Here is a 71,563-nt window from a genome sequence, read left to right on the forward strand (position 1 = left end):
GGGTGCTGCTGGTGGATCCTCAGCCCAGGAACATGGAAAAGACTGTACAGTTCTTCAGGTGACTAAGGGTGGGGGCCGACCAGAGTGGCTGATCTCCAATCTCGGGGGCAGCCCCAAATATCCTGAATGTCTTGAGGTGTCTCTGAAGTGACACCAAGATATGAATTGAAATCCTTGAGCCTCTGAATTTTCTGCTTGTCCTCCATTTGGGGGGAGGCCTTCCTGGGGGTCCTGCCCAGGGGGGTGGTAGAACCAAGCATTATTTTTCATGTTTAAGGGTAATTCGTGGACCTCTTAGAAAGAAGTATTTATCTGGTGTCAGGTGTCGCTCGCTGAGTTCAACTTTGGAATGTGTGATCTTCAGCGAGTTCTTTAACCTCCCTGAACCCCAGTCTCTTCACTTGGCGTCAGCAGGCAAAGGTTCACATCTTGGTTCTGCCACTGACCAGCTGTGTAAAGCTGGGTGAGTTCCTCACATCTCTGGGCTTCCGTCTCCTCATGGGTAAAATGAAGACAAGAGCACCTACCTCACCGTGTTGCTGTGAGGATGAAGGGAGTGAGTGCCTGACACAGCCACCCCTCAGCAGATGTCCAAATGTCTGTGTATGGCTTAGCTTTTCCTCTGACCCAGCTCCAGGCTCTCACCAGGCATTTCCTACCTGGAACACTCCACCCTTCACTCTGTCAACCGAAGTTTCTCCCTTCCTTCAAAATCCGATTTAACTGGAAACAACCCACAGGCTCATCAACTGTGGAATGGATACATGAGCCTGGCCAGTGTAGCTCAATGGTTGAGCGTCGACCTATGAACCAGGGGGTCATGGTTTGATTCCCAGTCAGGGCACATGCCCAGGTTGTGGGCTCTATTTCTAGTGTGGGGTGTGCAGGAGGCAGCTGATCAATGGTTCTCTCTCATCTTTGGTATTTCTATCTCTCTCTCCCTCTCTCTTCCTCTCTGAAATCAATAAAAAGTATATTTGAAATTTTTTTTTAAAAGAATGGAGACATGAGTAGTGGCAGTCACACGAGGCACTAGGACATGGTGATGAGCTTTGTACAGCTCTCCCCAACAACATGGATGACTCTCAGAGACACTTTGAGCAGAAGGGTCCAGCCACCAGAGTATACTATATGGTTCCTCATATAGAAAATTCAATGCCTGTCAAAACTTATCTATGCTGTTGGAAGTCAGGCTAGTGGCTACCCTTGGAGAAAGAGGGCATGTAGTGACTGGCAGAGGCATGACGGAAGCTGCTGGAGTGTTGCAAGTGTTCTGTTTCTTTCTTTTTTTATTTTTTAAAAAATATATTTTATTGATTTTTTACAGAGAGGAAGGGAGAGGGATAGAGAGTTAGAAACATCGATGAGAGAGAAACATTGATCAGCTGCCTCCTGCACACCCCCTACTGGGGATGTGCCCGCAACCAAGGTATATGCCCTTGACTGGAATCAAACCCGGGACCCTTCAGTCCGCAGGCTGACGCTCTATCCACTGAGCCAAACCGGTCAGGGCTCTTTCTTTTTTAAAATATATTTTTATTGATTTCAGAGAGGAAGGGAGAAGGAGAGAGAGATAGAAACATCAGTGATGAGAGAGAATCACCGATCGATCGGCCGCCTCCTGGATGCTCCCTACTGGGAATCGAGCCCGCAACCTGGGCATGTGCCCTTGACTGGAATCGAACCTGGGACCTTTCATTCTGCAGGCTGACACTCTAGCCAACGAGCCAAACCAGCTAGGGCAAGTGTTCTGTTTCTTGATCTGGGTGCTGCTTCCATGGGGATGTTCATTATGGAAATTCATTGAGTGGTACACTTATGATTTATGCACTTCTTTGTGCAAATATTATAAATAGATTTTTCAAATCCAGTTTTAAAGGCAGTATCCCCCGCAGGAAGCCTCCCCTGATCACCCTCTCAGGACCTCACAGCGCCATCTTCTTACCTTGCTTCCTAAGCAAGCTTGGCTTTCCCCACCTAGGTATCTCCACAACTATGCTCTCAGCTCATTCCGGTACCAGTCACATACCTAGCACCCTCTGAGCTCTGGGCACTAGGCCATGTGTGCATGGGAATCCAGTAACCAGGGGTTAAATACCTCCCCTGTGCCTGGCATCCTGTCAAGTGCTTCATGTGTACCAGCTCATTCCAACCTCACCACAGCCCTGTTTTACATACCCACTTCCTAGCTCAGGAGACTGAGACTCAGAGAAACAAAGTACACTAGACAGTTACACAGCTGGCAGCAGAAAGAGCAGGGGTTCGAACCCATGTCTATGACTCTGGAAACTGCATGTTGCTGCACTCAGAGCTCACAAAGTCACACACACACACACACACACACACACACACACACACACGAAATGAATTTAGTGCAATGGCGACTTCAGGTGGCATTTGGAGGGAGCAACAGGGAGAGCAGGTGGGAGCATGGAAGAGGAAGGACTCAGGAGGGTTTCATAGAGGAGGAGGCAGATTTGAACTAGGCCATGTAGGGGAGCCAGGATTTTTCCAGGAGTTGCTGGGAAAGGTTTAAACAATTGTGAGAGTTAGAGACATTCCAGTGTGGCGATGGAATGGTGGGTATGCCAGTGCACGTGATGGGAGGTAGAGCAGAAAGGGCTATGGAAAACCCTTGCCAGCTATGCCAAGGAACTGTGGGCAATGTGGAGCCACTGAAAATACAAAATGCATGCTGGTAGGCATGTCGTGCTAGAGGTGTTTCATAGGAAGGGAGCCATAGGGATGTAGTGTGCTGGGATTGGGAGAGAGAGGAGCAGGGAGAGACTGGAAGGAGGGAACATGTGGACACTAGAATTCCTCTCCATTTCCCTTGGTAGGAGGTTTGGGGTGTGGTGGAAAGTAGGGGTGCAATCCCAGGACAAACCTTGGTCCACTTCCTACACCCTAACAGAGAGAGAGAGAGAGAGAGAGAGAGAGAGAGAGAGAGAGACCTCACTAGAGGCAAAAATCTGCCAAGCGGCATGTCCCCACCCCCAACTCAGGGGCCTCCTCAATCCTTCATTATGAACAATAGGTGCCACATCCTGACCCCACCATCCTAGAGGGCCTGCTCCTGCCTCTGCTGCCTGGAAAGTCCCACAATAGTCATCGGGTTCTGCCCTGCAGAGTTCTCTTAACGATGTGTTCAGTCTTTCATTCTCATCACATTCTTTTGAAATCAGTAGGGGACAAGAGAGTAGGAGAAATGGTTAACATTCTGAGACTGACAAATCTTGGTTTGGATATCTGCTTTGTAGCTTTCTAGCTGGGTGAACTTGGGTAAGTCTCTGAGTCTTGGGCCTAAAATAGGGATAAAGACAATATTTGCCCCTAACTCAAAGGTGTCATGAGAAGCCGAGGAGCTAAGAGATGGGTGGAGTGCACAGCACAGTGCTTGGTACCTGATCCTCATGAGCTCTCACTCAGTGCTGGCTCTTGATGCTATTAAGTCTTGTTTTCTTCACTTCAGGGCTGGGACCCAGGCTTGTTCTTTTTCCTGTGTGCTCCCCACCCCCACCCATGCTGACAGCATGCAACACCTCGTATGCACATGCGCACACTCAACAAAGCACTCTCACATTTATTGTCTCAGGTGATCCATGTAACTTCCTGAGGTGGACAGATCAGGAGCTATCCCCCTTTTCAGAGATGAGGAAACTGAGGCCCAAAGAAAGTCAATGAACTGTCCAAGGTCCTACAGCTAGAACTTGGTAGGATTCCAACTCTGCTCTCCTGTCCCCTGCACAGCACTTTCTGAATTTGGCAGGCCCGGGAGGAGGAGCAGAGGCAGGAGAGAGAGGCCTTGCTTGCTTTTGTGCTTTTTCCTCCACCTTGCCACTTTACTCTCTGAGCGGAAGGGACTTCTTCAAGGTCACAGTGCTGGATCCAGCCACTGCCTCCAGGCCCAGGGAAGATACTGTCTTCACCTTCTGGAAGCATATTTTGGCTTTTCTAAGGGTACTTCCAAGGTTTGAGGCTTGAAGAGTGGCATTGAAGGCTGGCCCAGGCTCTGGCTAGGAGTGGCTTTGCCTGGACCACCTTCCCCTAGAGCAGTGGTCGGCAAACTCATTAGTCAACAGAGCCAAATATCAACAGTACAACGATTGAAATTTCTTTTGAGAGCCAAATTTTTTAAACGTAAACTATATAGGGAGGTACATTGTTATTAACTTAATTAGGGTACTCTTAAGGCTTAGGAAGAGCCACACTCAAGGGGCCAAAGAGCCGAATGTGGCTCGCGAGCCACAGTTTGCCGACCACTGCCCTAGAGGACCACATGGGACTTGCTTCTCCTGGGAAAGGCCTGGGGAAAATTCCAGAGACCCAGTGGCCAAACACAGAATTGGGATAATGGAAGTGAGGAAAGAAAATGGGAAATCTGGCTTCTGTGTGCCCCTTGCACCTCTGCCTGAGTTAGCGCAGGGTCCTAGTGTTAAAGTGTCAGCTCTTTCTCAGACTCTTTGCTGCAGCTCAGCTACCCTGTGGTTTGGGGCCCAGCAGTGTCTTGAGCAGTCTCGGCTTCCCATCCCCATTAGGCAAAGAGCAAGGGGAAGCAGACCGCTCGCCAAAGAGAGACAGTCAATGGCAAGTCTGCTAGGAGCAGTGCTGTGCAGAGCTTGAACAGGCAGGTGACAGAGCCTGTGAGAAAACTCATAAATCTCATGCCACCCCCCACCTCCATTGCAATCTTACAGAAGCAACTGGGGTGAGGAGAGTATAGACGGAAGTGGCAGCCACCCCAGGAGCTGAGATGGGGCAGGATGCACACACCAGTGATCTGAAGCTCAGCCTTGGGCTAGGAGGTGCTCACCTGACCAGGGGGTTCCCTGGTCTGAGCTCCGGGGAAACAGAGAGGGACTGGAGGCCCTGGACCTTGGCCTGCAGCTAGGCCTGGACCTCTTGGACCTGGTTCAGGCCTGCTTTGGGATTGTTTTAGGGTTCCGCTGGATATGTGGGATGTACTTGCTGATTGCCTGGGAAAATCCTACAATCAAATCAAAGAATTAAGTCTAGAAATCCTCAAATCCAACTAGAGAAGCTTAGATCTGGCAGAGCCTTGGAGGGATCTTCCAGATTGGCTTTAGCTCCAGGAATATGAATACCTCAGTTGTCCGTGGCAGCTGCTTTTATTCCTGGCCTCTAAAATCTCTCCGTCAGATTATTCCTCCTCAACCCTCACTCCTACTCCCCATCTCACCAGCTTCATTTTTCATACTTAACAAATAATTTCTCTCTAGTGGGCCAGGGGAACTACAACAGAACTGAACCAAGTGAGCAGAATCTGGCTACAGCCGAAGAGTGGGGTCCTAGGAGCATCATGGCTCAAGTGGGGTGGCCCAGCAGGACCCTTTGATTGAGATGGCTCTTGAGAGGCCATGCTCACGCAGAAATGGTGGCAGGACCAGTGTAGGGGAAAGACAATTAAGTACAGTCTTTGGATTCAACTTGAGAATTGCATTTTGTGATTCTCAAATTCTAGTCTAGGATTCTAGCCCTTAATATCAGGTCTCTATCCCATCATTGTAGGATTAAATTCTATAACTCTAGACTTCTAAGAGTCTATTCTGTAACTCCATATCTCTGGAATTCTGGAAGTCTCTTTAGTACTTCTGTTATTCTAGTAACCTCTGGGTCCCTGTCCCATTGCTCTCGGGAGCCCTTGCCTACAGAATCAAGGTATGGCTTTTGGTCCTCCCACTTCTATGAGTCGAGGGGCTGGATTATGAGAGCAGAGGGAAGGAAGGAGTGAGTTCCCAGAGATGCTCCTCACCTTTTTCTTCTGAGTGGACTCCTTCTCACTGGCGTTGGATGGCTTGCGGCGCAACATGGTCCTCTGCCCTGCTGACACTCCTTCTCTACTCTCCTAGGTGTCGAGATGTGGTGGCCTCTTGCTCAGCCTCGCCAGCACTGTCCAGGGGGCACAGCATGGACCGAACCTCGGGCTGCCACTCTGACTGCTGCAGTAGCTGCTTGGGGGTGAGGGCCATGGACACCCGGCAGCAGCAGCATACAGGAAACCCTACCACGTGACCTGCTCTTACAGCAATCGCAGCCCCTGTCGGCCCCTAGGGAGGAAGGAAGTCCTAGCTTCAGTCTCTAGAGATTCTGATGCAGACGGCTCTTGGGTTGAACAAGCAGAGAAAAGTCCCTACCCTGCCATCTCATGTCAATCATCCTTCTGCTCCATCCCCCCCAGAGGTGGCCAATCAATATGACATTATATGACTTACTCAGGCCTCTTATCTCTTTGACCAGAATCCAGAAACCAGAATTTGGACCATCTCTTTGCCTGTTGGGCCAATGCTCCTGGCCATCTTGCATCACAGTCATCACTTCCATCACTACCACTACTATTGCCCCTACAACCATCACCCCTGTAGTCATCCTCACTGCCATCAGCACACCTACAGCCATCATCACAATGGCAACCACCCTTGCAGTCAACACCCTCAGCCATCATCCATATAGTTATCATCATTGCCGCTTTCACCATTATAATCATCATCCTCACAACTGTCACCCTTACAGACATTAGAGTCAGTATCCCCACAACATTCTTACAACCATCATCCCTACAGCCATCACTCCTACAACAATCACCTCTGCAGTCATCCCTACAACTGCATCAGCATGGCTACAGCCATCATTGCTAGAACTACCTATAGTCAATACCCTTCAGCCACCTTCCTATATCTGCCTTATCACTGTCACTATGACCTCACAGCCATTACCCCTACAAACACTATTGCTACAGCCGGTCACCCCCACTGATGCCCTCACCCTTACAAACATCACTGCTAGAGTCATCAACTCTACAGCCCTTACTTCTCAGTTACCACCCTAAGCCTACAGTCATCCTCACTAGAACTGTCACACCTTACCTGTGGCTTGCCAACAATGAAAATACATCCTGCATATCAGATATTTACATTACGATTCATAACAGTAGCAAAATTAGAGTTACGAAGTAGCAACGAAAATAATTTTATGGTTGGGGGTCACCACAACATGAGGAACTGTATTAAAGGGTCGCGGCATTAGGAAGGTTGAGAACCACTGCGAGTAAAAACCCTCTGGCCATCACCTATATATTTATCAGTAAAAACCCTCTGGCCATCACCTATATATTTATCACCACAAAAGCCATCATCATGAAAAAGAAAAGCATTTGCAGGCAACTCCACACCATCAGCAAATGTCCCATGCTCAACAAACATTCTTCAATACTATTTGGAAGGATTTTTTTTTCTGTTTTTGAGCATTTAACTACCTGTGTGTGTGAGCACGCTTGCTTGTGCTTAAAAAAAAAAAATCACACTGCTCAGAAAGCAGATCAGTGGCTGTGGGTAGTGAGGGGAAGGACTTTTTTTGGGTGATGAATATGTTTGCTATGTTGGTTGTAGTGATGGCTTTATGCATATACACAGTCACAACTCAAATCATACACTTAAAAAATGTGCAGTTTGCTTGGCTGGTGTGGCTCAGTTGGTTGAGCATTGATCTATGAACCAGGAGGTCACAGTTAGATTCCCAATCAGGGCACATACCTGGATTGTGGGCTCAATCTTCAGTGTGGGGCATGCAGGAGGTAGTTGACCAATGTTTCTCTCTTATCATTAATGCTTCTCTCTCTCCCTTCCTCTCTGAAAGCAACAAAAATATAGTTTTAAAAATGTGAGTTTATTGTAGGTCAATTATACCTAAGTAAAACTGTTTTAATATATCTTTATTTTGTTTTTATTATTTATTGGTTAATATTAATATTTTTAAAAAATTAAAGTCACACTTCACAAACTCTGTTGGTATCTGCTTGTGACACTGAACATAGTATCATTAAGATTTTCTCACACTATGAAATATTTTTCAACTACGTGATTTTAATGGCTGCCAAGCAGCCTGTTGTGTGGCTGTACCATGATTATTTCACTGGGCCCTTACTGATGATCTTAGGTTGGCTTAATAATATATATATATATATATATATATATATATATATATATATATATAATCTTCTTCATTGCACATCTTTAAGGTTAATATTCACAATCACGATTTTCCCCTTAGGATAGATTGCCAGAAGGGGAATCCTGAAGTAAAAGGTATACATCTTTTTTTAAAATTTATTTATTGAAAGGTATACATCTTTTAAAGCTCTGCACTGTAGCACTTGTGAAATCCCGATCTGGCCCTCCGCTTTTCCCAAGATGTTCTCGTGACTTCCTCTCTCCTACCCTCTAGCCTGCCCCATGCCCTCCGACCATCTCGCAGTGGTTCTCAACCTTCCTAATGCCGCGACCCTTTAATACAGTTCCTCATGTTGTGGTGACCCCCAACCATAAAATTATTTTCATTGTTACTTCATAACTGTAATGTTGCTATTGTTATGAATCATAATGTAAATATCTGATATGCAGGATGTATTTTCATTGTTCGAGACCCACAGGTTGAGAACCGCTGAATAGGTTGGGGTGAACTCAGAGAAGACTAAGTCCTCCCCAAGCTGAAACCACACTTCATTGGCTCAGCCTGCTGGGCAGACACATGAAAAGATAGGCTTGCTTCCCTGAGGGCCTGCTTTTTTCAGCCTGAAGGCCCCTCGCTGTCTGCCTGGTCCTGTCCGTTGGGCCCTAGCGTGTAAACTGCTGAGGTTGCGCTGCGTGGGAAGGAGTCCCGAGATGTAGGGGACCCATTGGGCCTCTGATGCCTGGGGGCGGCGCGATCGGGGGCCCAGAGTGCAGCCTCGTGGGGCGCTGCGTGAGGGCCACGGCTGCAGGGGCTGCAAGGCCTCGGGGGCACCGGGTGCTGGGCGCCAGGAGCGGCCAGGCAGGGAGCTGCTCACTCGCAGAACCTTCAGAACCTTCCGTGTCCCCAGCCCGCGCACAGGATGTGCCCGCTTCCTGTTTGCTCAGCCCAGGCAGCTTGCTGAGCTCACACTCTAACCGCAGTCTTCAAAGGCAGCCACCTAACCAGGCCGCCTGGGAAAAGGCAGCCGGGGGCGGATGTGTGAGAGGACCTTGGAGAGGAGCTCAGAGTGAAGTTTAGCCTTCAGTGTTTTGTTTTGTTTTGTTTTATATATTTTTATTGATTTCAGAGAGGAAGGGAGAGGGAGAGATAGACACATCAATGATGAGAGAGACTCATTGATCGGGTGCCTCCTGCACGTCCCAAGTACCCTTGACAGGAATTGAACCTGGGACCCTTCAGTCCACAGGCCAACGCTCTATCCACTGAGCCAAACCAGCCAGGGCCAGCCTTCAGTGTTTTCAGTCCCGCCCTCCGTGGCCTTTTTAGATCTGTCTCTACTGGCCCAAAGACCCCCTTCTGGGGGTCCAGGGCTCCCACAACTGGACTTACCTTCCCCCAGCTTTTCTCTCCCAGCAGATTGCTCTAGCCTGAGTCCCAGTAGGTTAAGCCCCAGCTGGCTAATGGGTCTTAAACACTTTTAAAATAGGTGTTCTTTCTGGGCAATACATTTCCATTTGATAGGTTACCTACTAGGTACACAGAGCCCTCAGCTAAAGAAGTGATGCAGGTCAGTAGTTTACTGAACAAGGCCAACTCAAATTTGATAATGGGCTGGCAGACCTAGCTCTGGGCAGAGGCAGTGCTAAGGCAACTTGAGGAGATATGATAGAAACAGCTGTCAAGGTCCTTTGCACCTGGGAGTTTGATCGTAGGCGGAGCAGCAAGCTTACATTTGCCCAGCACTTGTTCTTTGCCAAGCACCACATTAATCCTGACAGAACCCCCTGAGCTAAGTAGTCATCCCTCAGTATGGGGAGGGGCGGGATTGGTTCCAGGACCCTCCGCAGATACCAAAATCCAAGGATGCTCAAATCCCTTAGTGAGCCCTCCATATCCATGGGTTCAAGCATCCATGGATACAGAGGGCTGTCTAGTTTAAATTGGGATTATTATTGCAAAGATGTGACCAGTATAAATGTGGGGCAAGAGAACTTTAATTTAGCATCAGTATTGTAGTGTGTGTGTGTGTGTGTGTGTGTGTGTGTGTGTGTGTGTTGAGGGATGGTCCACTGATAGTGAGAGCCATCTGAACCCTCAAAGGGAGACACGGAGTTGCCAAAGACACAAGGTCTTCATAGGCTACATTCACATAGAACAGGACCCCACCTGCAGCCCCCAAGAGATCCTAATTTAGCAGAAGATTATGGTTACAGTGCTGATTTGAGAGAGTAAGAGTTTGGATAGCGAGGGGTACGTATATTTGGAAAATTTTCCCAAATGATTTTTTTTAATCCTCACCTGAGGATTTTTCCATTGATTTTTCTTTTCTTTTAGAGAGTGGAAGGAAGGGGGGAGAAGGAGAGAGAGAGAGGAGAGAGAGAAACTGATGTGAGAGAGACACATCAATTGGTTGCTTCCCACACGAACCCTGACTGGGGGTGGAGATGGATCCTGAAACCCAGATAATGTGCCCTTGGCGAGAAATCGAACCCACTATCCTCCAGTGGGCATGCTGATGCTTTAACCACTGAACCGCAGGTCAGGGCCTCAAATTATTCTTATTCTCACCTCTCTCTCTCTCTCTCTCTCTCTCTCTCACACACACACACACACACACACACACACACAGTGGACTTTACTACAAGACCCTATAAGGCAGGCACCATTGTTAGCCCCATTTTCCAGGGGGAAACTGAGGCTCAGAGGGATTCAGCAAATAGTGCAAGACACAGCTAGGAAGTGGTGGAAGCCGAGTTTAAACATAGGATTGGTCTTGGTCCATAGTCCATGCTACCAACTGCTAGTCTCAAGTGTCTCTAATGCAGAGTTACACAAAAAGGAGGTGAGGTGACCAGACTAGGTGCCACAGGGCCACATTGAAGCAGTCCCAGAGGGGAGTAAAGAGGATGGGGTGGGCATCTGGAAATCACATCATATGCACAATAGCTGGATAGCTTAGGGCTGATTAAGTGCGGTGAGCTATAGGGGAGCCTTTGTCAAGCTGGGGAGTACTTAACACCGGTAGTATTTGGCCTAGACTCTAGTACCTACCGGTAGTATAGGCCCTAGAGCAGGGGTGGGCAAACTTTTTGACTCAAGGACCACAATGGGTTCTTAAACTGGACCGGAGGGCCGGAACAAAAGCATGGATGGAGTGTTTGTGTGAACTAATATAAATTCAAAGTAAACATCATTACATAAAAGGGTACAGTCTCTTTTTTTTTAGTTTTATTCATTTCAAATGGGCCGGATCCGGCCTGCGGGCCGTAGTGTGCCCACGGCTGCCCTAGAGGATTGAGTGGGAAACCAAGTTGACTTCAAACAGCTGACGTGTAGGGGATGTGTTCTGGGTGGCCAGGAATGATGGAGAACAGATAAATGGAAGACTGCATTCTTTCCAAAGAAGACATTTTCAATATTAAAATAGTGCCACCTGCCTGGCTGGGTGTGGCTCAGTGGTTGAGCATCGATCCAAGAACCAAGAGGTCACTGGTTCGATTCCCGGTCAGGGCACATGCCCGGGTTGCAGGCTTGATCCCCCAGTAGGGGGCATGCAGGAGGCAGCCAATCAATGATTCTCTCTCATCATTGATGTTCCTATCTCTCTCTCCCCCTCGCTTCCTCTCTCTCTAAAAATCAATAAAAACATATTTTTTTAAAGAAAAATGATACCACCTGAGCCCTGGCAAGTAGTAATCTTCCCATCTCTAGAAATGCTCAGAAACCACATATTTCCTTGAAAACACCTGGACATTTCCAAGGTGAAGTCCACTTGGTAGCTCAACCTGTTAGCAGATTTCATGGTGATAATCTTAGGCAGGAAGGGCGAGAAGAGCAAAAGTGCAGATGGGAGAAGGAGGGCAGAGGAGAGTCAGGTGAGAAACATCCATTCCTCATTCACACAAACAGTACACACAGAACTTGTAGCTCTGGGGACACTGGGGAGCCCCTGGTAGCAGGGGCTGATGGGAGGGAGAGACAGTCATCTCTGAATAAGTTCTTGGTTTAGAAACAAGAAAACACCTGCAGGCAGCTGTGGTGGTTACTACCAGAAGAGGAGGCTGGGTTTTAGGGCTCAGAAGAAAACTCACTGAAGGTCCTTTCTATGGGAAACTGGCTGCTCTGTCTAGGCCTCTGTCCCAAGGTTACAGTGACAAAGGTCGCTGAGCAGTCTCTAGGGGACACTTGTCTAAGGCTCTAACAAAGAGAAGGAGCAGGAGAAGACCTGGCAGAAATGGAGTCAAGTTGAACTCCATTCAAATCTTAGTACATCACATACTGGCTATATGATCTCGGGCAATGAGCTCTAGTGAAGACAGTAACAGTGATCATGTGAGCCTTGCTTGGGGAAGGGGAATGGTGTGTGTGTGTGTGTGTGTGTGTGTGTGTGTGTGTGTAAGTAACCAGAGTTACCAGGATGACCTGTCTCAGCCCAGTTCCCATCTCATGGAAAGCTCTTGGTACCCAGTAGGTGACTATATCTGTTTAGCCCAGACTCAACCCCGTGTTTCTTCTCTTGCCTTGGCACTTGCTTTTACATCCCATCTGGGGCCCCATCGGAATCACTGCTCCATAATTCTGTGGCTCATATCCTTGTATCTCCACTTTGTCAAGGGCAGGGTCCCCCAGTCCAAGCTATTCACAGGAGGTGTGACAAGTAAGAGGACCTAGAACTACTTACGTGGGACTGCTGGGAGGGAAATTAGTTTTTCAGCTTCAGGGCCTTGCCATGGACCGCTGGGGCTTTCTCAACTACCCATTTTACTGTACTTGCTCAGTTCCTGTTTCACAAAGAAACAAGGAAGTGAAAAGATGGGTGGCCTCAGGGCAAGGTTTGGCTGGCTGGGCGGGGTTGGGGAGCACCGCCCACTCCCAGCTGAGACAGCCTTGGAGGGCAGGGATGGATAAACAGGGAGGAAACAATTGCTATTAAATCTTTCATATTTTTTTTTTTTTGGCACCAAGAGTGCCCAACCACTGATTTGAGGAAGTGACCAGTGAGTTGGTAAAATTCACTGCTGACTTGGTTTAGCTGGGTGAAGATAAGCCAGCCCCCTGCCCCCTTGCACAGTCCCAGTCCATGAAGATCTGGAGCCAGCTGGATGGCGAGTGAGTGAGGACTGACTCAGTTAATTTTTATTTTATTTTTTGTTAATATGTTATTTATTTATTTTTTTAGAGAGAGAAAGGGATGGGGAGGGAGACATAGAAACATCAATGATGAGAGAGAATCATCAATTGGCTGCCTCCTGCATGCCCCACACTGAGGACTGAGCCCGTAACCTGGGCACGTGCCCTGACTGGGAATCAAATCGTGACCTTCTGGTTCATAGGTCAATGCTCAAACACTGAGCCACGCTGGCCGGGCTATTTCTTAAATGAACCATTCAATGTCTGTGTATGTATGTATCTATCTATCTATCATCTTACCCATGCGCTTTCCTATTCCAAAAAGGATTTAAAGCATCAAGAAATGTATCTCAATGCCATCATAACCACTGTTGTCACAAATATGTGACCTCAAACAGCTCTCCTTGGGTCCTAATTTGCTCATCAGAGGCAGTAAAGGAGGGTCAAGCATCCATTGAAAGCCAGGAAGGAGCCAGCACAAAGCTGAGTCAGGACACTGGGGTTTAGTCTTAGCTCTGGCCCCAATGGGTGGTGTGACCTTGGGCAAGTCCCTTTCTATTTCTGGGCTGCTGTTTGCAATTGCCCATCTATACAGTGAAAGGGATTGAACCCACTTTTTGTTTGTTTGTTTGCTTGGTCACAGAGTTGCTAGCCAGTACTGGCTATGGAGTTTGTGGAGCCTGGTGCAAAATAAAAATGCGGGACCCTTGTTCAAAAATTATTAAAAACTTCAAGATGGTGGCAGCAGAGCACTAAATCAAATGCTTATTGCACTACTGCACTGGGGATGGCCCATGAAGCTGGCCTGGTGACTACTTCCGATACAATTTGATAGGAAGTGTATATGGGCTGCCTTTGGCTGGAGCTCTTTCTGTGGCAGCCCTGGTGACATTTCTGAGGAAGCCCGGGCTCTAAGGAGCAGAGCTGGAACAACACAAATTAGATAATTGTTCAAAAGCCTGTCTAGTTTTTATGATTTATATTTTAAATTTGGGTCCCAGCCCTAGCTGGTGTGCTCAGTGGATAGAGCGTTGGCCTGAGCACTGAAGGGTCATGGGTTTGACTCCCGGTCAAGGGCAAGTTCCATTCCTGGCATGTGTGGACAGGCAGCCAGTTGATGTGTCTCTCATATCGATGTTTCTCTCTCTCTCTCTCTCCCTCCCTCCCTCCCTCCCTCCCTTCCTCCTTTCCACTTTCTCTAAAAATATAAAAAATCAATCCTTGGGTGAGGATTAACAAACAAACAAACAAACAAACAAATAAATAAATAAATAAATAAATAAGGTTTGGGTCCCAAACCTTTTCCTTACCTAGCTCCAAAGGTGAGGCAAGAGTTGAAGTCATACTGGACAAACAATAGCATTATCACCTCTTCCTGGCTTATAGGGTCCTGTCACATCCGGAATTTATGGGCTCTCAGTGTAACCTCCTGAGGCAGGTGTTTACAGGAGGGATAACTGAAGACCAGAAAGGTGAAGGGACTTGCTCAAGGTCACATAGCCAGCACAGCTCTTAGGAAAAGAATCCTAACACTTAGGAAAAAGGGTTTTTCCACGTGGCCTGCTCCACAGTGGCAATCAGGGGCAACGAGGGGTTTGGTAAGCCCATCCTTCAGCATACGTAAAGACAAAGGACCAAAGCCCAAAGGGCATTTATTTATCTTCAGTTCATAAGAATGGATGTGTCAAGTGCCTCTGCTTATGCTAGCCTTGCTGTGTGGACTCTGAATGTTTCCCTGCCTGATCCAGAGTACAAGCCTTAAAGCAGGATGGTAAGTGTGCCTGGAGGGACACTGGAAGGGAGGATCTAGGGTGGAAGCAGCCCCCTCTGTAGCTATGCTTCTAGGGTGGGGCTTCCCAACTCCAAGATTTTGGGTTGGAGGGGGCAGTTAAGTTACAGGGAGGAGATGAGGTGGAACCCTAGGTCTTGCACTGAAGAGGGGAAAAGAGGACCGTGTAAGCCACCTTGCACTGAAAGGCCTGCCAGTGGGTCTTGGTCAGACAACCAGGACCCTCCTGCTGCCCGGAGCTTGCCAGAACCGCAGGAGCAGGGGTCAGGGGCCAAAGGTAAAGGCCTGGGCAGGTAGGCACTGGAGAAACAGGATAGTGTGGGGAACACTGGTTGGGTCTGAGTCCCAGTTCACCAGCTATTTGATACTGGTTGAGCCTGTTTTCTCATCTGTGAAATGGTGTGAGCCATACTCCTCGCCCTTTTCTGAGAGTTCTAGAGTCATCTGACTGGTTTGAATCCTGCTTTTTTCATTTCCTGGATGAGTGACCTTGAGTGAGTTGGTTAATCTCTATGAGCCTCTCTTATAAAATGGGGACAATAAAAGAACCTTCTCATAGGCCGTGGGAATTAAAGGAGAAAATGCAATAGTGTACCCTTAAACACTTCTTACGAAGGTAGATCTCACATTAAGTGTTCCTACCACAGTAAAAAAAAAAAAATCAAAAAGAATGCATGTAAAACACAGATCCTGGTACATACTAAACACTCCGTAGATGGTAGCACTGATGACGACGGTGTTGGTGGAACCTGTAATTTTATTATTAGTAGTTGTCTTTGTGGGGTGAGCATGTGAAGGAGCAAATGACTCAGCCAACAGAGGCCCACTGTTGGGTGCTAGAGGCCTCAGTGAGGCTGGCTCAGAGCCGGGGCACTTGGATGCAAGCATTGCTGGTGATAACTGTCACAGGCAAACTAGGCCTGGTGGTCCCAAGCTGGGGGACTCCTCTGCCTGGTGCCTTTGCCCAGCACCCTGCCTCAAAGGCTTGGTTCTCTCTGAGCAAAGATAGTGGCCCCAACTTTCCTGGACCACATTTGACAAATACCCCAGTGTGAAGCTCCCCTCTGTTCCTTCCATAAGGCTCCAAGACCTTTAGCGCAGGAAGTAATTGGCTAGGCGTGGCATGCATGGGAATACAGGAACACTGCACGCATGCTCACAGGCACATTCTCAAGCACATGTGCTCCCCAACTGAGCTTCTGGGAGCCTCACATCCCCACCCTCACCCTGCCTCCCCCACCACAAAAGCCACAGGTAATAGAAGTCCCCAGCAACACAGCAGACAATGCAAAACCTAAATGCAGGCTTTGTTGCCAGGTTGTTTTAAGTATCTAGCAGGATGTGAGCCCAGGTGGCTAACGGCTGGGCTGGCCAGAGAAAACTACCCTTCCCCACCCCCCAACAACAGTGGCTCAGAGAGCCAGAGAGGGCTGGGAGGTAGGCTAAGGGATTCTCCATGGTGCCAAAAGTCAAAAGAGTTGGACTGCTGGCCCATTCTGGTCCCACCATGTCCCAAACAAACACTGTGTATCTTGGGCAGATCCCACTCTGTCTGGACTCAGTTCTCTTATCTGTAAAATGGGCAAACCAGATACTGGCCTCACAGGTTAATGGTCATCCAAGGATACTGAAGGATTTAATAGCATCGTCACTGTGGCTGTACTTTGGAAAGTTAAATGGGCTCCCACATGCCAGGAAATCTGAGAGAATGATTCAGCATCACTGTTCAGGCTTTTCCCAACTTTGGGTAGGGCCATATTCCAGAGCGCTTCCCGCATTCCCTCCTACCCCATGGCCAGATTCCTATGGCTTAAGTCCCTATCCTGTCACTTGGCATGGAGCCCATCCAGGGTTTGGAAGTGATGGGCTCACACGTTGGGTGGAGGGCTGCTGTACATGCCCCTTCCCTGGCTGGTCTCCCTGACCCTGGGGTGGCAGTATGGCATCAGAGGACTCAACCACCCTCCCTTCTTCTCCCTTTATAGGCACAACAGGAAGCTTGGAAGCCACCCTTGTTCCTTCAGTCTATGGGCAAGCAGCCAGGAGGTCACTGTAGGGCCAGGTACAGGTGGGGGTGAATAGAGGCAACCTTAAGGGCATGGAGTTAGGAGCCAGTGTGAGGGAACAGCTCTGGTGGTTTTAGGGTGGGGCTCTCCCAGGGCCATGGGGCCCCTGGGGGTAAGGCACTGCCCTATATTGGCCTTTGGGGCGCAGCAGCAACAGGCTCTGCCAGGTTATAGGTTAGGCCTACTGGGCTCACTGGAGGAAAGGAACTAGCTGGCTCTCCTATCCTGGGGTTGGGAGCCGAGGGTGAGGTGTATAAGCCCAAGAAGCCCTGAGTGGCTGGGGCTTGGTCCTGGAGAAGGAAGCTGAGGACAAAGGTTTCCAGGCAATGGGCCAGCAGAAGCTCTTAGGGTATGGGTGGTGCAGGGTGAAGGGAGCTGAGTGACAGGGTTAGCGGGGGAGTCCTGGGCCTCTAGACACTCCAGCCAAGGATGGCAAGAGTGGAGGCTGCCAACAGAGAGGCCAAGAAGGTGGTGCGGGGAGCCCTCGCAGACAAGGGCTCTGTGTGCTGCTGCAACCACTTGAATTCCTCCAGTAGTTGGCGCTTCTCCAGCTCTGGGCCCACCTTCTCTCGGATGGTCTGGTAGTAGCGATTCAGGTATTGGAGCTGCAAAGGGTAGGAGGGATGAGGTGTTCCTTAGGGTGAGCTGCCGAGAGCTGAGATCTTGGTGCCATCTAGTCCCCTGCTGTGGTAGTCCAGCTGCTCACCTTGGCCCAAGTACCCATAGATACCCCATAGGGGATTTATGCACTTAGTACCCAATCTCTGGTCCTTCCCTTCTGATTCCCCAGCCATCATCAGGCTCAGGAATTCTCCAGGGCTTTTCAGAGGCAGTTTGAAAAGCTTTTCAGGGCTTTTCAGTGGCTGTTTAATGTCATAGTGACTTCCTTGGGGTGTGAGTCAGGGGCAGTGGATTTCAGGCCTGGCAATGACAGTAAGTAGGGCAGGCCTTATCCCATTTTACCAAAAAGGGTTCTGTGGTCCAGAGTGGGGGAGGGATTGATTTTAGTTCTAGGACTTGAGTTGGCAGAGTTCAGAGACCTAGTCTCAGACTCCCCAGGAAGTTACTACCTGGTCTGACTGGAGCTTTCAAGAACTCCTGGGATCTCTGGTGAGGGAAGAAGGCATACCACAGTGTGTGCCTACAGATACCACCAGTGTGAACCCTCCCAGTGGAATGGAAGGGGCATAGAGTCTTGGGGTAGGGGGAGCAGAGGCGAGAGAGGCCCAGGGTGGAGAAGGCAGGAACTGGTTCAGGGTCTGAAGGGTTGACAGTGCTGAAGGGCACTCACCTGCTCTGGGGACAGCAGTCTGACATCAATGAGATTCCGGTCATAGGGTACCAATGACACCACTTCAAAGGTCAGGTAAGTCCCTGGGTACTGTAAGGCCACCGGGAAGGTGGAAAAGCAGGAAAAGCAGGAAGTGAGTGAGGAGGAGGAGCTAGGCTGAAGGAAGTGCTGGAACACTCCACCCAGAAGCTATAGGCACAGGGAACTGACCCTTATCAAACCCAAGACTCAGAGGAGTCTTGGGTCTCCCACAATGCCCTTGGTTACCCCCCTTTCTACCACTTAGCACCCCACCTTTGGTGGTTCCCTCCTAATTCGTGAATTTAGACTTAGGTCTGTATTTCTCAAACTTTGTGCATCCACACAGCATCTAGGGAGCTTGTTAAATGTGTAGATTCTGAGACCCATGCCCCCAGACACTGGAGTGAGAAACTCTAGGGTGGGGCTGGGAACCTACAATCAAATAATTTAAAGATAAGTATTAGAATTTTATGTCTATCTGTCTATCTCCATATTTCTATCTATGTATCTATTGATGAATCTATAGAGACAAGTATGAAGAAAAAATAGCCCATAATTCCCATCTCCCATAGAGGTCTTGCATGTATATGCTTAGGAACTGGAGAGAATTATGCTAAGTGAAATAAGCCAGTCAGAGAAAGTAAATATCACATGATCTCACTCATTTATGGAATATAATGAACAACATAAACTGATGAACAAAAACAGATCCAGAGACAGAGAAACATCGATCAGACCATTAAACCTCAGAGGGAAGGAAGGGGAGGGTGGCGGTAAGGGGGAGAGATCAACCAAAGGACTTATATGCGTGTATATAGGCCTAACCAATGGACACAGACAACAGGGGGGTGAGGGCATGAGTGTGTGTGTGTGGGGGTAAGGACACATATGTAATAACTTAATCAATAAAGAAACAAAAAAAGGGGGGGAAAAAGAAAATTCAAACTACAAAAAGATACCCAATATTTGAAAGTCTCCTCCCTGCCTGCTTTCTTTCCTGAAAACATTTTAGACATATACAGTATATATGTTTATATTTTTAAAATTCATGCAAAACGGACCCTATCATACACTATTCTGCACATTCTCTTCCCCACCTCACCTCAATAGTAAACCTAGGAGAGCACTCCATGTTAGCAGAGGGAGATGCAGCTCATTCTTCTTAAGGGCTGCATGAGGATCCATAGTATGTGGATCATGATTTATTTAACCAGTGATAGATATTTAGACTGTATCTACTCCTTAACCTATGACCATTGATACTACAGTCAACATCATTGTATATAAACATCTTGGTGATCTTTTGTGACTATATCCAGAAGGTATATATCTGGCAGAGGGAATGCTGAGATAAAAAGTACAGGCAAAAAAAAAATAGTACAGGCATTTTATTTTGTTTTGTTTTGTTTTGTTTTGTTTTGTTTTGTTAATCCTCACCCAAGGACATTTTTCCTATTGCTTTTTAAAGAAGTGGAAGAGACAGAGAGAAAGAGACATCAATGTGAGGAAGACACATTGATTTGTTGCCTCCTTTAGGCACCCTGACTGGGGATTGAACCTACAACCTGGGTATGTGCCCTGACCGGGAATCAAACTCTTAACTTTTCAGTGTATGGTATGATGCTCCAACCAACGCCACACTAGCCAGGGTCATAGCTGTTTTTTAAATGTTCATTTTTACAAATAAACTTTACTACCATTTTGTGAAATTATAAGGGCATTCAATTAGTAGTGCTGAAATTGAGATTGGCTTGCATTTACAGATTAATTTAGGTAGAAATGTCATCTTCATAATATTGAGGCTTCTTTCTGGAGAGCACCATTTACTTAAATCTTTTTTATATCCCTGAGTAGAGATTTTTTCCATGTAAGTTTTTGAAAGTTTGTACCTACGTAGTTTATCTTGTTGGTTGCTATTATACGGAATTGTTACTTCTCAAAAGCTCCCCTGGTGATCATTATATACATTGAGAACCAATGATTTAGGGCAGGAATACTGACTCATTTGGTCTGGATTGGGACCTGGGCATTGGTGTTTAAAAAAAAAAAGCTCTCTAGATGGTTCTAATATTCTAATATGCTCTCTAGATGGTTCTAATATTCTAATATGCAAACAGGTTTGAGAAACTCCGATTTATAAAATTTTTCTGGAGCTAAGGAAGACTCCAAATAAATTTATGTCCACACATTCAGATGCCCTTTCCTGTGACCTTCTGTAGACCCTTCTACACACACACACACAGCCCAAAGTCACTGCCATGCTGTTTAAGCTTCCAGCCCATCTCAATGGCACTTTACCTTGGTCTTTGCTTCTACCACGAGGGCCACATCTTCAAGACGGATCCCAAATTCGCCATCCTGATAGTAACCAGGTTCTGGGAGACACAGAGATGCTGGTTGCATTAAGCAGGGGGAAAACCTGAGCCAAGACTTCCTGTACCAAATGAGGAGTGGCTACAGAGTATGGCTGCCTGGCTGCCCTTGCCTGGTGACCAGGGCAGACCCACCGCTTGTTAGATGTTCATTGGCTACCCTGAGGCAACCTGCCGGGCCTCAGCTCCCTCTAACCTCCCTTGTAGCCTAGTGGGGAAGACATCAGGGCCCACTTGGGACCTGGAGGGACTTCCATCTCCCTGTGTTTCTGTTTTGTTACCCCAATAGTTGATTGGAGACTCTATAGTTGGATGTACAGCTGGGAACCAACTCCCAAAAGCAAAGTGAGGGTATGGGCTGAAGAGGCAACACATTTGGGACTGAGAGTGGGGAGTAGAAAGAGGGCAGCAGTTGATCCCAGGTGTGCCTGTGCCTGCCATGTTCTCTAGACTGCAGTCCTGGGCTAGTCTTGGGGTGCAGGGTGGGGGTTGAAGGAGCCCAAGAGTCATACCAATGGAAGTGAACATGCCCTTGCCCATAGTAAGGCCGCTGGAATGGAATCCCACTGGCCCTGGAAAGGGAGATATAGGTAAAGTTTCAGTGTTCCTGTACTCACCAGCTTGGAAAGTAGCAGGCTCTCTGGAACAGTAGGTAACTGGGGATTCCTGGGTACCTCTAGCAGCACTTGTCCACCATGTTATTGTCTACCTTACAGACCAGATTGACTCTAGCTTTTCTTTCTGCAGGGTCTCTGCCAGTTAGCTACTAGGTATTGGCCTGCTACTCCTCTCTCTGGGGCCCTCCCAGATGCCAGGCAGGCCACCGGAGTGGCCAAACTGCCAGCATTTCTCACTTACCCCACGGAGCATCACTTCCCACCAGCTGGGTAACCTTGGATGGGTCACTGCATCTCTGAGGGTTTGGTCATTTCCATAACTATGAAAGGATCTACCATGTTCAGAAGAAGGAGAACCCTGAGGGAGTGTTGAGGAGATACTTACACTCATGCACACACAGGAAGTTGCCAATGCCATGGCCTGTCCCGTGGCCATAATTGAGCCCAACCTCCCACAAGGCTTTGCGGGCAAAGGCTTCCAACATTGGTCCTGGAAGAGAGATGGCACCCAGTCAGTCTGCTGGACCCCAAACTGTTCACCTTGCTCCTTTCTTGCTGTCCTGTTTTAGAGCCAACTACCAGGATGGTGCCTGTGGAGAGGGGCTGTTGAAAGGTAGGTAAGCCTGTACTATCTCCAGCACACCTTACGTCGTACCCATTATCTGGACTGATGACTCTATTACAATTTCTCCACATCTGTCAAGACACCTACTTCCTCCAGGAATCCTCCCATGACTCCTGCAGCCCACACTAACCTCCCCAACCTAAGCTTAGATCAAGAGGCAGGAGGCCTGGGTTCAAAGCCTGGCTCTCCTAGTGACTCTGTGTAACCTTGGGCAAATCGCTTTCTCTCTCTAGGCCGGGTTTTCTTATCTATACAACATATGGGTGATGATATAATTCCTGCCCGCCCCCCCAGTAACTCCTCCAGGGTGTCCAGCCTGGTCTCTGAAACCTACCTGATGTACCAGCAGGAAAGATGAGTCTGGAAAGATCGATATTTCCTATCAACACGCGGGTATATGCCTCCTGATGCAGGGGAAGAGGGAGAAATAAGGTGGCACATAAGAAGGGGAACTCGAGAGTTTCCAGCTGTTTGGCCTATGTGTATGTAGGTGTGTGGGCCCAAGCCTGTGTGTGTGGGGGGGAGGGTGTTGGGAGGGAGGTGAATGTTCATGTATGGTCACCCAGGTTCTAAAACATGCCCAGAGGTGGCTGAAGGGGACCTGCCCAAAGCTTGGTGCATGGGATGCTTGTAAATGATGGTGAGCTGAGACAGTGACAGCAGGGGCTTGGGAGGCAAACTCCCTGGGCTGGAACCCTGACTTGGCCACTCACAAACTCTGAACCTTAAGCAAGCACCTTTAACCTCTCTGGGTCTCACTTTCCTCTTTTATGATGGGATGACCACAATACTAGCTCATAATGTTGCTGGGAGGAGTAGGGAGACTCATGCACGTAAGGTGCTCCCGACAGAGTAAATGCTCAAATTGAGGCCAGAGCCCTTATTACCATTATCATGATCATCCTTTAGTTTTTTTAAGGTTTAAAATTTGGGTTGGGATCTGATAGTGTGCCAGATCAGCCTCATTTGGTCAGGGCTGTGACCTTGTGGAAAAAGAAAGGAAAGTGGTCCTAGCCGATTTGGCTCAGTGGATAGAGCGTCGGCCTGTGGACTGAAGGGTTCCAGATTCGATTCTAGTCAAGGGCACATGCCCAGATTGCGGGCTTGATCCTCAATAGGGGACACACAGGAGGCAGCCCATCAATGGTTCTCTCTCATCATTGATGTTTCTATTTCTCTCTCCCTCTCCCTTCCTCTCTGAAATCAATAAAAATATGTTAAAAAAAGAAAAAAGAAAGGAAATTGGGCTGACAGCAGCCTCTTTTCCTGGTCAGGCCCTATAGCAGTGATGGCGAACCTATGACATGCGTGTCAGAGGTGACACGCGAACTCATTTTTTTGGTTTATTTTTCTTTGTTAAATGGCATTTAAATATATAAAATAAATATCAAAAATATAAGTCTTTGTTTTACTATGGTTGCAAATATCAAAAAATTTCTATATGTGACATGGCACCAGAGTTAAGTTAGGGTTTTTCAAAATGCTGACACGCCGAGCTCACTGCCCTATAGCAATGTCACACACACACACACACACACACACACACACACACACACACACACACACACACGTTTTTCATCTCGGGCAGGACAACCTAGGGCAGCAGACTCAACCCGCTAAACTGTGAGCTCCTTGAGGCCTAACCAGTGCTTACATTTTCAGTGCAATGCCTGAACCACAGTCTGCTTGCTGAATGCATGAATGCAGCCACCTGCTCCCCACTTTCCCCAGAGGCCCCCTAGTGAACATAGATGAGGTCCCAGCCTCTGCATCAAGCAGACCAGCCCTCACTGCTTCCTGAAAAGCCCCAGCTCCTTTCCACCTCTGAGACTTTCCTCCTGGAATGCCTTTCTTCCTCCTTTCTGCTGAGCACAGAGCTAGGCACACAGACAGCACCAAGAAAATATTTGTTCATTGATTTCCTGAAATGAGATGATGATAAGCTTGGGCACATCTAAACGAATGCCATTCACATCATGGTTATGACTACTTCCAATGATAGCACACAGGCAGCTACACAGATTGTGAAGTTCTGTTGGTGGCCTGAAACATCTCTGGGGAAGAACCCGGAAACACTGGGTTTTGTGGTACTAACTTGCTGTGTGAACATGGGCAAACTACTTAACCTTTCTGGGCCTCAGATTTGGTAAAATGAAAGGGCTCTTAATAGAGTGATCTCTTGGGTGTCCCTGGAATGAGGATGGGTAGAGGAAATCTAGGTCTAATGCTTACCTTTTGGAAAGCAGACGGGGTGCCCCAGTGGACTGTTCTGGTGATGTCTGTGGTTCCGCCCCTGTGTAGAAGGAAAATCAACATGTCCAGCTCTGCTGAACACCTGGGGGTAGGGATCGTGCCTGTGTGCTTCCTGTGTGCTCTCAAGGAGGGTTTGAGTGGCAGGGCTGGGACAGGGGTGGGTGGGAGGAAGATGACTGCCATCAGCAAATGCCCATCTTCAGCATTTATGGGTGAAGGAGCTGCAAAGCTATCAAAATCAAATTACTATATTGTCGGGCAATCCTGAGTTTTCACAAACAGCTCCCCATTCTGGCTGTTTGTAAACTTGGCTTTGCTTGGGTCAGGCTCACTCTAAAAGCAAGGCTTCTTCCACGCCTGGCCAGCGGTGGCTCAGTAGTTGAGTGTTCACCTATGAACCAGGAGGTCGTGGTTTGATTCCCAGTCAGGACACATGCCCGGGTTGTGGGCTCTATCCCCAGTGGGGGACATGCAGGAGGCTGCTGATCAATGTTTCTATCTTTCTCCCCTTCTCCCTCTTTGCAATCAATAAAAATATATTAAAAATAAAAGCAATGCTTCTTCCAGGCTTTGTGAGAGGTGGGAGGGGATTGTCCCATTTTTACAGACTGGGAAACAGATCCAGAGACATCATAACATGCACACATTCAGATAGTTATTTACTATCCATAGAACACTTTTGGCAGCTCCCTGGGAAGGGAGAGAGAGCAGGTTTCATTATCTCCATTTCACAGATGAGGCGATTAAGGCTGGGAGGCCCTGTCCCTCTCTGAGCCTCAGTGAAGCCAGCCCTGCATCAAGAACTCACTCTCCACACAGTTGCTCTACTGTGAACATGGATCTGACCCAGGAATTTGCTCAGAGTCCCAGTGAACTGAAGCCAGAAGCCAAAAAGTCTGACTCCAAACCACCAGCTGCAGCTGTTCCCCGAGGATGGCCCATGTGTCCAGCCTGGGAGGGGGGAGGGGAGAAATGGTCCCAGGGCCCTGGGGACTCCTCCTTGGGAGCAGCTCACAGGGCGTGGCAGACTTCTTCAGAAGGAGAGAAGTGAGGTGACCATTTCCCTGGCCTCACCCTGCTCTGAGCATGCCCCAATCCAGCAACGCCCCACAAATTCACTTCCCCTTTGCACACTGGCTGTGCCCAGTACACAAAGAGCCACACTGGTCACTAGGAAAGGCTGCTGGGCTGCGTGCCTGCTCTTCTGGCTCTCAGGGCCGTGCTCAGAACATGCTAAATGCCTTTGCCATTAGCACATTCACCATTTCTACAAGATAGAGGATGACAAACTGTTCGAAGCTACTCCTCCATCAGTCCCAGCACCTCTTCTTTCCCTCAGTCCACTTGCTTCCTAGATGAGAAGGGAAACTCTTCCAGCTCCTCTCAGCTCAGCTCCTGTGTGAATGATTGGTTACATATTTGGAAGGAATGGGGTTAGCCTGTACTGCATGGCTGGCATTTCCTGGTGTTCAGGTTGTGCACTGTGTAAGGGTAACACATCTAAAGGAATGCCATTCACTCCATGTGAGAGCACACAGGTGGACACACAGATTGTGAAGTCTTGGTGCAGGGGTTACAGCAACCTCTTACATCAAAACATCTTACAGCAAAACATTGATCTGCTGCCTCCTGCATGGCCCCCACTGGGAATTGAGCCCGCAACCTTGCCAGTGTGGCTCAGTTGGTTGGGCGTTGTCCCGTGCACCAAAAGGTTACTGGTTTGATTCTTAGATGCTCACACAAGCCCAGGTTGTGGGCTCCATCCCCGTGGGGGGAGGGGAGGTGCAGGAGGCAGCTGATCAATGTTTCGTTCTTGCATCGTTTAACTCTCGCATCAATGTTTCTCTCTCTCCCTCTCCCTTCCCCTCTCTCTAAAAATCAATGACAAAAATCTTTAGAAAACAAACATAGGACAGTGCCCTACATGTGGTTGTGCATGCACTCAGGGGAGCACACACCGACACATACCCATGATCTGGGTGTCCCTTGAGATTGCTTCTCTTGCGGGCCTGTTGCTTTTGGATTCTGCCCATACCCCCAACCTGACATGGTCACCTCACCCATGCAGGTGGGAGGGGAGGGGGCTGAGGAGGATGCATGGCTTGGCAGTGTGTGCATGAGTGGGTGAGAGTATGGGTTCACTGATTGTGCAGCAAGGCAGGGCTGCTAAGCATGCCTGTTCAGACTGTGTAATAATATGTGGGCTTAAAAACATTTTATTTGAGCCAGAGGAATCATCCTGATTCTCACTGAGGTGCTGCATGGGCAACCTTACTGTTTTGGTCTCTGTGTGTTTCCCACTGTGCAGAACCCGCCCTCCCCAGTGTAAAAATGGGAAGGCTCATTCAATGCAAGCCTTTCCTTTCTCGGATGAAGAATCCATGATCAGGATGGGAAAGCTTTGGCCAGCTATGGGCCACCCAAGGTGTCTGGGCTGAGACAGCCAGGCCAGAGTGTGGTAGAGGCTACATACCAGTATTGTCCCCCAGAATCCACCAGGTACATCTCATCTGAAGTCAGCTTGCGGTGAACCTCCTTTGATGGGCTGAGAAGGGGAGAGATGCTGAGAAAAGGAGCAGCCAATCCCTGTGCTGGGTGGGGTGGGGGTCCTCTATGAAAGCGGAGGAACCCCCCTCACCCCTGGGGGCTGGACTTTTAGGTTGACTCCTTTGGTGAAGTCATTATCTCCCAAAGGGCCCTAGGAAAGTCCTCAGCTTCTGCCACTAATGTCCTCAGCATGTATCTGTTTATCCTGCACTTCACAAGCAAGGCCCCGGTCTCCAGGGAGGAGAGAAGGAAAGTTCCCAGAATGTGGGGGCTGGGAGAACTGCAGAGAGCACTCACTGCAGTCATCACCTTTTACATAAAGAGAAACCAGTCTGCAGAGGCCAAGGGAGTTGCAAAAGCCATGGGGTAAAGCGGGGAGGGAGCTGGGCCTGGACTCTTTCTCTAACTTCCTGCTGCCTCCTAGAGCAGAGGGCCCTGAGGAGCCAAGGTGCAGGTACTCAAGGATGGGGCTGGAGAGCAAGGTCTGGTAAGGCCGAGGAGTTCCTACCTAGGCCAAGGCAGCTGAGGACTTGGGAGATGCCACGGGAGGGAATTCTGGGATAGGCTAGGCTGGCCCTTGGAGGATGTCTGACCTAGCCTTGTTGTGCCCATGCCAGCCTGAGGCATCTGGTCAGCTTGACCTCCCAAATTTCATCAGGCAGGCCTACAGATGTTTGTGTCCTATGGAGCCAAACATTTAGCCAGCCTACATCTTGGGCCCACCTTAGTTGGTTCAGGCTGAATGAACAGGCCTTTCTCCCCATATGCTTGTGAGCTTTAAGAATTAACTCACATAAATAACTCACAGGACATCAAGGAAAAGCATCCAGCATCAGCCCTGCTTCTATTCCAGATCCCTTAGCCCCGAGTGCTCACAAAGTCACAGCCTCTTGGGGGAAAATTGCTCGGGCCTTTTAATTCTAAGGAGACCCCCCAACCTACCCACTGGGCCCCACTCCCCACCCTCAGCCCCCACAGTGCTAAAGGCCTCAAAGTTTAAATATGGACTCGGGTCCCAGAGCATTACTTCCTCCACCCCCACTCCCCCTGCTCATACACTGGGATCCCCAGAAAATTCTTTTTCCTGAAGTACCTGTAGTGGGCCAGGGCAGCGTTAAGACCACTAGCAGAGATGGTTTGGAAACTGGGTCCAGAGGAAAACTTTTCTTTTCTACAAAGTACAAGGCAGGAATGGTCAATGAATGGGCCCAGGATATCGAACAAGGGCAAATGAAGGTCACAGCTGTCTCTACCTCAGCCAGACTCTCCCAGTCCCACCTCTTGGTTCCATCTTCCCAAGTCCTGACCTGCCACTTATAGAGCACTCAAGGTCAGAGAAGGAGGGACTATATACACTAGTTATTCCTCCTCCACCTCCATTTTACAGATGGGGAAACCAAGGCCTATATGACCCACAGTGTGTTCGTGGTAAAGCAAGAGTGAAGAAACCTAGTTCCCTGTATTTAAAAACTTCCCTAACCCGGGAGCAGCATCCTTCACCTCAAACCTACAGCCTGCCTATGACCTGGTGCCCTCAGGAAACCTCCATCTTCAACTTTATATTGTCAAGTGGTCCAGGGGCCAATAGATCTGAACCAGCTGCCCCCAGGGAGAACTAGCTATGCCTGAAGCAGACACTAGGGGGTGATATTGGGTTGTGGCCCTTGAAGTTGTTCTACTATCAGCTGGGGCTGGAGAATGTCACCCAACACTCCCTGCCCAGCTCCAGGACCACCCAAGAACCAGTCACTCATAGTTCCAGAGAGGCCCCCAAACACAAGGAGGGTCTTCTTCTCCCCCAAAGTATGGAGACCAAGTCCCCCTCCCTTCCCCCACTCCCACATTAGAAGATAATCAGCCAAAAAGGACAGCCGTGGTCCTTCACCCTCGGAATGTGTCCAGTAGCTGTGCCCCTGAGAACTCGTCCACTGTGCCTTTGGGCACGTTCTTCTCCAGCCAGACCAAGTAGCAGATCAATGCCACAGCATCCTGCACCTGGAGTGGGGCAAGCAGAGAAACCGGCTGAGGAACAGTCTCAATCAAGGCTCCAGGATGATGAGACCAGGTGGCTGGTCTGGCTGAACTTTAAGAACATGAGGGTTTCACCGGCTATTTGATAATATGAAGGGATTCTTGTTAGTGTTTATGTATGTAATTACAGGGTAGTGATGTTTTGAAGAGTCCTTGTCTTTTAGAGATACTTACTGACATGTTGACAGAAGAAAGGATATCATATCTGGGATTTGCTTTAAGGTCACCCAGCAGCAGAGGGTGGGGAATGGAGGAGATGAATGTGGGTTTGCAGACAATATGGAATTGCCCATATTGATGACAGTTGAAACTCAGTGATGGTGTATGGGAATCATTATGCCATTTTCTCCACTTTCACATATGTTTAAGATTTTCCATAAGAAAAAGTTTTTTAAAATGTGCTTTATCCTTATTTTATTGGGAATATCCAAAAGAGTGAGCCATCCTCTTGCCAGGGTGAGAAAATAATTACAGCGAACACTTGGAAATGTGCCTGACAGTGCTCAAAGCAATACATATATCATTTAATATAATAATTATATGTATGTAATTATATATAATTACAAATTTATATAATTCATATGATTCTTACATATTTATATAATTATATATTTACATGTATATACACATTATATGTATGTACATACATTTATATAATATGTAATTATATATTATATATTGATTATATATTATAATGAAAATACTTAAACATAATAATTTATTAATATTTATTATATATAGCCAGCCTCTGTAGCCACAGGCTCTGTATCCACAGATTTAACCAACCATGGATCAAAAATATTTGAAAAAGTATTCAGAAAGTCAATCCCTAAACAATACAGTATAACAACTATAGGGTGGGGCAAAAGTAGGTTTACAGTTGTTCATATGCAAAATAATACAATAATTAGTAAATAATACAAGAATAAACTTCATTTCATGTACTCACAACTGTAAACCTACTTTTGCCCCACCCTTTATTTACTCCACATTTGCATTACATTAGGTATTATAAGTAATCTAGAGATGATTTAAAGTATATGGAAGGAGCCCTAGTCAGTATGGCTCAATGGATAGAGCATCGGCCTGCAGACTGAAGGGTCCTGGGTTCAATTCCAGTCAAGGGCACATACCTCTGTTGCAGGCTCCTCCCTGGCCTTGGTTAAGGGTGCGTGCAGGAGGCAACCAATCAATGTGTTTCACTTACATCAATATTTCTCTCTGTCTTTCCCTCTCTTCCACTCTCTCTAAAAATCAATGGAAAAATATCCTCGAGTGAGGATAAATAAATAAATAAATAAATAAAGTATATGGGAGGATGTGTGTAGGTTATATGCAAATACTAGAACATTTTACATAAGGGACTTGAGCATCTGCAGATTTTGGTATCTGAGGGGGTCCTGGAACCAATCTTCTGTGGATATCGAAAGATGACTATTATTGATATTACTAGAGGCCCAGTGCACAAAAATTTGTGCACTCGGGGGGGTCCCTCAGCCGGCCTATGCCCTCTTGCAGTCTGGGACCCCTCGGAGGATGTCCACCTGCTGGTCTAGGCCTGCTTCCTGGGGGATTGGGCCCAAGCTGGCAGTCAGACATCCCTCTGGCAGCCCAGCAGCCCTCGGGGGATGTCCACTTACCAGCAGGGAGCAGACCTAAGCTGCAGTTGGACATCCTTAGTGCTGCTGAGGAGGCGGGAGAGGCTCCCGCCACCACCGCTGTGCTGGCAGCCATCAGCCTGGCTTGTGGCTGAGCAGAGCTCCCCCTGTGGAAGCGCACTGACCACCAGGGAACAGCTCCTGCATTGAGCATCTGCCCCCTGGTGGTCAGTGTGTGTCATAGTGACCAGTCATTTGCAGTCGTTCTGCTGTTAGGGTCAATTTGCATATTACCTTTTTATTATATAGGAGGATAGAGGCCTGGTGCATGGGTGGGGGCCGGCTGGTTTGCCCTGAAGGGTGTCCTGGATCAGGGTGTGGGTCCCCACTGGGGTGCCTGGCCAGCCTGGGTGAGGGGTTGATGGCTGTTTGCAGGCTGGTCAAGCCTCCCCCCCAGGGGGGACCCTCACCCCATGGAGGTTTGGCCAGCCTGGGTGAGGGGCTGATGGCTGTTTTCAGGCTGGCCACACCCCCTTTAGTGTTGGGGGTCCCCCTTGGGTGCCTGGCCAGTCTGGCGAGGGGCTGAGGGTTATTTTCAGGCTGGCCAAGCCCCCCGGCGATGAAGCTCCCAGCCTCTCCTTCCTTCCTTTCTTTCTTTCTTTCTTTCTTTCTTTCTTTCTTTCTTTCTTTCTTTCTTTTTTTCTTTCTTTCTTTCTTTCTTTTTATTCTGGGATTTATTTACCTCCTATAATTGAAACTTTGTAGCCTTGAGTGGAGCTCAGAGCCAGCCAGGGCGGGGCGGGAAGCTTGGCTTCCTCCATCACTGGGGCAACCAAGCCTCCTGCTTGCTCCAGCTCCACGGCTGCCAGCCGCCATCTTGGTTGGGTTAATTTGTATATAGTTGCTCTGATTAGCTGGTGGGTGTGGCTTAAGGCATAGCAAAGGTATGGTCAATTTGCATGTTTGTCTTTTATTAGTGTAGATAATATATGAGTTTTATGTACACATATATCATATATAGTATAATATATATTATATATTTATTTAATCTTCAAAACAACCCTATGCTGCAGATTACTATTTTAATCCTCACTTTACAGATAATGTAACTGAGGCCCAGAGAGGTGAAGCCACTTGCCCAAGGTCACCCATCTAGGAGGTGAGCTGGGGTTTGAACTCTGATACCTTAGCTCCAGGGCCTGTGTTCTAAACCACTATACCATGCCAGGAGTAAGGTAGTAAAGCACTGGTTTATGCCTAGGAATTCTGTGTCCACTTCTGTTTCATTGAAGGGGCTTCTTCAGGCTCCTCCTGCAGGGTCCCCTTTGTAACCCTTCAGATTGGGAGCTTCAAAAAGGCTGTTCTGCCTGCCCATGGACTTACGTGGCTGGCCTTGAGGAGAGTCTGCTCCTTGCTGTTTTTCACCGCCTTGGTTACCATCACTGGGGAGTAGGTTTCTGCTATGATTTTATCCTGTCATGTGCAGAGAAGAAGAGGTCTGAGAACCTTTTCCAAGGGACAGTATGTTTGAAATGGATTGACAAGAAATCCTGGCTGAAGGGAGACTTGCCTATCCCTATGGTGGCAATGACTTTTCCTTGTGTCCTTTCTGGCTATTCAGGTCTTTCCTAGTCTTCCATGGCCAGCTTAACCTTCCCTCCTTCCTGCCCTTCTATCACTCCCTGCCTCTGGATCCCACCAGCGCTCTGGGACAGATCAGAGCCTGGCCCCCACCAGTCAATGGGCTGTTCTGACAGTGAGTTTCCTGTCCATCATACCCCAACATATATCACTTATTGAGCACGTACTGTGTGCCAGGCACTGTGTTTTACATGCACTATTTCCTCTATAGCTCCTCAGAGCAACTCCTCTAAGGTTGGGACTCTTATCGCCATTTAACAGGTGAGGGAACAGAGGTCCAGCTTGGATAAGTCAGTTGTCCAAGGTCATTGCACAACCAGTTGGGGCAAAGCCAGGACTCAGTCTCAGGCTTGGCATCCTCAAAGCCTCTGCTCTACCAAGCTGTACTCCCTCTAGCCTCCTTGACAATCTCTGAGTTTTCTGTGGACAGACAACTGGTTCTTTTCCTTCTCTTCCCAGGGAGGCCTAGGAGGGGGTTCACTGCACCATTTCTGACTGACCAACTGCCAGAATGGCTGAGGGGCTTCTCAGGGCTGGAGTGGGGCAGTGTCTGGCCCAGGCTGGGCCTGGCAAACCCACCTGGGGTATCACGTTGTAAAACGCATACATAGTATTGCTGGTCCCAATCCAGATCCTCACAGCTCCTGAGGCGTAGGCTTGGACACTGTTATAGACTTGGCTATAATCTTCAAGTTGCACACACATGGGTCCTGTGCAGCTGGAGTTCAGATACTGCAGGGTCTCGGAGTTAAAGCGACTCTTGTTTACAAATAACCTGAGTAGGAAGGCAAGATCAGGAAAGTCCTGAGAATATTTAAGGACAACGCAAAGGACCTGAGGCCCTTTGTTGCTGGAGGCCAGGGAGTGGGAGCAGACCAGATTTGGAATAGGTGGGAACAGCGGTCAAAGGGGTAGGAAAAACTCCAAGCTCATGGGAAGGCTGCATACGGTGGTAGGGTAAGTGGTGGAGCAGTGAAGGGTAGAAATGGGAGAAAGTCCAGCACAGCAAGGCAAAGAAAAGCCATACCTGATGGACGAGTCCGTGAGCAGCGTGTAGGAATAGAAGAAGGGGTTATAAGGGATGTCACTACTGCGCAGGTTGAAGAGCCCTGGGGAGGAGGAAGGGACTATGTATGAGGCTGAACTGCTTGAAGCCAGCACATTTGACGCCTATGCGGCACTATTTGCTTTGGCACCCCAAAGATTGCCAGCAGCACCCCTGCTTCATCTACCTTTGCATATTTCTCAGTCTTTGGGGGTGGGGGTGTCTTTGAGGCGGGGATGAGAGTTATGGACCCTTCTCTCAGAAAAATGCAGATGCCCAGTCAGCAGTAAGCACACAGTTTCAGGGGGTTCCCAGATTATCTGAAGCCTAGAGCTGGGGTCCGGTAAGAAGCCCTTGGGCCACACAGGGACAGAACAGAGCTTCACTGGGTGCTAAAGCTGGATGTGTGAGTGCCATGGGATGGGGTCTGGGCTGCTGGGAGTTGTTTTCTGAGCCTCTTCCCGTTCATGAGACAGAAACCTTTGCTGTTGTAGTCAGGCCATTCCTCCAGTGGCCTGGGGACTGGCCCCAGATTGCCCTGGACTTCCTTGTTGCTTCATTCAGCAGATATGATCTCCTTCCCTCTCCCCTTAGTTCCCATAGGCCATGGCCACAGGAGTGGTGGGCACCTGGTGGCTGGGGGAGGAGTCCTACGCTGCAGGGTCCAGGAGGCTTGAGGGTTGGAGGAAGCCAGTCTCCCACATGTGTACTCACAGGCTGTCTCATCAAGCATTGACAGAAGCACAGCAGTTGGGGCCTTGCGATGCTTCTGCATCTGGCTGCGAATGTTAGATACTTTCTCCTGCCAGGTGCTCCCTAGAAGCAAAGGAGCCCAAAGAAAGCATGAGTAACATACCTTCTCTTTGACACTCTCTGAGGGGGCTCCCTTAGGGCAATAGTTTTTCATTTCTCTAAAAGCAGTGGAACTCTTTCTTTAAATAAACTTCTACTCTTGCAGTCCTTAGGGATATGGGCTCTGGACCCACGCTATCTGGGTTTAAATCCTAGCTCTGCCATTTCTAGCTGGGTGACCCTGGGCAAACTAGTTATATTTTGCACATGTGTAAAATGGGAACAGATCATAATGATAGTATCATTAGGATTGTTATGGGGGATCAAATGAATTCATATATAGGGTGTCCCCCCAAAATGTGTACACACACATTGAATAATTACAAAGGCAGTGTTTATTAAAATACATTTCATTTTCAAAATTGAGCTATCAGCTGCTAAAGTGTGCATACATTTTTGGGGATTCCCTGTATTTAAAAATTTTACTGGATTTATTGTGATGACATTTGTTAGTAAAATTATACGGGTTCCAAGTGTATATTGTATTGTGTGTTCACCACCCCAAATCAAGTCTCCTTCTGTCACCATTTATCTCCCTTTACCCTGAATACATATTTGTAATGCGCATAGAATGGTGTACTGGGGTATAGTGAGTCGGATACAACTTTCTGATCAATAAATATGCATGCAGAACAGAGAGCAGGAGAGCAGCCCTAGTTGAAGGGCAAAAGAATAGGACTGGGCCATGTTTAAGTCTCTTCCCTGCAGTAACCCTGGTGCTTAATACACCACAGATCTGGTCTAAGCACTTTGTATACATTGTTTTAATTCTTACTTGGCCCATTTTACAGAGTCTTAGAGAAGGCAAAGTGACTTATCTAGGGTCTTATAGCTGGCAAGGGGTGGAACTGAGATTTGAACCCAGTTGGTTTGACTATATGGCTCACACTCTTAATCTGTACAGACCCTGGACTATCTTGCTAACATTGTCAGTCTCCAAACCTGTCCTTAAATTCAGTGTCACAGAGCTGTCCTTTCTGGGATGCTTGTATCCTGGTCTTAGGACTTTAGTTTTCATCTTTTATTCCTGCTCCCTATAAAGAACCTACCTCTACACAGGGCTAGGAATTTACCCGCAGGTCATAACCCCTTAATAGGGTCCTAGTTGGGCTCAGAGATTAGCATAAATAACTGAATGCCATTTAAAAAAAAACTGTATGCAAACAGCTAAAACAATTCAACAAGAATCAAAGCTTTGGGTATCACACTTTTTTTTTTCTTTTAGTTTTCCCCCACTTGGGTATGATACTTTTTAAGGTTTATTTTATTTTACTGTGGTGAAATACACATACCATAAAATGTATCATTATAACAGTTTTAAAGTGTACAATTCAGTGGCTTTAAGAACAATCACAAGATTGTGCAACCATCACCACTATCTAATTCCAGAACATTTTCATCATCCTCAAAGGAAACCCTGCAGCCCTTATGCAGTCTCTCCCTATTCCACCTTCTTTCAGCCTGTGGAAAGCACTACTCTGCTTTCTGTCCCGATGGATTTGCCTCTGCTGGATATTTCATACAAATGGAACCATACAATATGGGGCCTTCTTTGATTGGCTTCTTTCACCTAGAATTATGCTTTCAAGGTTTATGAATGTGATAATTTTTGAGACAAATAATGAAAGCAAATTTAAATTGTCCAATACAGCCCTAGCCGATTTGGCTCAGTGGATAGAGTGTCAGCCCGAGGACTGGAGGGACCCGGGTTCGATTCCAGTCAAGGGCACATACCTTGGTTGTAGGTTCCCCGGCTCTGGTCGAGGTGCGTGCAGGAGGCAACCAACCAATGTGTCTCTCTCACATTGATGTTTCTCTCTGTCTCTCCCTCTCCCTTCCACTCTTTCTAAAAATCAATGGAAAAATATCCTCGGGTGAGGATTAACAAAAACAAAACCAAAAATAATCTGGTACATACAGGTATCTTTGAGTAACTAACTTTTCAAGTTCTTTCCTTTGCTCCCTTGGCCCTTCAAAACCCATGAGTTGCTGGAGAAACAATCTCTCATCTCTATAACCTTAGAGACTCAAGAACTTTATTTTCGGGCTTCCAGGCCCAATTCTGGCGCCTGATGGCTATTCTTGAGACAAGTAGCCAGCGATGGATCAGTTTCCCCTCACTTGTGGGACGTGACAAAACTCATGCAAATTGTCTCCCAGTTTCTGGGAGGTTTTCCTCTTTATCCCCTCCCCTTCCTGACATAACCGTGCCCTTCTTTATCTGAACCAGATAAGTTTTATGTTTGATGGAACAGCCTTGGATATCAAGTTTCTTTAAAACCTGCCAAGATGCAGAAAGAATGATTCTATAAATTACATCAGAATGAATAAAGAAAATTGGACACAATTTTAACTTGTTTCATCAGAGCTGCTATTTTGAAATTCCCCTCCTGCTTTTTTGTCTCCTCTCCAAACAACAAATGTGCATGGACCTGCAAGTGAAAAGGGGCCTCTCAGATTGCCCAATATTGCTAGGAATCCAAGTCCATTGGCCCGTTCAGAATTCCTGGGAAGGTAGAACAGTGGTGGTGGCCAAGACTGATTCATAGTCAGTAAGTAGCCTGATCCTGCCAGGATTTTAGTTACTACTTATAAGAATCACAGAGCATACTGTTTTTTTATGACGTATTTAGATGGTGTCAGCAGGGTTAAGGTTATTGATACAGTTTTTGGGGTCACTTAACTTTGCTTTGTAGTCCGGCTGAAACTTGAATCCTAATCTGTGCCACACACTGACCTTGAGCTTATTTACTGCCTTTGTCCACCCTGGCCCACCCAACTCCAGCAACCTTAAATCTAAATTCCTCATCATAAGAGCGCTGGAAGTCAAGGTTTGAATGAGTCAGTGGGAGTTGTCTCCAATACCACATCAGCAACTCATATTGTGTCTTTTCTCTCTTCAAAAGGGTGTGCTATTTTTCATCTTTAACGGACTCCCTTGTTTTCTCTCTCTCTGCTTCCTATTGCTTCAAATACTAACACTCTTTATTCCAGCATTTTCTAAATATGATCTGAGGACCTTTTGATTCCGAGTCACGTTTGAGAGGGCTCAGAAATCTGCATTTTAAACAAACACCCCAGGCAATTGGGGTGGACATGAAGTTTTGAGAACCATTGCTTTGGTACCTCTCAAGACAATTTTTTTTTCAGCCAAAGTAGCAGCAGCAGGGGCCCGTGTTGCTACATGTTGGGAAGGAGAGCTGGCTTGGGGATTCACCTGTGAATGCCTCCTGCAGGACATAAATGGGCTGGCTTGGAACTGGAGGTCTCTTTGAACCCCACACCAGGTCCACAAGGTTGGTTGTGATTGACACCAGCTCTCTGTCAGAGCCTTGGAGGGCCGTGTCATAACTCTTCCAGGTGCCTGCAGAGACAGGAAGGAGTCACTTGTCCCCTGCCCACTGACTCAGGCACAATTAGTCTTTATCCAGTCTGTCTCCAGTCTGTCTCCTGTTCTGCTCCTGTAGCCCTAGCTTGCCCAGAGCCTGGCCCTCCTGAGTCCTGTCTTCTCACCTTCTTCTTTCCACTTTCAAAGACTAATTTCCCTGAGCCCACCCCAATACTTTCCATAGCCAATTGGCTCAGCTCATCTTATTAAGTACCAATGGATGTGGGGCCCTCTTTTGGTACTATCCATTTTGACTGAGCTTCAATGTCATAACCCAAAGGAATGATGATGTTTAGGCCATTGGAAAGGCTGTCAAAGAAGCCATTTCTGAAGTGTGAGCCTTTAGTACATATTCACAAGGTCTCTATCCTTGGGGTCAGGCTGGCCAGTCAGTTGGGGCCCCAGAACCCAGGGAGCTGCATTCCTGGGGCGAGGGAAGACTGCGCTTCTTTACTCAGAAGCCCTCTCAACTCCTTTGACCCTTCCAAGCTGCCTTCCAGAAGAGGGCTACCAAGTAAGTGATTCTAGTGCCCTAATTCGTAGTTCCAGGTCCCAGAGGATTGTTCTGGGTTCAAAGACATCTTAGACTATTCATCTGCTAGATCTTAATAGTTCACTGAGTCTTCTAGATTGGGTCTCTGCCCTCATGACTTTAAAAAGTCTGTATTCATTCTTTTAAATATATTTTCATTACAAAATTCATGAATACATTCTTGTTGCAAAATATTCTGCAAGCACAAGTTCAAACACTATGTCTTTAGTCTCCCTGCCCCTCCTTCTACCAAAACTATGCTTCTTTACATCCCAGGGAAGCTGTCATCCTCATTGGTGTAGACAAATACAGGGACTGAAGGAAGAACTTACCAATGGAGAAGAGGAGGGGGTCAAAGCCCACACGCCCTCCAGCAGGAGTCTCATTGAGGAGCCAGTTGACAATGGGAGTACTGCCAACTTAGAGGAAGACAGGAAGGAACAGAGGTCACCTCCAGGGCCAGCCCCAGGCCCTCTAACCAGGCTTCTGCCCGTGATAGTGCTGCCATGTGTGTCCTCCTTGATAGCAGCCTCAAAGTTTAAGAATGGCCTCGAATTTCCCCAGCTTTCCATAGGGACCGAACTTGGCCTTGAATGTACCCCCTCACCTAGTACATCCCGAACTTACCGTAGCCTGGGTTCCAGGACTTAGGGAACAAATCCATGCAGCCCCTTTACCTTCCTTATGGAGCTCCCAATTGCAGTCCATCTCTTGCTCAGCCTGGGTCCAGTAGCGACTGTCAGTCCAGAGACCTGCTTTCCCCATGGTCACCACTGCAATTCCTGGGGCAGAACAAAGAAACTTGGAGGTGAGGGTGAAAGTGAAGGATGTGGTTTTATTAGTGCATGTGCAATAATCAGCAAGAGAAGCTTGGATTTCATTCAAGGGGCCAGGATCATGGTGGGAGGCCCCTTCAAAAACTGGGACCTCATATAAGGCCTCTACATTTGTGCCTCATTTGGCCATGTGAAGTGATGTTTTCCCTAAAAGGACCAGCAAAGCAATATTTTGTTCCCAAGTGACCCAAGGGAATCAGCAGGTTCCTAGTGGCTAGACATAGGAGTAGGGACTGTCCCAGAAAAGGAGCTCAGGTAGTGCTAGGCTGGGCCTGGCTGTGGCAGAGGCAATGAGCACTGGAAGGAAGCCAGGAGGGCTCTCTGCCTCATGCAGAAGTGTGGCTGGTGGACTATGAGGTGTGTGCCCTGGGGAACCTGATGGGACATCTGCCCTGGTGACCCTTTTTGGAGTGGTGGAGGGGAGGCAGAGTAGTAAGGAGCTTCTGGACACCAGGTCCTGGGGTCTTGGGTGCAGAGAGCTAGCCACACCAGGGTACCTGTGACCACCTCTGAGACGACCAATAGAAGCAATGAGGGCAGGGTAATAGTTGTTACCTGAAGACCCTGTAAAGCCTGTCATCCATGTAAGCCTCTTGTCATGTTCGCCAATGTACTCACTCTAGGAAATCAACATTATCGTTAGCCTTCCTCATGAAGTCAGACCTCACACGAAAGGCTCCCAATCACATCCCAGTTCTTTTTGGTCAGATTGATCCAGTCCTAAAAGCCAGGGATACTGGGCACCTCTTCCAGGAAGCACTCTGGAATTCCCCCTAGCTCTTAGGATCTCTTCCCTTGAACAACTATATCTCTTAGAGTCTAAGCCTCACAATCTAATACTAGAATGTTCTGCAAAGGAGTCATGAATCCCTGGACAGAATGCAAATTCTGTGCAGTCTGGGATCATGTCTTTTGGTTCTTCTGGGTTCTTCCCTCCAGCTGTCACCTTATTCCCCAGTCTAGCATAGTACACTGAGTCCATCATAAATCATTTCTGCAGAGGGCTTTATACATTATAGTATTTTGATCCTCATAATCCTCAGACACAAAGTTCATTATTCCTATCTTGCAGAAGAGGAAATTAAGGCTCAGAAGTTCAGACACTTAGCCAAGGTTCTTAGTCTTTCCCAGCAGGTAGGCAAACTAATTCAAGTAATCTTATTGACGCTAAAATTCCTCCTCTTCCAAATGGGTTTGTGCTGGAAAGGTGGATGGGGTGAAGGGGGGAAACAGTAGTGGGAAAGGGTGGGCAGGGCTCTTCTTTGGGAAAAGCAGTTCTTCTTTAGACTATATTGTTTCCTGTCTGTTCCCCCTCCCCTAGCCTACATGCACCCTGAACTTGTGTAGTCCGTGGCTCTGGATGATTTCAGTGCTCCATCCATTAGGTTATGAAAAGGGCTGAGCAGGAAGGGAGCTTAGCATTCTTCCAGTCCTATTCCAAGACTACATCCTATCCTCCTAAACATTCATTGTGGATCTGTCATCTAGGAAGTGATCAAAATCCATCCTGAAGTTATTTATAGTTTCATTGCCTGAGGTCAAGATTTGGCAGTGTCTTCTCTCCTATGTAAAGGATTGCATTCTTTCAGCTCCTTAAACTCCCATGTCCAAGCTCCCCATTTTCTTCCTTTGCCTGTCAAATCCTTCCTCTGCCTACATCTTCTGAGTCATAACAATCTCCTGTTTGTGGCCTGTTCTCATAAGCTGACCTGGGGTAGCAGAAAGGGCAAGGATGGGGGTGGGGGCCATCCCTTACCATGTGGGCATCCGTGTTTGGGATGATGTAGGCAGAGAGATTCTGGGTTTGCATCTGCTGGCGAAGGTCTGTGAGCTGCACCGTGGTATTGACCACAGTAACTGGAAGGTACTGTCACGGGACAGAAAGACACCAAGACACACACAGAGACACATATTGTTTAGAGAAAATGATGCCTGGGCCCCCATCATCTTCTTAGGCAGGGCTTCGGGGCTGGTAGGGTGGGTAGGCTGGGCTGGCCTGGAGAGGGATGGGGCAGCAACTGATGTTATGGGTTAGTCTAGATTAAGGTGCATGGGCTGAGCAGAGAGGGGGGTGTTGAAGAGCTTGGAGAGGGACCCTTTGTGACAATAATGGGACCTTAGTCTAGGATTGTGGGTGAAGTTGCAGGGGACAGTCTCTCTTTGGATATCTTAGAGGTAGCACTACCAATTTAACAAATATAAATACAGGATGCCAATTCAGTCACATTTGAATTGCAGATAAACAAATAATGTTTTAGTGTATGTCCCTTGCACTATTTAGGGCATACTTATGTCAAATATTATGCATTATCTTAAATTCAAATATAACTTGGCATTCTGTATTTCATCTGGCAACCCTACCTCAGGGACTTTTTCAAGTTTCCATTCACTAGTTTCAAATGGCAAAGGAGAGTGAATGAGTAACCCCAGGAGTTTGGGACATTGTCCAGAAAGATCCCCTCCAAGTCAAGACAGTTTTTAAAGGCTGCTTTATCTTTAAAATAAAGTGTGGGTTTTTTATTTGTTTATTTTGGTTTGTTTGCATTCTACTCCACAATATATCCATGTTTACTTTTAAGGAAAAGTAATGTGGCTGGCCCACCCACCTGTCAGCGCCAGTGGTCTCATAAAGTTGACAATGCAAGCAGATGTACTCCTGAGACTTAGTGGATACTGGCAGTCCCACCAGCTCTCACCTTTTCGCCTACCCCTGCCTGGGGAAGTGCCTTTACCTATTTTGGTTTTGGAAAGAATCACTTTGGTGTCCAGCCAAGAAGCTGATGATTTTTCTGCTCTAATCTATTGGGCCTTCTCTAAGTCTTCACAAGCTAGGCCCCCCTCTCTTGCTCTTCCATGTCTCTTCTAATCTTCTGTCTTCTTCCTTCCTCCCTTCTTTGCCTTCCCTTTTGCTGTTCCTCTAGAATTCTTTTCTGTCCTCCCAGCTTCCTCTTAGCCTCTGCGTAGACTCAATCAAAGGTTAGCTGCAGGTCTCCTATCCACTTCCTTTCCCCTTATCCCTCCCTCTGGTAGGGCTGTTCAAGTCCAAGCCTGTAGGAATGGGTGGGAGGGAAGGATGAGGGGTGAATATCAGACACCTGATAATGTGCTGCCCTTCCTGAGGGATGTTAATCAGAAACATTGGCCCCAAAGTCCAGAAATCAGAAGACAGTCTGGTAGAGGGAGAGGCTAGCAACTGAGCCAATGTGGGATGGGGAGGACGATGGGACCTGTTGGGTGGGCTAAGCCAGGGCCTCACATGAGGGTTCGTTGAACAGTTTCTCACGTTCTCTCTTCTCAGGTCCACTGGCTTTGCATGGCCCCAAGCACAAACTAGAAAACAAGAGAAAAATCCAGGGTCACTTGGTGATCAGATAATTTTGAGAGCACAGGGACATGTTCTCCCAACCCTCCTTCCTGTCCCTGCAACCCTCTATCATTTGAAAACACACGATGCTGTCCAACTCTCCTTGAGGATAAAAATAATCACATTTCTAAGAAATCAGAATGAATTGGTTGGCAACCTGGGTCACAATAAAAGAAACCTGATCCATTGACAAGTGATTGCCACTCTGGGAAAGGTTTTAGTGCTCATTAAATCAAATTTTTCCTTCTAATCTAATTGGGTCTCTTCAGGGTCTACTGAACTGGAAAAGTTGTGTGTAAATTAAATTTTTGTAATCAAATTTTCTTTGAAATGCTCTAAAGGATCTCACTAAATAATCACCCTACCTTCATTTTACCCTTCTATAAATCTAATTTCATATACATTGGGTTTACTTAAACTCAAGGCCCACTTGTATCATTTCATATAATCCAAATCTCTGCCTATCATTCCAAGCTAGTTTAAAGTATGTAAGACAGGCAATTTCACTCAGTCTGACATCATCACCTGGTGGGAAAAGGTGGGTTAGCATGAAAGAGCTCCTACTTTGTGCCAGACACTGAAGTCAACAATTTATTTATAGCATATCATTTGATACCTGTAGCAATTCTGTGAAGTGAGTATTATTGTTTACTTGCTATAGAGGAGGAAGCTGAGGCCCAGGTCGGTTTAGTAACTTGCCCAAGTTTTGCCACAGTAAGTCAGTGGTAGGTCAGTGGTTTGAATCTGGGCCATTGGAGTTCAAAATTCCAACCATGGAAGAATAGTGCCACAGAAGGGACAGAGTGCACGGAGACTTAGTTTCCAACTTGGGCTGTGCCCCAAATTTAGTGTGATCCAAGTAGGATTGCCAAGTATTCAGAGTGAACATTTCCTAAGTGCCTACTGTATGCCAGGCGCTGGGCTAAATCCTACAGGCTCTGGGCCCTAAAAATCCAGTGGTCTCCGATAGTCTGTCCCTCTAGCACCTCACCTTTTAAAAAATATTTTCATTGATTTCAGAGAGGAAGGGAGAGGGAGAGAGAGATAGAAACACCAATGATGAGAGATAATCACTGATCGGCTGCCTCCTGCACGCCCCCTACTGGGAATTGAGCCCGAAACCTGGGCATGTGCCCTGACTGGGAATGGAACCATGACCTTCTGGTTCATAGGTCGATGCTCAACCACTGAGCCACACTGGCTGGGATAGCACCTCGCCTTTTGAGAAATATCTCCCCAGAGGATAATGGGGGCCTGAGTATGGACGCTCCCACTGTACTTTTACTTTCTGAGTGGGTTGAGCTATAGATAGAAGGAAGGTGACTGGGGTTTAACATCATGAATGCTCTGCCTGGTTGTCTTGGTCTTATAAACTCAAGAGGGAGATTAAATCTTATTGATTTAAGAAAATGAATCCTCATTTCTGCAGGAGCAGATCTCTGACAAAATGGTGGTGCTAAGATGCCAACATAAAAAGCAAGACTCAGCCAACCTATGTCCTGTTCTCTGAGGCCCAGGCTATGGCTCCCAAGGGTAGACTCTGCAGCCAAATCATTCTGTGGTCCTGGCTCTGGAGAGGTACTCAGGAACTGGGCACTGAATGAATGAGCAAAGTCCTATTGACAGAGAGCAAAGGGAAGGAAGGCCTCTCTAAAGATGGGAGTGGAGTGGGTATGGATGATGCTGAGATGGGCAGTTCGTTGTGACCAAAGAGGACAAATAAAGGGTGACAAAGACCAAGCTTTAGTTATGCTCCTCCAAGCCCTCTTCACGATTAGGCCTTGACTTTGGCCTGCCATGCCCATCCTGTCCTTGATGGTCTTGAATCTCCCAGTCTTAGAAAGAATATTCCTAAGTGAGTTTAGAAAGACTCCCTCACCCTTAATATCTAATTACCTCTTGATATCTGATCAAATTCCTCACTCCCACCCTTGGTATCTGATCACCATGGCCTGCCTTCCACAAGTATCCTATTAAGTCAATTTAGCAAGAATCTCCCTACCCTTGCCTAGCCAGCATGGCTCAGTGGTTGAGCGTCGACCTATGAACCAAGAGGTCACAGTTCAATTCCTGGTTAGGGCACATGCCCATGTTGAGGGCTCGATCCCCAGTGTGGAGCATGCAGAAGGCAGCCGATCAACGATTCTTGCTCATCATTGATGTTTCTATCTCTCTCTTCTTCTCCCTTCCTCTCTGAAATCAATGAAAATATTTTTTTTTAAAAAGAATCTCCCTACCCTTGATGTCTCTCTCCTCTTAGGAATTTCCCATCCACTGACCTCCTTTCTCTGATCATTGGCCATCTTTGTTGTATTCAGAGTTAAGCCTGATCTTTCTCCTCTATTGCAGTGTCCCTGTTGCAATAGTCTTGAATAAAATCTTCCTTACTTTTGTTTTTAATTGAGAGGGGAAGGGAGATTAGATAGATAGATAGATAGATAGATAGATAGATAGATAGATAGATAGATAGAACATTGATCGGTCACCTCCCACATGTGCCCCGACCAAGGATAGAACCCACAATCTGGGCATATGCCTTGATCATGAATCAAACCCACAACCTTCTGGTGTACAGGATGACACTCCACAACCAACTGAGCCACACAGGCCAGGGCTCTTCCTTACTTTAAAAAAAAGTGCCAGAATCATTTTTTCCCCTTTAACAGGTGGGAATGGAAAGGTGTCAAACCAGACTAGACCCGAGTCTTGAGGGTCTCAAGGACTGGCCCTGGTGTTCTTCCTCAAGACAGAGGGGGGCCAAGAGAAAAAGAGACAACTGGGCTCAGCCCTCACTCCAACCATTTCTGAACCCAGAAGGGGAGGCCAGAGCTGCTCTCCAGCTGGACCTGCCCACCCGGAGTGGGAGGGGATGGAGAGATCGGGATGCACATACCAGAGAGGAGGACAAGCCAGGGGCAGCAGCCCCAGGAAGCCCAGGCCATGGAGTCTCCAGATGCTGGTGCTGGGTCAATGGAGGGACAGAGGAGAGGGGCAGGTCTCTTCCTTTCCTGGCCTCTTCCTCCAGGCTTTTCCCCGGGCAGGAGCAGCCAGAGGGCAGGGGCTGGTGATATGGAGGTGTCCAGCTGGTTGATGAAGAATCCCCTTCTGGTCTGTTGTTTAAGAAGGATCCAGGACCCAGGGTGGGCAGAGAAGCCTCTGCTTGCTGTGAGTCTCCTGGAATAAGGTGTGAGCCGGCCCCGGGGCAGAGTCCAAAGATCGAGACAGAGGAGCAGCAGCTAGTCTCAATCAACCTGCTTCTCCCAGCCCCCTTTATCTACAGCAGCCAGCCTCTGGCCATTCCTGAATTCTGTCCCCCTCCCTCCGGCAAGCTGTTTCCCATTAGCTTCCCACCCCAGGCTCTGGCTACAATCCCACTTTTGCTTCCAGATGGGTGTTTATCCTTCCTCCTTTTTTAAGGTGGCCTGTGTCAGAAAAAGCCAGTGATCTCTCTCCCTAGAACCTGGGAAGCCCCACTGCACCCCACAGGGAAGTTGTTTATAGTTGGACAGTTACTTTTGTGAGCTGCAGCGAGTCCCCTCAAGAGAGCCCGCTTTGCAAAATTGCTGCCAGTCACTGGCAGAGGTTAAGACTGCCCTTCTCTTGGGACTGTTAATACCATTCACACCTGAGAGGGGAAAGGCCCAAAGGCCTGTTTGGAGGGATTAGGGCAGTGGTTCCCAATGTGGGGCACACACTCCATGGGGGGGAGGGGGCAATTTGATTTTTAAGGGGAGCTATTTGAGAATGAGTTATTAACAGTGAATTTTTTGCATTTCTTATGGTTCTAGGGGCTTCATAGACAGCATATAAGTATATATTGTGACATATTTATGCATTTCAGTTCTCTATTATATGTTGTAAAACTTTATTTTCTATTTTTTCATATCACTTCATATTATTTTTTTAAAACAATTTTTTAGTGATTTCTTCCTCAATACTTCAACTGCCCTTTCATTCTTTTATTTTTCTCTTTCCTGGATGCCATGTTCTTTGGAAGCTTGTTCAGACCAAGTTAATGGTCTTTTAGGCTTCTACCACCTGAATAGGAGTTCACTTTTTGAATAATAAGAATTATATGTCATGGTGGGGGGGGCATCAGGATTTTAGAGATGCTTAGGTGGGGCATGGACAAATAAAGGTTGGGAACCACTGGATTAGGGGATGCCACTGAAGGGGAAAGAAGACTGAGAGAAGGGAATTTGGGGGTTCCCAGAAGACAAATTTGGTTAACTGGACATGGAGTTTCTGCTATAGCTTCTGGAATATGACTTTGGTTATCCTAACCAGCATGACTCCCTATGATGGAAGTGATGAAACCGAGGCCAGCTTTGTCTCCACAGCCACTGCATTAGTTGACAGCTTGCTGCACCAGTACCAAAGCAGCTCCGAGTAAATGTCCTCTAGAATCCTTAGCCCAGAAGGAATACTTCCTTTTTAAAAAATACATATATTTTTATTGATTTCAAAGAGGAATGGAGAGGAAGAGAGAGAGAGAAACAGCAATGATGAAAATCATTGATCGGCTGCCTCCTGCATGTCCCCTACTGGGGGTCGATACTGCAACCCGGGAGTTGACCTGTGACCTTCTGGTTCATAGGTTGACGTTCAACCACTGAACCACGTCAGCCGGGCATGGAAAGGAATACTTCTGAGAGACAAACAGACCCAATGAGCACGTGCTCACCTAGCCTGGAGGGCCCCACTTTTATTTTTAATGCATTTATACTCTGCTTACATGCACAAGTTTAAGGCAGCTTTAAGATAATCCATCCAAATAAAATAGAATAGACCATCTTGAAGAGGGAAAGGGGGTCTTCCTGGGACTTTCTGAAGGAGGAGAGTCTAAATAAGTGAGAAGGCCCTAGCCAGTTTTGCTCAGTGGATAGAGCATTGACCTGCGGACTGAAAGGTCCCAGGTTCAATTCCGGTCAAAGACATATGCCAGGGTTGTGGGCTCGATCCCCAGTAGGGAGTGTGCAGGAGGCAGCCAATCAATGATTCTCTCTCATCATTGATGTTTCTCTCTCTCCCTCTCCCTTCACCTATGAAAAAAAATAAATAAATGAGTGAGAAGATTCAGTGAACTCTACCTCTAGGAACAAAAGCTGAGGCAGAGCCCTCAACCTCAGAGGATTGACTGGGGACAAGGACTTCGAGAACCCTGTGTGGTCTGGTCCTGCTGACACGCTTACTATCTTTTCTCTACCCCCTTGCCTCCACCATTCCAGGACTGAGAATAAAGTTATTCCCGGACACCAGAGGGTTGGGGAACACCCCCTCAAAGGCCCTTCCCTCCCACCTGCATCATAATAGCTATCCTGAAGGGCAAGCAGGTCAATTTGATGAAATCATGCTGGAGGGGAGGGAGTGTTGTGGCAAAGGTCAGGGTGAGACAACCCTGAAGACAGCTGTCTAGGACAGTGATGGCGAACCTATGACACGCGTGTCAGAGGTGACACGCGAACTCATTTTTTTGGTTGATTTTTCTTTGTTAAATGGCATTTAAATATATAAAATAAATATCAAAAATATGTCTTTGTTTTACTATGGTTGCAAATATAAAAAAATTTCTATATGTGACATGGCACCAGAGTTAAGTTAAGGTTTTTCAAAATGCTGACATGCCGAGCTCAAAAGGTTCGCCATCACTGGTCTAGGACAAACAGCCCTGCCTTCATCAGTGAGCCTACGAGCCAGACTGCCAGGGTTTCAATCCTAACTCCCACTCACTAGCTGCATGGTACTGCACCAGTCACTTCCCTTCTGTGAGCCCACAGTTTCCTTGCCCTATGAAATGGGGTAATAATAGCACTAACTTCCTTAGGGGTATGATGAGGATTAAGTGGATTAATGTCTGTGAAGCTCTCAGAATGTATTTGCCATAGGAGTCAATGCTACATAAGTGTCTATTGAGCCAAATACATAACTAGAAGTCATACCTGTCTCATCTATACCTTGTTCTTTCTGCCCCTGGCATCCAACACTGCTGAGATGGCAGTTAATATTATACCAAAGATCAGCTAGGCTGAAGTGCCAACTCTGGATGCAAATAAAACTATTGGTGCCCCTCCCCATCTTCTGGACTCTGCCCTGGGGATGATCTTAGAGGCTACCAAGGATCCACATAGTACTCAGCCCTCTGCTTCTGTCATCAGGGTCTCTGTCTTTACCCTGGTGGCAACGATGATCTCACCTGCCTTCCCACCTAGCTCCTCCCTTATCTCCTTATCTCAAAACTAATGTCTTTAGTCATCAGTTTGGGGACTTGAACTCAAGTTGGCAACAGGCCTGAAGTGGAAAACAATGATTCAGGGTGGGGAGGGTGAATGACCAAGAGTCCTTGTACCAAAGACTCCTGAAGTCTTGCTTGGCCTCCGCAGGCAGCCCATTTCTGCTTGTCTCACTTTTTGGTCCAAGTCTCACCTTAAAGCTAAATTCTGAAGTTGGAGAAGTTCTTCAGGGTTTTTCCTGTTCATGCCTCTGTTTTTGCACCCTGCTCTCTCCCCGGACTTGTCATCTTGCCTTCTGATCTAGGTATGCCCTCTCTGGGCACCAATGCCTGACTAACTTCCATCAGAATGCATCCACCTGATTTGCATTTTTCTCCCGCTCAGTGACAGTAGGTGTCCTGAATCATAGTTCAGATCATGATAACAGGGAATTTCATTTGTTTGATAGAAAATGCATGCAAAGCAACCAGCTTTCAAGCAGCTATGCTGTGGGACCCTCTGGAAGAGTGGAACCCAAGGGAGGCCTGAGAAGTGAGGTGAGAGCCAGCAGGCCAGGATGGCAGAGGACATCTTGGCAGTCTTGGGGAGCAGCAAGTGGACAAGCATTGCCAGGAGAGGCACAGAAATGGCACCTCAGGCAGTGGTCATAGGGAGGGTCAAGGGGCAGATTGAAGGCAAGGATACAAACAACAGCCTGAGAGTACACAGGCAGGCAGTGCCATGGCCTATTTGGTCTGACGTAGTATTGCTACCCTTTTTTGTTGTTTGTTTCCATTTGCATGTAATATGTTTTTCTATCCCTTTACTTTCAGTCTGCGTGTGTTTTTCTTTTTTTAAATATGTTTTTGTTGATTTCAGAGAAGGGAGAGAGAGAGAGAAACATCAATGAGATAGAACATTGATTGGCTGCCTCCTACATGCCCCCTACTACTGGGGATTGAGCCTACAACCTGGGCATGTGCCCTGACTGGGAATTGAACCATGACCTCCTGGTTCACAACCACTGAGACACACCAGCTTGGCTGCTTGTGTCTTTCCATCTGAAGTGGGTGTCGTGTAGCTAGCATCTATGAGTCTTGTTTTCTTATACATTATTTTTCTTATTATTCTGAATGCAACATTTTCCCCATTTCTGGTTCTAGATGGTTATTGCTAGTGTAGACCAAAAACATGTCATCTAGTTTATTTATTCCAGAATTATTTTATTATAATTTCTTGTTTTTTTAGATGTACCATCTATACTAATAATAGCCTAGGTGACGTCACGCCCTCACGTCATCACAAGGTGGCCATCACAAGATGGCTGGGTGCACAGTGGAGGCAGGCCCGGCGGCTGCTCCACGTGGTGAGGCATGGGGGTCCCGCTGCTCTGCGCAGTGCAAAGGATGCTGGTCCCAGCATCTCTGCCTCTTTGCGCGGGGGAGGAGGGTCCTGGCAGGGGAGGCGGGTCACAGCAGGGGACAGCAGTTGTGGGCAATCAGGCTGGCAGGGGAGGGCAGTTGTGGGCGATCAGGCTGGTAGGCAGAAGCAGTTAGGGGCAATCAGGCAGGCAGGCAGGCAAGCAGTTAGGAGCCAGCAGTCCTGGATTGTGAGAGGGATGTCCAACTGCCTGTTTAGGCCTGATCCCTAAACCAGCAGTCGGACATCCCCCAAGGGGTCCCAGATTGGAGAGGGTGCAGGCCGGGCTGAGGGACTCCCCCCTCCCATGCACAAATTTCATGCACCTGGCCTCTAGTTATATCATAAACAAAAGAGATGGTGTATACTTTATCAATATTTATATTTTTTCCCTCTTGTGAATTCCTACCATATGAGTGTTGGTCAGGAAATCTGAGTACCTTGGGAGTTACCGTGCTTAAATTTCACTTGTAACTCTCCTGGAAGTTCTCGAAGCTTCCCAAGAATGTTGGGTAGGGCATGGAAGCAGTAACTGGGGTAATCTTGGGGAAGGGCAAGGGCAGAGTGGGGGAGCCCCATAATAAAATTAGGAAAGAGCTAATGATGTGTCCAAAGATAAATCGGTACAGGATTCGGAAACTCAAACCTGGAGTTCTGATCAGCGGATCGCCCACACTATACTCCTTGTCAGCCATCCAAATGTTTACTGAGCATCTCCAATAAAGCTTACCTTTAAACTCTCCTTTGCCAACCTCCTTCACATGCTAAGGCGTGCCTGTGTTTCTCCTGAAGTCAAAGTAGGGGTGGGAAGAGGGAGCTATAAACTTGGAAAAATGGACATGGCTTTATTTGGAGGTGGATTTAATTTTGTTTGCTTCCCAAACCAGGTTAGTAATGAGAAGATGCTTTATTTCACCTTCTGAAAAATTGGGCAAACTGGATCTCAGGCAAAAGTGGCCCCCCTGGTAATTTAAAAAATAGATTATGAGTGTTTTATTTTGTTTCTAGAGAAGCCTAATCTTTACTTTTGTATAAGGACTACTGAAGATAAAAGCCCATCATAATACAGAGATCTTTTAAATTAACTCCATCCCAAGAATGAAATAAGCCATTTAGCAAGAAAATACCTCAGGAGACTCTCCTTCCCATGCCTTTCCCTTTCCCCTCCCCTCCCTCCCTCCCTCCCTCCCTCCCTCCCTCCCTCCCTCCCTCCCTCCCTCTCTTCCTCCTTCCCTCTCTCTCTTCTAGGCATGTTACCCTTAGCTTCCTCACTCTCAAGCTCCAAGGGCCCTTTCTTTACCTTTATAATTTGTTGTCTAAGCCCATTTCTTCTAGGGATTACTTTTTCTACCACTGTGATTTACCAAATAAATGTTCTATTACAATAAAAGAAAGAAGAAAGAAAAGAAGGAAGGAAGGAAGGAAGGAAGGAAGGAAGGAAGGAAGGAAGGAAGGAAGGAAAGAAGGAAGGGAGGGAGGAAGGGAGGAAGGAAAAAAAAGAAAGAAAGAAAGAAAGAAAGAAAGAAAGAAAGGAAGGAAGGAAGGAAGGAAGGAAGGAAGGAAGGAAGGAAGGAAGGAAGGAAGGAAGGAAGGAAGAAAGAAAGAAAGAAAGAAAGAAAGAAAGGAAGGAAGGAAGAAAGAAAGAAAGAAAGAAAGAAAAGAAAGACCCTCAGGGAAGAGTAATGAATTATCTAGGTAGGCCTAATTGATGGGGAATTATACCAATGGCTGGAAGTGTTTTCTGTCCTGGCAATGTGCTACTGAATCTTGTGCTACTGAAACATGTTCCCCCAACATGCGATGCTTTGTAGTTCCAAAAGTTGGGGTGTATTTATCACCTGTCCTTTGCCTGGAAAATGCAGGGGTAGTGCTTTGCTCTCATTTTCGTCCTTGTTTAAACACTCCAGGTTTTTCTAATACCTTCTAACATTTATCAGCACAGAGGCTCCATATACTCAGTCCCTCACCCTGTACTGTGCAAAGGCTATGTTGCTGGCTCTTCCTGGGAAACAGGGTTCCAAAGATACTCTGCAGGATCTAAAAGGGTGTGTTTTCAGCCCTAGCCAGTTTGGCTCAGTGGATGGAGTGTTGGCCTGTGGACCAAAGTATCCCAGGTTCGATTCCTGTCAAGGGCATGTACCTTGGTTGAAGGTTCCTCCCTGGCCCATACAGAAGGCAACCAATCAATATATTTCTTTTTCTTTTTTTAAAGATAAGAATTATTTTTTAAAAAAAATATATTTTTATTGATTTCAGAGAGGAAGGGAGAGGAGAGGAAGATAGAAACATCAATGATGAGAGAGGATCATTGATAGGCTGCCTCCAGCACGGCCCACACTGGGGATCGAGCCTGCAACCCAGGCATGTGCCCTGATTGGGAATCAAACCGTGACCTCCTGATTCATAGGTCAACGTTCAACCACTGAGCCATGCCCAGTGGGGGTCAATGTATTTCTCTCACATTGGTATTTCTCTGACTTTTCCTCTCTCTTCCACTCTCTCTAAATATCAATGAAAAAATATCCTCGGGTGAGGATTAAAAAAATAATAATCCTATATAATAAAACTCTAATATGCAAATCTACCAAATGCAGAATGATCAGTCACTATAATGCGCACTGACCACCAGGGGGCAGACGCTCAATGCAGGAGCTGCCCCCCTGGTGGTCAATGTGCTCCCACAGGTGGGTGGTAAGGAGCAAGGGGTCCCGAATTGTGAGAGGGTGCAGGTCGGGCTGAGGGGACACCCCCCCCCCCCGCCCCAAGGGCATGAAATTTCATGCACCAGGTCTTAAGTAATAAAATAAAAAGATGTGTTTTTAAAAACAAATAAATAAATAAAAATTAAATAAAAGGATGTGTTTTTAGATATTGACAATTGCCTTGTTACTTTAATGTTTCCAATTCCTTCATTGAGAAGGATGGAGACTCATGATAACAGTGCATTCCTTGGTTTCACTTATATTTTCCAGAAGTGTCCCTAGGTGTGAGCCTCAGAGCCAATATTTACAATTTTCTTTTTATAATTTTCTTTTTATAATTTTCTTTTTAATTACAGTTGACATTCAATATTATTTTATATTAGTTTCAGTTGTACAGCATAGTGAATAGACAATCATACTTTACAAAGTGTTCCCCCTGATATTTCAAGTACTCACCTGGCACGATACATAGTTGTTACAATATTATTGACTATATTCCCTATGCTCCACTTTACATCACACTGACTATTTTGTAACTACCAATTGTACTTCTTAATCTCTTCACCTTTTTCCTCCTTACCCACTGGCAACCATCAATTTTTCTATATCTATGAGTCTATTTCTGTTTTGTTTGTTTGTATATATTATTCTTTACATTTCCACATATAAGTGTAATCACATGGTATTTGTCTTTCTTTGACTGGCTTATTTCACTTAACACAATGCCCTCTAGGTTCATCCAGGCTGTCACAAATGGTAAGATTTCATTCTTTTTTATGGCCAAGTTAGCATCTTTTCATGTCTATTGGCCATCAGTATGTCCTCTTTCAAGAAGTGTCTATTCAGGTCCTTTGCCCATTTTTTTAATTGGATTGTGGTTTGTTTTTGTTTGTTTGGGGGTTTTTTTTGGTGTTGAGTTGTATGATTTCTTTATAAATTTTGGATATTAACCTCTTATCAGATGAATCATTGGTAAATATGTTCTCCCATTCAGCTGGTTGCCTTTTTGTTTTGTTAATGACTTTCTTTGCTGTGCAAAAACTTTTGTTTGATGCAGTCTCATTTGTTTATATTTTTCTTTTGTTTTCCTTGCCTAAGGAGATATATCAGAAAAAATATTGCTAAGAGAACTGTCAGAGAATTTACTGCCTATGTTTTCTTCTAAGAGTTTTATGGTTTTGAGTTTTACATTTAACTTTTTAATCCATTTTGAGTTTATTCTCCTATATTCTTGGTGTATGGAAGGTAGTCTAGTTTCATTTTTTTGAATGCATCTGTCCAGTTTCCCCAACACCATTTACTGACTGAACTATCTTTACCCCATTGTATGTTTTTGCCTCTTTTGTTATGTATTAATTTACCATATAGGCATGGTTTATTTCTAGGCTCTCTATTCTGTTCCAGTGATCTGTGTCTGTTTTTATGCTAGTAACATGCTATTTTGATTACTATAGCCTTGTAGTATACCCTTCTTCCCCCCTTTTCAAATACTTTTTTGTCATAATTATATATTTTCTTCTCTAGATGATTTCAAGATCAGCTCTTCAAGTCCTATAAAATATATGTTATAATTCAAGTTGAGATTGCTTAAATGTATGTATTCATCTGGTGAGAGTATCTATCTTTATAAAACTGAGCCTTTTTGTCCTGAAACATACCATGTCTTTTCATTGATTCAGGTATTTTGTGCCCTTCGGTCAATTTTCCATCCTCACAATCACCCACTGTGGGTGGCCTGATTTTAGCCCCTACCACTCTACTACAGGTGCTCATGTTCTCCCATTGGGGTGTTCTCCCATTGAGAGTAGGGGCTATATTTACTCCCTTTGAAGTTGGGAGGGTTCTGTGACTATTTTGACAATAGCATATGCTGAATATGATACCACGTGGTTTCTGCAGCTAGATCAGAAGAGGTGATACTGCTTTATTTGGTGCAACATTCCCTTTTTAAAAATTGAGGTGAAATTAACATAACAAAAGTAATCATTTTACAGAGAACAATAGAATTTAGTACAATCACAACATTGTGAAACCACCATTCCTAGTAGTTTCAAAACATTTCCACCACTCCAAAAAGAAACTCCATACCTATTAAGCAGTTACACGCTATTCTTTCTTCTTGTCTTTCTGCCTCTGGTAACCACTAATCTGCTTTCTGTCTCTGTAGATATGCCTACTCTTGACATTTCATATAAATAGACTCATTTACTATGTGACCTTTTGTGTATGGTTGCTTTCACTTAGCGTAATGTCTTCAAGGCTCATTTAAGTTGTAACACGTATCAGTACTTCATTCTTCTTATGGCTGAATAATCCATTGTATGGCTGTATTACAATTTGTTCATCCATTCATCTGTTGACAGAAATTTGGGTTGTTTCAACCTTTTGGCCATTGTGAAGACTGCAGCTATCAACATTCATGTGCAAGTTTTTGTTTCAACACCTGTTTTCAATTCTTTTGGGTATATACCTAAGAGTGAAATTGCTGGGTCATGTGGTAATTCTGTTTGACTTTTCGAGGAATCAGCAAACTGTTTTCACATCATTTTACATTACTACTAGCAATATATGAGTGTTTCAATTTCTTCATAGCCTCACCAACACGTTATTCTCTGTTCATTAAAAATTATAGCCAACCTAATGGTTGTGAAAAGGTATCTCATAGTTTTGATTTGTGTTTTCCTAATGACTAATAATGCTAATCATCTTTTCATGTGCTTGTTGGCCACTTGTATATCTTCTTTGGAGACATGTCTATTCAAGTCCCTTGCCCATTTTAAAATTGGTTTGTTGTTGAGTTGTGAGAGTTTTAAAAAATATATATTCTGGACAGTAGGCCCTTATCAGATATAGGGTTTGCAAATATTTTCTCCCATTTTGTAGGTTATCTTGTTACTTTCCTTTTTAAAAAATATTTTTACTGATTTCAGAGAGGAAGGAAGAGGGAGAGAGGAACATCACTGATGAATGAGAACCATTGGTCAGCTGCCTCCTACACGCTCCCTACTGGGGATTGAGTCCACAACCCGGGCATGTGCACTTGACCGGAATCAAACTGGGGATCTTTCAGTCTGCAGGCCAATGTTCTAGGGCTATTTTCATTTTTTTGATAATGCTTTTTGATGAACAAATTTTGATAAAATTAAATTATTTAGTTTTTTTTTTTTTTGCTTGTGTTTTTGGTGTCATATCTAAGAATGCATTGACAAATCTAAGGTCATAAAGAGTTTCCTCTATGTTTTTTTCTAAGGGTTTTATAATTTTTGTCTCACATTTAGGTCATTAATTCATTTTGAGTTAATTTTTGTATAATGATCTTGGCACCCTGGTCAAGGCCATAGATGTAAGGGTTTCTTTCTAGATTCTCCATGCTATTCAATTGGCTTATATATCTGTCTTTATGCTGGTACCACACTATTTTGGTTACTGTTGCTTTGTAGTAAGTTTTGAAACTGGAAGTGTGAGTCTTTCAATTTTATTCTTCTTCTTCAAGATTGTTTTGACTATCAAGGCCCCTTTGTAATTCCACATGAGTTTGATGCTCAGCTTTTCCACTTTTGCAAAAAAAAAAAAATACCACTGGAATTTTGATAGGGATTGCATTCAATTTTTAGATTACTTTAGGCAGTACTGCCACTTAACAATATTACGTCTTCTAATCTATGAACACAGATCTTTCCATTTATTAGGTCTTTAGTTTGTGTAAGCAATGTTATGCACTTTTCAGTATATAAGTATTTCTCTTTCTTGGTTATATTTATTGATAGATATTTTATTCTTTTGCTTGCTATTATTAATGAAACTGTTTTCTTAAGTTCTTCTTGGATTATTTGTTGTTATGTATAAAAGCATGAGATCCTCACCTGCCATGTAAACAGTTCACCTAGCCAAGCTGGTGTGACTCAGTGGTTGAGCGTCAACCTATGAACTAGAAGGTCACAGGTTCAAGTCCTGGTCAGGGCTCATGCCTGGGTTACAGACTCCATCTCTGGTGGGGGGCGTGCAGAAAGCAGATGATCAATGATTCTCACTGATGTTTTTATCTCTCTCTCTCTCTCTCTCTCTCTCTCTCTCTCTCTCTCTCCCTTCCTCTCTGAAATCAATAAAAATATTTTAAAAAATAAAAAATAAACAGCTCACCTACCCTGAGACCTCATGTTGTGAGGAAGCTCAAAGTAGCCCATGCAGAGAGGTGGTTTGGCAAGGCCCTGAGACCATATGAAGAGAGAGAGAGATGCCTGGCCAGCCTCAAATGCTCCAGCCACCTCCTCCCTACAGTGCTCCAGCTCTAGTCACTCTCTGACTGAAACCATATGAGAGACTTTGAGCCAGACTACTCAGCTCCCCAAATTCCCAACTCACAGAAATCATGAAAGATAATAAGATAATACAATGGTTTGCGTTGTTTTAAGCCACTAAGTTTTAGGGTGACTTTAAAAAAAAACAGCAGTTTGATGAATCTCAGAGGGAAGGGGGGAGGTGGGGAGGGAAGAGATTAACCAAAGAATTATATGTATATATGTATAACCCATGGACATAGACAATAGTGTGATGAAGGCCTGGGAGGAGGGTGTGGAGTGAAGGGAGTCAATGGGGAGGAGGAAAAGGGGACATCTGTAATACTTTCAACTACAAAGATAATTAAAACAACAAAAAACAACATAGTAATAGATAACAGAGCCTTCTAATGCAAAAATCTAAAGGACCATTTTACTTATTTTTAACATATATATTTTTATTGATTTCAGAGAGGAAGGGAGAGGGAGATAGAAACATCAATGATGAGAGAGAATCATTGATCAGCTGCCTCCTGCATGCCCTACTGTGGGGATCAAGCCTGCAACCAGGGCATGTTCTCTGACCGGGAATCGAACCACGACCTCCTGGTTCATAGGTTGATGCTCAACCATTGAGCTATGCTGGCCGGGCTAAAGGACCAATTTAAAGGGCACTGACCTTTCTGTGATAGCTGATCTAGTAGAACTTTCCCCTTTCTTTGATTTCCTTGACAATTTGTCTGGTTTTCTTCCTCTATCCATGTCATCTACCTACACTCCTTTGATTCTACCTTCCCCTTAAATATTGATGCTCTGGCTTCAGTCCTTGTCTTTTCTCTTGCATACCACTGTCCTTGAAAAAATTTAAACCATAAGTTGATGCCAGTCCAGACCTCTTTCCTGAGCTCTGGACTCATAAAACCAACTGCTCACTGACCATCTCCACCTGGCTATCCCATATTCACCATGTCCAAAATGAGTCTCTTTATTTCCTTCACATTCCTCATCCAAGTAATGTTCAATGTTCCTATTTTAATGATTAGCATTCCTTTACACCCAGTTGCCCAAGCCAGAATACTGAGAATCATTTCAGACTCTTCCCTCTTCACTGCCTTCATAGTCAGTCACCATATTTTGTCAAATCCACTTCCTAAATACATCTAACGGTCATTGTAATTATCTTCTGCAACATTTGTGCTCTCCCTTATCACAAACACACACACAGTCTTCTGTATTCAGACCTGACATACCCAAGCCACAGCTGGTGTGGTCCATGAATTTAGAGCTATTTTCTTCAGCAAAAAAAGGTGAGCTGCTATGGCCATCCAGATATAACTCCAAAGTCTGTGTTCTCAACCAGTGACTATGGCATGGAGGCTAGTTTGGAGGAAAGAGAGTGGAGGCAGACAAATCAGTTAGGGTCTGTGGCAGTTGCCACATCTCTGCCACTCACTGGTTCTGTGACCATAGGCAAGACTTCTGCTTCTCTGAGTCTCAGTTCCTTCATCTGTTAAATGGGGATAATAATAATTTTACCTACTTGTAAGGTAGTTGTCAGGATATAATAAGATAATGCATATGCAATATTTGGCATAATGCCCTGCACACAGAGAGTGCTCAATAAATGATTACTGAATTTTCAAGAAGGAGGCTTAGATGAGAACATGGATGACTCTAGCAGTTTGTCTTCTTTGCTGAAGACAACAGCTCCAAACTCATGGACCACACCAGCTATGGCTTGGGTATGTTGGATCTAAATAGGAAAGACTGTGCATGTATTTATGTTGACTAGGGTTGAACATGAATGCTTCAGGAGATAGCCTCATTTTTTTATTGTTGACACTATTACAGAGTTCTCCCATATCTCCCCGCCCTTTGCTCTCCTCTACCCAGCCCCTGTCCCCACCACCGCCCAGTCCTTCACCACATTATTGTCTGTGCCTATGGGCTTTGCATATATGCATATATGTTCTTTGGGTGTTCTCTTCCGGTACTCCCAACCCCCATCCTGTGTTGTGTTCTGAGGTCAGGCTGGCAGCTAGGGACTGGAGAAACTGAAAGGTGCTTGGAAGCTGACTTAACCTGCCCAACTGGAGCCAGCATGTCTGGAGCCAGACAGCAGAGGGCAGCAGAGGTTGGTGCAATCGCAGTTCCGTGGGTTGGAGTAGGGTGGGGAAAAGAAACCTAAGGAACTTGGGGTTCTAATTCCAAATGCGGGGTGGGCTGGGGACGCTGTCCAAAGGGGAGAAGTGTTCTTGGGATCACTCTCCATTAGAGCCTGGGCTGAACATAGTTGAGGAAGTAGGGCAGCTTGTGAGGGGCCAAAGGGCTAGAACTTAAGGGTGGGAGCTGTGTGAGTTGGGATGTTTATGAAGTATATTAAGGAAAATGCATTTATCCTAGTTATGTGTGTATTTGGGCCTTCTCACATTTCTCAAAGTCCCAATGATCCCTGTCAGGGCAGAGTTATCAACTGGGGACCCTAGAGGAGGAGGATAGAGATACCATTGTGTGTGTTCAATGATGAATTCATAGTACAGGTAGAGACCACATCCCTAAGGTATGGCTGGAAGAAGCCTCAGGTTCATGAGGAAACCAAGGTCCAGAGAAGGGAAATGACTTGCTTAAGGTCATATAGTTAAGATTTAAAGTAAAAGTCAAACTGACTGAGACTCTATAGGCACTGCTGAACAAATTGCATACATTACCTCACATAACCCTCACAATACTTTATCAGGAAGAATCAAATGCTTTATTATCACAAATTTATAGATGAGGAAACTGCAGCTCAGAAAAGCTAAGCCATTTGCCCATGGTGCAGCCAGGATGTAAATCCAGGAAGCCTGACTCCAGTGCCTGTTCTATTAACCACTACATTCTGCTATTCCCCCCTAGACCAAGGGTTAGGTTTCTAGACTCCCATGTCAGGGCTATTATCATCAATCTACAGTGTCTTGGATGGAAAGACCAGTAAGTTATATCCTGGTCTTGAATTAAGTGTAATAGCAAGGCAGTTTGCTACTTTATATGGATTCTCAGCTAATTCTTTTGTAAGGTAAATACCCCCATTAAAAATATCTCCTCTCATCCATAATTTACCTGCTTTGTAATGTTCCTATATTGTGTGAACTCTGGGGGATGTGTGGTTGGTGTGCTTCCTACAGAGCACTCATATGTTCTGCTTTAGGTGGCTTCTTTTTAAATATATATATATATATATATATATATATATATATATATATATTTGATTTTTTTACAGAGAGGAAGGGAGAGGGATAGAGAGTTAGAAACATCGATGAGAGAGAAACATCGATCAGCTGCCTCCTGCACACATCCCACTGGGGATGTGCCCGCAACCAAGGTACATGCCCTTGACCGGAATCAAACCTGGGACCTTTCAGTCCTCAGGCCAATGCTCTATCCACTGAGCCAAACCAGTCAGGGCTTTAAGTGGCTTCTTTACCAGCCTGCTCTAGCTCTCTCCTGGGCTACCATCCTACACAGATTGTCAGAGTGGGTCCAGGGTCAGTAAAAGAAAATCAGTTAAAATAATGGGATCTTTTAGATGATTCTCTATTTTGTTTTCCTTTACTATTGCTTATTGTTGACCATTCTTACTCTTATTGAGTGTCTGTCTGCATGGAGGCATGCATGAAATTCATTCATTCATTCATTCATTCACTCACTCATTCAACACTTGCTAAGCACCTACTATGCCAGACATTATGCCAGATCTTGGGGGTACAATGATGAATGCATAGTCCCTACCCTCATGGGATTTTGAGTCTAGAAGGGAAGTATGTTGATTGCAAATCATTCCCTCTCAGGTGCCTCTAACTGGAATTGGAAACCCCCCATCTTCTCTATTCCCATTTCCTTAGCTTGAGCTCTCACCATCTGTTTCTTCCTTGGTCACTGCAGCTGGCCTGCCAGTCTATGCCTCCTCCTAATCCCCCACCCCTATTCCAGCCTGCACATAGCAGACAGCAGCAGACAGACTCCACCTTTGAAAACATCCCTTTCAACATGTCACATCCTTCCCTTGCTCAACCTGCTCAAAATCCTTCAATGACTCCCCATTTCCTGTCAAATGGAGTCCAAATTCCTTCCCAATCTGGCCAGAGTCAAGCAATTCCATGAGTCAATCCTGCTCTACCCTTCCCTCCCTCTTTTATTTCCTACCTGTCCCTCTGCTCTAGTAGGGAGGGTCTTCTTACTGCCTCTATACACTGCCATCTCATTCCTCCTCTGTACTTCAGTTCTATGTCTGCAAATCCTACATGGCCTTTAGAAGATCCAATCTTCAGAAGAGTACCACTTCCTGCAGAAAGCTTTCCCTAAAGAGCCCCCCCCACCCCTTCCATTCTCTGTTCTCTCTTCTCTGTGTCCCTGAGCACAGGTCCTGGCAGGTGTGAGAATCAAATGAGAACCCATCATGGGAAAATGCTTTGTATTGCATAATGTGAGGCTGTCTTCATATTGGTTCTCATATCTACCATTTATTGAACATGTGTCTTCTGAGAGACAGAAGGGCTCAGTGGTTCATAGAATCATCTCATTGAATCCTTATAACACTCTATACAAAATAGATAACATTTATTAGACTCATCATCCAGATGAGGAAACCGAGGCTCAGAGAAGTTAAATATTGGGCCCAAGATCACACTTCTAGGGAGGTCTGTCTGGGAAGCCTTTCCTCTTTTAAGAGCTGGTCCATTCGTCTGAGCTTGTTTGAATCTTAATTCTTCTCTTTTAAACCCCCTGTAATTAACTCCATATGGCCTTTGAGGGGATTTTTTTTTTTGCACTGGATTTTTAAAAATTCTATTGATATCATCCCTGGCCGGCTCTCTGTTTCTATTTTATTATTATTTTATTGTTGTAAGCCACCTCAAAGTATTTGGGAAACAAGATGTAAGTAGTTAAATCCATGCAAATAAAATGCATTTCTCCTGTCTCTACTCGCAGTGTCCAGAACAGAAGTGGGACCTGGTGCAGGGTTATCATCATCGTCTGATCCTGTACTTTGTGAAGGCTTGAGGAAAAGGCAATACAAGTCAGAAGCCAAAGGTCAATTCCTTCTATGAAATAAAAGGACAAAGAATCTGTGCCAGGTCTTCTAGAAAAATGTCAAACTGTGGCAAGGACTCTATTTCCTTCCACATTTTATTTTTTATTTTTAAAGAGTCATCAGGTGGTAATGCATGATTCATGCTTTACTTACTCTTGTTTATTTCCCTTCCTCGACCTTCAGATTTTTTTCTCCTTAATGTTTGTTCCGGGTTTTGATAAAGCACTGAGGTACTTGACTTGTGTTAGTTACATTTTTCCCCAATGTCTCCTTAGGAAAAATAAATAAAAGGAAATGACAGTATTCCAAAACCATCTTTCATTCTATCAGTGGAAGGATTGCACCTGCTATTTCTCAGGTCACTTCAATTGTTTCCTTTTACAGTAAAACTTCATGAGAAGACACTCCATGAGTACCAAATGACTATGGAGGGCCCTATCCGGCCTTACTTTGCCCATTATGGGTAGAAAGAGTCTTCTGAATAAAAATGGGCTCCATTTGCTGAGTGTCCATACTTTAAGGCAGCAAATGTCACTCCTCTGGCCTCACCATTTGTAAACAAATGGTTGATGTTGGGGATTCTTTTCATTTCATTAAGTCAAGTCTCCTAAGCCCTCGATTAGGCTACAATTTGTTAGCCTACTAGGTGTTACTGTGAATTATTCAAAGCAATAAAGCTTTATTTCTTTATAAGTAACTTTCAATACAAATGGTTCACTAATTTGAAGGGCTACCTCCAATTAGTTTAACTAAGTGAGGTTGGACTGCATTCAATGGCAATTTATTGACTCCTTTAATCATTCAAATCATTCTTCCTAGGCAAGAATTCCTTTAAAAAAATCTTTATTGTTGAAAGTATTACTTATGCTCCTCTATTTTCCCCACTAACCCCCTCCATCCTGCCCTGCCCCGACCCCAGGCCTTCACCACCCTATTGTCTGTGTCCATGGGTTATACATATATGCATACAAGTTCTTTGGTTGATCACCTCCCACCCACCCACCCTCACCTGCCTTCCCTCTGAGATTCTCCACTCTACCCCATGCTTCCATGTCTCTGGATTCACTATGTTCATCAGTTTATTTTGTTAATTAGAGTCCACGTTTGAGTGAGATCATGTGATACTTGTCTTTTTCTGACTGACTTATTTCACTTAGCATGATACTCTCCAGGTCCCTCCATGCTGTCTCAAAGTGTAAGAGACCTCTCTTTTTTACTGCTACATAGTATTCAATGGTATAAATGTACTACAGCTTTTTTTATCCACTCATCTGCTGATGGGCACTTGGACTGTTTCCAGATCTTAGCTATTATAAATTGTGCTGCTATGAACATAGGGGTATACATTCTTTCTGATTGGTGCTTCAGACTGGTGCAGCCATTGTGGAAAACAGTATAGAGTTTCCTTAAAAAATTAAATATGGAACTGCCATTTGACCCAGTGATCCCACTTCTAGGAATATATCCTAAGAATTCTTTTTAACAGCCCCAGCAGCACTTCCAGAAAAATGGAACAGCGGACTCTCCCTCAGAGACAAAGATGTGCTGCCCTGTCCTTCAATTGGGACCCTAGCAATAGAGACCCCTTTGCACTGATGCATCCACATGCTTGTTGTCTTGACCTTTGTGGATAACAACATGGGTTGAAGTCTATGGTCAGTAGATGGCTGTGATGAAAAATTGGTTCTGTGTGTTGCAGTCTAAGTACTTTACTTCTCTAAGTTCGAGTTACCTCATTCTACATTTTTATAATCAGCCTATGAACATGATTAAGGGAAGTCAGTGGCCAGGGTTAGGGCTCAACCTGTGGATGAAGAACTAAGCGAAGGGCCTTCCTTTTCTAATCCTGACTGCCTGCTTATAAGTAGCACTATGCTCTTCCCTACTGAGCTTAAGTCACAAGACACAACAACTAGAAGAGACTGGAATTATGGGACAAAGACATTTAGGAAGGTAGGGAAAGATACTGTATATTTCCTTCCCAGTACTTAAACACTTTCTGTAAAGGAGGCAAGAAGAGAAGGCTCACTTCCACAGTCACCGATGTAGCAAGGAATTCTCGGGTTCCAAATAAATACTATTTGAAATGGATTCTTTGCTGTGAATTTCTCTCTAGGAGACTCTGGTAATGGGATGCTGCCAGAATATGTTTCAGTGAAGCTGTATCTTCTCTGCTTATACTAAGGGTGGGGAGGAAAGGAGTTGGGCTGGGCCACCTTGGCCATGTTTGAGTTACCAAATGACAATAGAATTCCTGCTTAGAATGCTAGGGAAATGGGTTTCTCTGATCTCTTGGGAGGAATTGCAATCACCAAGTTTTGAAAAGCCTAGGGAGTCTGTAACTGAAGACTGCCTTTCATTTGGGACAGGAAAAGACAGACACGGAGGGCAAGACTGTTAAGTGCAAGGGCGTGAAGCACCATTTCCCCCTGCAGGATGCTGAGGTTGGTTTAGAGAAGAGGAGGTGGTGGTAGTGATGGTGGAATGTGTCCTGCTTGATCTAAATGCTCACAGTCACCCTCTGTTTCTCTCTGTGCCTCAATAATTGCCATTACTACCCCCACTTTATAGGTCAGGAAATTGAGGCACAGAGACAAACAGAGGTCACATGGCTAGTGTGTTACAGAGTTATAATTTGAACCCAGGACTGTCTGACTCCAGAGGCTTCAGTTATGGTTATTGGGAAGTCCACTTGGAATAGCAGGGAGTTATGGAGAAGAAGAGGTAGAGGAGTTTATGGTAACATGGCACCTCAAGGGCCTTGAGGTGGCCTCAACGCCAAGAGGTAATAGTACAGTGGTTAAGAGCATGCACTAGGGAACCTACCAGTCTAAGTCAACAGTCTGTGTTCAAATCCCAGATCTACTGCTTCCTGGCTGTGCGAACTTGGGCAAGTTACTTTGATCTCTCCATATCTCAGCTTCTTAATCTGTGAAATAAGGATATAGGGCTATTAGTACCTACTTCATGGGGTTAGTGTGATTGAATGAATCAATACAGGAGACTGTTTAGATAGTGCCTGACATCCAGTGAAGGCTACCTAGCTATTTAACATCTAGTGTAGCAATGAAGTGCACAACTGCTAGGCCTGTGGTTGGCTGAGAGCTCTTTGAACCTCATTTCCTCCCTGCAAGGTACTTGAGAGTTCCTGTGATTAAATGAAGCAATGCATTAAGAGAAGAGCATACAGTGAGTACTCAATTCCCAACAGCTGTTTTGCATTATTATTACATCAGCCCCTTGAAACTAACTCTAGGGTAGAGTCTACATTCTCCTGCTGGCCTAGGATCTGGGAGTTCAAATATTAAATGAGTGGGTGATTGGTAAATGATGGGGAACACTATTTATTTATTTATTTATTTATTTATTTATTTATTGTCTAAAGTTTTACATGTCTCCTTTTCCCCCTGATTGACCCCCACAGCCATTCCCACCCCGAGCAAGCCCCCACCCCCCAGTGTCTGTGTCCATTGATTATGCTAATATGCATGCATACAAAATTTGATGAACAAGAATAGATACAGAGACAAATGGCAGTGGAGGGGGGGTTAGAGAGCAATCCTTTCATTTTTAATGCAAGTGACTTTAGGTCCTGCTGACAGACAGTGAGACGGGGGAAGGGGGGAGGGCGGAAGAGGCCATGGCCTCAGATATCCAATGGGTCCAGATCTAGAGCCGCAGGAATCCAGTCCCTGAAAAGTGGTAGAGCCAGTAGGGAAGAACTTAGTTTCCAGAGTCAGACCTGCCTGGGTTCAATCCCAGTTCTATCACATTTGTGTGACTTTGGGCAAGTCATTTCACCTCTCTGCACCTATTTTGCCATCTGGAAAATGGAGGTAGTATGTGTACCTTCCTCAGAGGAGTGTTATAAAGATTAAGTGCATGAACATGTATAGAGAACTTAGAGCGGTGCGTGGCACATAATCCGATTATGGTTGCTGTATTTCCAGAGAGACCAGAGAGATGAGTGAGAAATGAAGAAAGACTGTGGCCCTCTTCTCCATCCTCTCCCTTTCCCCACTGGCTGGAAGATGCTCCCGTCCAAATAGGAAGTTGAAACCAAAATAGCACAGTAAAGGAAAGGAAGCACTCCCAGAGCAGATGGGCTCCCACTCACAGTCCTGAGGAATGTGCTGACTATTCAGGAACAGGCCTTTGGCAGTCACTTAATACAATCACGAAGCAAAGGGAAATGATCAAGTCTGTCACTAGGGTCAGTGCCAATTTACTTAAGAAAGTGGCGAGGCCGAAAAGGAGGATGTGGGGAATGGGAGGCTCCATACATTCCTGAAGCCGGCTCACAAGACCCCCAGGGCAGCAGTCTCAGGTGAATGTAGGTGGAACCCCCCCTCCCCACATTCCCTTCCAAAGTCCCCTAGGGAGCAGTCTTGACCAGAGGGTGGGGTTGGGGTCTCTGAGCCAGGATAGATGGGTTGGCGACTTGCATGGGCTAGGTGAACTGGGACTAACATGCTTTCTTTAGTCTATTCAGCAAACTTGTACTCAAGTGCTCACTCTGTGCCAGGCACTGGGCTAGAAGCTGTGAGAGACGCTGGTGAGAATGATATAAGTAAGGTCATGGCCTACACATGGGGATGTGTTCCCTACACATGGGAAAAGCATCTGAGAAACACTGAGTGGTCAGGGACCAAAAGGAATTGACCAGGAAAAAGGAGAGTGTCTGGAAAGGATTAATGCTTAACATGGAATAACCTTTATTGGTGGAATTAGTGGGGGTGTGATTTCCTGGGGGGTGGAGGGGCCATGGCAGATTGTAAACTCATTAAAAGAAAGGCTTATGCCTCTGTCAATCCCTTGACTAGTCGCTAGCATGGCTTTACACCTAAATAGACTTACAGTCAGGGCATTTATAATTAGATATTACCAGCTTTGATTGAGTGCCTACTATGTGCCAGGCACAATGCCAGCTGCTCTCCCATTATTTGAATATCTTAGATAATCTATTTGAGGTGGATTAATGGAAATATTGAGTGACTGGACATGAATTATAGAAACGTCCATAGGTATAACATAACCCAGTAATTCTCAAAGTGTGGTCCCCGACAAGCATTTCCTGGGGACTTGTTTGAAATGCAAATTCTGGGCCCTATCCTATATGTACCCACTCAGAAATTCAGGGGTGTGGCTCAACAATCTGTATTTTTTTATTTTTTATTTTTTTAAAATATATTTTATTGATTTTTTACAGAGAGGAAGGGAAAGGGATAGAGAGTTAGAAACATCGATGAGAGAGAAACATTGATCAGCTGCCTCCTGCACACCCCCTACTGGGGATGTACCCACAACCAAGGTACATGCCCTTGACCGGAATCGAACCTGGGACCCTTCAGTCCCCAGGCCGAAGCTCTATCCACTGAGCCAAACCAGTTAGGGCAACAATCTGTATTTTAACAAGCCCTCCAGGGAATGCTGATGTACAGTCAAGTTTGCAACCCACCGCTCTAACCTAGTGTTCTTTAAAGCGGGATCAAAGCTGCCCCAGGCATTTTGGGGGAACTTCTAAGGAGAGGAATGGGGCTGGAGCTGCTCTATTTTCATCTGTCTTACATGTTGAGCTGCTACATCAGATTTTGTTTAAAGAAAGTGCTTCTAACTGAAAAAGTTTGAAAACCATGATTCCACTCTACCTGTCCTGCCTCATCATCTGTACAGATGGGGACACTGAGGCTCCGAAAGGGAAAGGCTCCAGGAAGCAGGGATGGGACTAGCAGCCAGCTCCTAACTTTCAGCCCAGGGGCCTCTCAGGTGACCCCCCTCAATAAAGAGGAAACAGGAAGACGAGCCTTTGAGCTGTCTTTTATTAAGATTCTGGGAGCTGCTTGCTTCTCTTTCTAGCTATGGCAGGAAAGGCCAGAGGTTTCTGGGGCTCTTCCGGTTTCCTCTCTTCTCCTGTGGCCCAGAGCCTATATCCCCACACTGCCTCCCAACCAGCTGGACTCTCCCCCTGTAGCCCTCATCTCAAGGTGGAATATCATGGGAGGGTCTGCCTGAGCTTAGACTCTCCCTCCAAGCACCTGCCAGTCCTCTCAAGCCCACATGATGTCTAAGGCTTTACCCAAGGCTGAATTTTCCTGCCCTCTTTGCCTTGCCCACCCCAATCCAATGCTTCATCATTGCCATCATACTATGAACTGGGGTCACTGTGAGTCTCTTCTAGGGAGTCATTGCATTCTGTACCATGTCTCCTCCCTTCCTAGCCTCCAACATTGCCAGGCCTATTATCCCAGCACGTAGCTTGTGGGGCTTGGTAAATGGGTAGTGATGTTGATGGCGTTGAGGTCTGCACTACCTGCTGCTGGTTCTCCCCAAGACCCGAAGACCCAGCTGGCAGGACATCCCCACTGTTGTCTGTGCCCTTTCAGGTGCCGGGCATTGCTTTTGACTTCAGACTTGAGCTTCTGCCAACCACTTATGGCTCTTTTTCCCAGGGCAAGAGCCCTCAGGTCAGCCATCTCCACAGTGCAGGGGAGAATGTAGCGGCCCCTCTGGGTGCCAATTAAGAACAGGCCTGAGGCTAGGGCAAAATCTAGAGCTGCTGGGCCTATGTGAACAAAGTCAAGGTAACTGCAATGTGGTGTGTGTCAGCTGGCTCTTCTCTTGTGTGTGTGTGTGTGTGTGTGTGTGTGTGTGTGTGTGTGTGTGTGTGAGAGAGAGAGAGAGTATGTGTGTGGTGGGGGAGGTGGATTCTGGAGGAGAGAGAGAATGAAGAGACCTTGGAAACATGACCACTAAAAGGCTAACATTCACAGACCAAGCCAGCACATCCCCCCTGCAAAGACATTTGAAACCCTAGCCAGGCCCACCCCTGTCCGACCTCTTAGCCTCTGTGGAGTGGTTTATAGCAGGAATTTCACAGCTGATGGAAGCTGGACAGTGTGAAGGAAATAGCTTGGGCTCTGGAGTTGGATGGATAAACATTCAAATCTGGGCTCAGCCACTCACTAGATGATTAATCTTTTTTTTTTAAATTTAATCCTCACCCGAGGATATTTTTCCATTAATTCTTAGAGAGAGTGGAAGAGAGAGGGAAAGACAGAGAGAAATATCAATGTGAGAGAAACACATTGATTGGTTGCCTCCTGCATGTGCCCTGACCAGGGCCTGGGTGGGGGAGGAGCCTGCAACTGAGATATGTACCCTTGACCAGAATCCAACTTGGGACCCTTTGGTCCACAAGCTGACACTCTATCCACTGAGCCAAACCGGCTAGAGCTAGATGATCTGTCTTATGCGAGGGACTCCACCTCCTTGAACCTCAGGCTCCTCAGTTCCAAAAAAAGTGATGGCAGTATGAGGTTGAACCATATGAAAATGCTATTTTGTTAGTTAAGTAAGGTTAAAAATTGCCAATTTCATATTGGTTCAACCCAATAGCACCTTCCTCGTAGGGTTATTGTGCAGATTAAATTAGATAATCTACAAAAGTGTTTATGCCAGTACCTGGCACATAATAAGTGCCCACTAAAGGATAGTGGTGATGATGGTGATGACAGTGGGTATCTAACACCTAACATTGGCCACAGATTGAGGCCCAGCCTTGACTATATCACAAACACAGGTCCTGGATAAACTGAAATACATCAGCAACATAATCTGAGGAGCTAAAATGGACCCTTGGCCAAATATCTCTCTTCTCTGGGCTGGGACAGCTCTTAAAATTTCTTGCTTTGTGGTGAAGCCACTGTCCAACGAAGGGTCCCATTAAAGAGCCACAAAAGGGAAACATTAACTTATCGACTCATTGATCCATTCATACATTCAACAGCTTTCATTGAGAGCCTATTATGTACCAGGCACTGTGTTAGGTGCTGGTTGAAGAAGGTATGGTCCCTGTCCTGGAGGAATCTGCAATTTGGTACGGTAGAAAACCCCAGGACAGGTACCAACAGTCCACTGCTGACAAGTGTCATAGTCGTAAAAAGTATATCCAGAGATTCATAGGGGTACTGTGGAGGGATCATCCAACTCTAGAGGTTGGGGAAGGCTACACAGACAAAGATGGACCATGAAAGATATGTAGGAATTTCTTGGATGGAGAAGGTGCAGTTGTAGAAGGACATTTCAAGCAGGAGAAACCTAACATGTAGAGACACCAGACTGCAAAGGGGAGTGATTGGGATTGGTTCAAAGTCCAGTGTGTCTGCAGCATAGTGTGGGGAAGGAAGTGGCAGGAGCTGAGGATGAAGGGATAGGTCAGGACTGAGTTAGGAAGTGCATTGAATGCCAACCTAAAGGGCTGGGGTATGATATTGCGGGTAATTGACAACCAACAGATAAGGGTTTCCCAGAATGTCCAAGCAGAAAAAAACACACCTGTTCTTGTTTTTTTTTTCTGGAGTGGGCACTGGGGATCTGAGATATATGGTTTTTTTATTGTTAGTAATTATTCTCCACCTCCTTGAACCTCGGTCTCCTTGTCTTATTCCTGATCTTAAGGGAAACACTTGCAGTTTTTGCCCATTGAGTATGATGTTGGTTGTGGTGTTGGTTGTGGCTATATATATATAGCCTTTATTACATTGAAGTATATTCCCTCTATTCCCATAGCCTTTATTACATTGAAGTATATTCCCTCTATTCCCACTTTGCTGACAGCTTTTATCATAAATGGGTGCTGGATTTCACAAAATGTTTTTCTGCATCTATTGATATGATCACGATCATGTGGTTTTTATCCTTCATTTTGTTTATGTGGTGTATCACATTTATTGATTTGTGGATATTGTAGCAACCTTGCATCCTTGGAATAAATACCATTTGATCATGGTGTATGATATTTTTAATGTATTGCTGGATCTGGTTTTCTAATATTTTGTTGAGGATTTTAGCATCTATGTTCATCAGGGATATTGACCTATACTGGCCTTCTAAAATGAGCTTGGGACCTCCCTCTTCTTTACTTTTTGGAATATTTTGGAAGGATAGCTGTTAGTTCTTCTTTGACTATTTGGTAAAACTCACCTGTGAGGCCATCTAGTTCAGGACTTTTTTTGTTAGGAGTTTTTTTATTACTGCTTTAATTTCACTAGTTGTAACCTGTCCAGATTCTCTGATTCTTCCTGATTCAGTTTTGGAAGATTGTATGTTTCTAGGAATTTATCCATTTCATTCAGATTGTCCAATTTGTTGGCATATAGTTGTTTGTAGTATGTTTGTTTGTTTTTTTTACAATCCTTTGCATTTCTTTGGTGTCATTTGTTACTTGTCCTCTTTCATTTCTGCTTTTATTTACTTGGATCCCTTCTCTTTTTTATGAGTCTGGTTAAAGGTTTGTCTTCTCTGAACATTTTTGTATGAGGCTTTTTGTGGGCATGTTATACTTTCTCTTGGATAAATACCTAAAAATGGAATTGCCAGCCCAAAGTATTGGCTTATATTTAATTTTATGAGAAACTACTGGACTGATTTCCACAATGGTTGTACCATTTTATACTCCAATCAACAAAGAGAGTTCCCATTGCTTTATATCCACTTGGTATTTTCATTTTTAAAAAATCTATTCTAGTGGTGTGTACTAATATCTCATGGTGGCTTTAATTTGCATTTCTCTGATGACTAATGATGTTGAGCATCTTTTTATATGTTTATTGGTCATTTGTATGTCATTCTTTGTGAAGTGTCCATTCTTTGGGTATAATTTACAGACTATACAGGGTGGGGCAAAAGTAGGTTTACAGTGTGAGTACACAAAAAAAACAGAGTTTATTCTTATGTTATTATTATTATTATATTATTTTCCATACAAACAACTCTAAACCTACTTTTGCCACAGACTGTATAATGTACCCATGAGAAATGTGCAAAGTGTTCAAAGATTTTTGACAAATGAATAAAACCATGTAATGAGCACTAACTACACAGAAGTTTATCAATATTACTATTTGCTTGAAAACACCAG

The 71,563-nt window shown here is 45.7% G+C and overlaps 2 protein-coding genes across 2 annotated transcripts in view; both read right to left on the bottom strand.

Annotated features, from left to right (window-relative positions):
- The window catches only part of SASH3 (SAM and SH3 domain containing 3), a 15,324-nt gene extending 9,310 nt beyond the window's left edge, over window positions 1-6,014 (bottom strand). Inside the window, exon 1 of the mRNA XM_006082124.3 lies at window positions 5,774-6,014. Coding sequence (XP_006082186.1) covers window positions 5,774-5,830 — 57 coding nt within the window. The 5' untranslated portion in view covers window positions 5,831-6,014. The remainder of the gene's footprint in view (window positions 1-5,773) is intronic.
- A 10,157-nt stretch (window positions 6,015-16,171) lies between these two features.
- On the bottom strand, window positions 16,172-44,908 carry XPNPEP2 (X-prolyl aminopeptidase 2). The gene is made up of 21 exons (XM_006082125.3): window positions 44,860-44,908; window positions 41,859-41,932; window positions 40,359-40,469; window positions 39,158-39,221; window positions 38,444-38,548; window positions 38,099-38,185; window positions 37,064-37,210; window positions 33,709-33,810; window positions 32,977-33,058; window positions 32,529-32,724; window positions 31,692-31,781; window positions 28,565-28,674; window positions 27,773-27,850; window positions 26,606-26,677; window positions 24,112-24,172; window positions 22,214-22,283; window positions 21,640-21,744; window positions 21,150-21,209; window positions 20,564-20,640; window positions 18,245-18,334; window positions 16,172-17,558 (listed from the first exon to the last, which is right to left on the bottom strand). Exons 1-21 carry the CDS (start codon window positions 44,906-44,908, stop codon window positions 17,364-17,366), a joined length of 2,025 nt encoding a protein of 674 aa, XP_006082187.1. The 3' UTR covers window positions 16,172-17,363.
- Between the last annotated feature and the right edge of the window lie 26,655 nt (window positions 44,909-71,563).

The sequence above is a fragment of the Myotis lucifugus genome, unplaced genomic scaffold (genome assembly GCF_000147115.1).
Source record: "Myotis lucifugus unplaced genomic scaffold, Myoluc2.0 scaffold_2, whole genome shotgun sequence".
Taxonomy (NCBI): Eukaryota; Metazoa; Chordata; class Mammalia; order Chiroptera; family Vespertilionidae; genus Myotis; species Myotis lucifugus.

Bases quoted from the DNA above. Each gene is read 5' to 3' on its own strand.
- XPNPEP2 (XM_006082125.3), bottom strand. From the start codon at position 44,908: ATGGCCTGGGCTTCCTGGGGCTGCTGCCCCTGGCTTGTCCTCCTCTCT. The intron at 38,549-39,157 runs GTAACAACTATT...GTTCTGCCCCAG, and splicing joins AGGCTTTACAGGGTCTTCAG to GAATTGCAGTGGTGACCATG. The intron at 31,782-32,528 runs GTGGGTTTGCCA...TGCACATGACAG, and splicing joins TTTACAACGTGATACCCCAG to GATAAAATCATAGCAGAAAC.